Raw genomic sequence first — 57115 nt, forward strand, 5'->3', positions numbered from 1 at the left:
TTATAATCAAAACAAATAACAGACAAAAAAATTAACAGGCAATGTAATTAAATATTAGCGTTAAATGAGGAAGCCAGCGGTATGAATGAATTGGATAAGAGAACGGATGATATAGGGATGTAAAATAGTATCAATAATAATACTCAATGTCGCTGTTATTATTATTATTGTTATTTTTGTTAAATATTAGTAAAACAAAACAAACTATACATTATGTAGGTGCTTTTAAAAATTCTTAAATATCGGTATTACTTGGATGGTTGACTCAATTATATGCATACGAACCTATATGAAGTATAAGGCATGGCCTGCCCATACAAAATATTATGGAATGCAACGTTGTCATTTTTCGAAATATGCATATGAGTTTGGTTATATTTAAACTTGAAATCAATGCGCTCAATAATTCCAAAAGTTATAACGAGGTAAAATACTAATGTATAAATAGGTATTACACAATCACAAGACTTAGAGAATCAAATGTATAAATTAAAATGTATACGCTTTATACCCTCTCGTTGTTACGCAACGAATAATATTTATCCATTGTAAAGTTAATTTTAAATATAGTTAAACCTTTATATTTATATATTATTAGAATAAACTAGATTGGTAAATTATCTTTTGATTTTTATAAGTCATATCAGATATGATGTTATATGTTGCAATATATCATTTTTACCTTACTCGCTGTATTCTTTATGTAAAGATATTTATTTTTCGATCATAATTTTTCCAAAGGAAATAATAATAATAATAAGTAGAACAACAATCAACAAAATAATATAAGTATCTACACATTCTACACAATGTGAATCATATTTATGATAATATATAGCCATATAGGTAGCAGTAAATATAGTTAATAGCTATAAATCGTATATTAAATAGCTAGAAATCTAATATATTATATATCATCATGTGAAAATAATACGTATTAGAGTATATGAAAAAATATGTCCATATACTGCAATGTTGTGAATATAAAATTAATTTGGGCTCTTAAGGCATAAGTTCAGTAGTCGCACATGATAAAATCTCATAATCAAAAATTTAATAGACTATAATTATGTGCAATAAGTATAATAACGATGAATTTTAAATATCTTATGATTATCTGAATGATTTAATAATATTATATTTTATAAATTTACTTCTAATATACAACTATCATCTTATATTATTTCTATTCTATAATTTGCTTTTACACATGTAAGGTACATATTATATATATTCCCTGCTTCATCCAAATTGTATGCCAAAAAATAAATATAAATTGGAATGTTCGAATTGCATGCCGTACCTATATAATTTTTTCAAATAAAATAATTTAACTTACTTTTCCACTGAAGGAACGGATGTTTTGTTATACATTTTTATAAAATATATAAATATTGTAGAATAGGTTATAGTATAACCTTATAGTTATACTATATATGAATATTAAATGGTATTTGAAATAAATATAAATATTATAACATTTGGTGAAGATTGTTGGATCTTAATAAAATAATAATATGATAATGATTCATAACAATTAGGTAGGTATATCAATATAATAAATGATATATAATAATAATACTAAAATCGGGCAAATAATCTTTCTTTAAATTATAAAATAGTAATAGCATTTTTTAAAAAGATAAATATTAATTTATTTATTTATATAAAAAATAATATTTTAATCTAGAAAATAATCAATTGTAATAAAATATAATTTAGAAAGTTTCTATACATACGTTTATATATATATATATATATATATATATATATATTATAAATGGCTAATAAAAGTTTAAGTTTGCACGGCATGCGATTCGGACAGAAAACTCTAATGGGAAGCAATTCAGGATGAAATTCAGATGCAGTCCCTAAAATAGTTATTTGTTTGTAATTAATAAATATATAAACATATATTATTTTGTGATAAACTTATTACATATAATATTATTTCTATCAGTGATCAGTTGACAATTACAAGTAATTTCATATCTATAAGTTATTGCTTATAAGTTATAAGCAACAATTTCCTAATATTGATATTATATCAATATAAAACCTATTATAGGTTTTTTATCGATACATTTGTCTAGCTAAAACATTTCATTTTTTAATAATATAGCAAATAATGTAAATTCATGAAAGTGTTTTCATTTAAAATTTAATTACTTTATTGTACTCATAACGGTAGTCATATAGGTAGGCTGTAATGAACGTAAGCAAAATGTATGACTGTTCCACTTAAGGATTTAAACGATACTTAACCTTGTAGATAAAGAAAAAAGCTTTAAAATTACATTATTTGCCAACTCGAATGTTTGGCTGAATATTAAATTAAATAAAACTATTATAAATCGTAGGTTAAAATAAAAATATAACATAAAAAGTTTAAGAGTTATTGTATTGTATTTCAATCAATTTCAGTTCAAATAACACTTCGGAAATTTTGAAGTTTTTATGAAATTGGACAATTATTTTTCATAGAAATTTACTGTATATTATTATTATGTATACAGCAAATACTTGTATTAATATAAGCTAATGAATTTGAAACGAACGCATGGAAAATTTCTATTTTTAAAGGTATATTTTACCACTTTTTACTTTTCTTTCCAGTGGTTATAGATTAAACCAATTTGTAATACTGAAATTATGTTTTAAACAATTTCGATTCTCAAGAAAAAAGCATTAAATATTTTGTCCTATCTAAATGATAAAAATATCCCACAAAGATTTGAATTCTGATTATTTGTTTCAATTAAAAATGTTTATATTATATTAAGTACCTACTATAATATCTGTATTTTATTCGATATTTACATTGTTAAATGTTTCTAATTTTAATTTTTGAATAATAAATAAACAAACTGTATAATATAACATAAAAAATATATACGTATTTCTTACTATACAGACAATATTCACTATTTAGGGATTTTTTAATTTGAAGTGTAGGGTAGATGTTTTTTTTTTTTTTACGTCAAATTTTGGTACAATAATAATCATATTGTATAATATTAAATACCTAATATATGAATATTTGATTTAATAGTTATGTCTACTCTAATTTACAAGCAAAATAAATGTAATGCAGAATTTTTGTTCACTTGTTTCGTTACAATAACATTTTAATTGAATACCAACCCTAGGAAATAAATGTTCATATATATATATTGTAAAGATACATAATATCTATATTTTTATTTTTAGATGTATAAAAAAAAAATAAAAAAATAAAAATAAATACACTTTGATACAATGTACACCAATATATTGGTAACCTATAGGTACTATAGCATCTTAGTATTATATACCTATACTATATACAATTAGCTATATGGACCACGTTTATGGAATATGTAATTATATATATTCACGTCATCTGCAGTTATATTTTTTGTGTGTCTTCTCATCGCTTATTATGTGCAATAATATATTCCGTTTAGCCATCGAGCGATAACATATTTTTGTTTATAAGTATTAAGTGTCAACTGTTCGCACGTGTATACAACGTACGTAATAGGTAAATGATAAATTTTTTGTTTTCGTATATACCTATAATATCTATAGGTATATCAATATATCATATATTTTACTTTAAAACTATAATAATATTATCTAATTTAATTGATAATATAAATCTTACATGTAATATATTTCTCGTAACATTATACATATGTTAGGTAAAATATTACAAATTAAAATCAATTAGTTTTTAGTTTAGTTATATAATATAAAAAATAAATTTTATTCCAATTATTTAAATCACGGTAAATTTTAAGCACTTATATAATAGGTAGTACATTTTCGTGAATTCCCTATAAATATAAATTATTATAATATGATTGTAAATTTTCATACAATTTAAATTCTTTAAAGATTGTATATCAATCATTTTTATTGATAATATTCTATATTATGTGAGATTGATACCATTAATCTTACCAGTTCACGTAAAAAAACTATTTTTAATGTTGGATATGGTTTCGGAAAATTGATTTTAAATGTAGTTATAAAGAGTTCATCATGTTTAACATATCCATACCCAAATAAGTATATATGCATATTGCTGCTGGGTTTGATTGTGTTAGAGGATAGAGAATAGAGATAGTAAGTATATATTATAATATTATTATTTACATTAATTGAATACATTAAATTTAATTGTTCATATATACTTACATACCGAGAGATATCATATATACTTAAATAAACCAAGATATTATAGGTGTAACATCATAAATAAAATTGATTTAAAATTTATATTTTAGTTGTAGCAATAAATAATAGTTATATAATATATATATATGTATAGTATATTGATGTATTAAAATTACATAGTTATAGTCTTATAGATATAAGTATATACGTATATATATTTTATATACCTAAGTATAATAATGTAATGCAGTGTACATATAACAACATATATGTATATGAAGGGTAAAATAAGGACAGCTTAAAACGACGTGTGTGTTCTAGATACCTATATATCCTGTCGTTACCACTATTATATTTGTTATACAAACTACAAATATGAATGGAAAATAAAAGAAAAACCAATTTTACCTTTTTCTGTCTGTATATTTTGGTTTTTGTTATAATATATTACTATACGTGCCTATTATGTATATCGGTTACTTAAATCCGTAGATCCGTTTATACAAAACTGCATAAGCCCATAATATATTATAATTTGTAATAACAAAACATTATTGGTTCAGTTTCGGAAATACATTTTAAAAATATTTTCAAAACAATATTAGATACATGGTACACCGTTTTTATACAAAATAAAGAGTTTAGAAAAATGTATGTTTTCTTTAATTTCAATTTTATTGTTGTATATCTATATTATATATAGGAAAAATGTTCAATATTTATTTCTATAAGACATAATCAATTAAATAAAATATTATAATTGTATGCTGCGTTGCTGCAGGTAAAATAAAAAAATTAAATGTATCTCGAAATGGATTATAAATAGCTAGTGAACCACCAATATGCCAAACATGTGGCACCATATTCACAATTGAACACATTTTTAAAGAATGCAGTATATATCAAATACAAAGTGAAGAACTATAAACATAAGTCACGACATCGGAATAAGCCTAAATCCATAACTGACATAGTAATATATTAAATAGATAATAGATACATTTTTTATATGAAAATAATCAAATAACATTATACCGTTTGCATTTATTGTTGACAAATTAGTAATTAGTATAGGTTGGTATTCCAATATAACTATATTATGTATAAATATAGTAGAGACTATAGGTATACACAAGACGCATACATAATATATTGTTCATACATTTTTAAGTAATGTATTATTTACAAAAAATAATGCTTCTGTTTTATTATTAAAATTTTTTTTAAATTCACATTTTTTTTTTTTTTTGATCCCATTTCATTGGTTTGCCATATAAACTCGAATTTTTTCGCAATACATTTTACGATCAGCGTAATGGCGTTCTATAATTTCCATTATTATATATTGTTAAAAATTAAAATCAAATCAAATATTTTGTATAGGTCAGTTAAAATATGTTAAATATAATATATTTTAATTTTATGAACCACGAATAATTTGTATTTTTTTACTAACTGCAGTTATCCGACTATACGGTAAAAAAAAATATGAGACCAGAAATTTTCGACCGGCATTTGTTAGTTCCACCTAAATATAATTTCATTGAGATAAACGATTACTGTTGAGTAATCCAAGTGCTTAATATCCGTGATATCAAGGGCTGTAGTCAATTTGCACCAAAATTGACCCAAAATATTTACAACATGTGTAATTTGCACCATTTTTTTAAAATGCGTTTTTAATTTTCACCATCCTTAGGTAGTAAGAAATAGGAATTGTAATTTGCACCAAAATTAAAATCGATTATTTTTTCGATAGTATTTCGATAGTACTAACTTATAAGTTTTTATATCCTAATATAAATTTAGCTTAGTTTTTATTTATAAAATAGCTGAGCTTATACACTATTATTGATGTAAGTACTAAGTTTATATAGAATTGTATACCTAATTATGAATATAAAAAAAGTTGGCCAATTAAAAAAATTATATGTTAATAAATCGTATTATTATTATTATTAAAATTACGAGTATTATTATTGTCATTCGTATCAATCTAGTCTTGATCTCGACGTCTACGAAGATACCGAGGAAATATCGAATATTTCAAAATCAAATATTCGATAATCGAACAAATAAATAATCATTTTGGTGCAAATTACAAATTCTATTTTCGACTACTTGCAGAGGGTGGTGCAAATTACATATCCTTATTTTGGTGCAAATTACATATTATCTTTAATTTGGTGCAAATTACAAACTCCCATATCGAGGGGTGTCGGACCGATTTCCGCCAAAAATGACCTTTCCGTTTTCCGCCAAATTAGTAAAAACGTCATTCCTTTTTCCGCCAATTATAAATTATGGAATATTTAAGTCGGGGAACCCTTATGTAAAGACTTAATAATTTAATATATTTTTTTAAGTACCTAACTATAATATTTTGTATAGGTAGGTATATACACACTATGCACACTATATATACAGTTAAATAATATAATTTTCCAGTTATTAATTTATTACCAACATACGTAATTATAAGTGTACCTATAAGGTACCGACAAAATAAGTAAAAAAAAATATAATTTTATCATATAACTGCACTTATAACGATAAACCTATGGTTTATTTTGAAATATATCTTATTATAGTCTATATAGTATATAGTATATAATTATAATATCTTTTAATATGGTGGCGGTTTTTAATTTTTATGCCTGCATGCAGTATATGCGTCTGTATCTGCAGAGAAAATATTATTATATAACCTCTGTTATCTGATATCATACTACTGCAATAGCTTGTTCGATTTGTCAAAAATATTTTGGTACCGAGTACTGAGTATAGTGGCTATAGTAATTTTTTAATATTTACATATATATTATATATTATTATACCTAATTATAAGTGTTATGATAAAATTATATTTTTCACTTATTTTATCGATATACATTAATATCAAAAATTATATTATTTAACTCTATAGTGTGCATAATGTCGTGTACCTGTACAAAATATTATAGTTACTTAAAAAAATATATTAAATTTTTAAATCTTTACATAAGGGTTCCCAGACTTTAATATTCTATAATCTATTTAATTGGCGGAAAAAGGAATGACTCTTTTTCTAATTTGGCGGAAATCGGAAAAGTCATTTTTGGCGTAAACCATCAGTGACACCCATATCGAGTTATACGTATAAAGATTATATATACTACCAATACATATAATTTTATGATGATGATAGATTAACCTCCTGTCGCATCGCGATTCGGATATGCACCAATGATTTTAGAATGCTGATGCAATTTGGTTAGTATTATTGCTTATGGTATAATCTTCAAATCTGTCACAAACAATAATTCGGATGTGGAGAGTTTATAAAAATGATTCTGTAGCCAGCGTACCTATAGGAGTATTATAGGAGATTGGAAAAAACACCGTTTAATCCAAAAATAATTGAAAAATTAGAAAACGGACGATGACAATTCAGAGAAACGTGTTGATGGTGCGCCGCCGTGCAGGTAATACATATTGTATCAAGAATAATAATGACACAATCAAGCGGCATGTACCTACCTATGTGACAATTAAGGGCTTACCTACCGAGAAATCGGCGGCGTGCCGTCAGGTCAGTCGTTTCACGGACGGCAAACAACACAAACGGAAACGAAATACGAGTGAGCCCGCTGCCGCCGCCGCCGTCGGACATATTATTTTGTACGCAGAACCGTCGGCGGGTCACCACCACCGAGGTGCCGGTCGCGCCGCGATTGGTCGGCGTGAGGCCCGGTGGGAGTGGCCGGAGCGTGCCCGTCACGTCCCGCCGCCGCCGCCTCCGACAGTCCGCGCACACGAATGCCGACTGCGCGCCACGCACGACCGCACCTCATCAGTCGTAATCGATCGCGTGTCTAAATAATATTAAGTACACACTTACACGCACGCACACACACTCGAACGTGTAATAATAATATAATATCAACGCTTTACACGTACAGGTACGTACGACGCACACGCACGCATTCGCTGGCAGTCACACCTCGAAATATAAGTCTGCTGTTGTATTATTTTTTATTTTTTTTTCGTCTTTCTCTTAATTATACGCACACAATAATTAATATTGTAATATTTTATTTTATTGTTCGCTCTCGTGACTCGCGCAGCACACACACTCGACGACAGCGACGACGACGACGACAACGCAGGTTATGCGAAACCGTTTTATTGAAATATTTACGCGACAGTTATTTAGGTAGGTACCCAATACCGGGTTACGCGACGGTATATATAAATATTATAATGATCGCATTGATTAAATAATATTATAATCTCAATACTCGTTATATCAGTACATGCGAGTTTAAATAACATGCCCATGGATTTACGTCGCGGTGCAGTGCCGGTGCATCGGTTCGTTTTCACATTATTAGTTCGTTAAGTAATACATAATATCATTGCGTCGGAACAAACACATCATTCGTATATCGTATAAAACCATATTACGGCAATGTTCGCCCCGACTAGCTAAAAATCGCGATCCTAATCGTCAATACTGTTGTGAAGGTTAGGTCATCGGTAACGCGCCTCATCCTTCCAAAGTGCTATCACAACCGTATATGATCTACATACCTGCAGCAGGGACCACTTGCAGTTGCAATCGTCTCTATAACCGTTATTGGATAAAGATACATGCAAGTATAGCGCTTCTGCGGGGAATTATAATATAATATTATTATTTTGTCGTGTACGATATAATAATATTATAATACAGAAGACTCTAGCACGTGACAAAAATGCGGTGGACGACCTGCACGTGAAAAACCGCTGCAGTCGACGAAAAATGAACGAATCGGTAACCGTGTGCAGCAGACAACAGGGTCCGTCGTATCACCACCATGGCCATCACGTCGTAGTCATGCCGGCGCAGTGCAACGGTGACGAATGCGCGACCGAGCCACAACCGGCCACCGTGGCCGGTTCGTGGACGGCGTACGGCCATCAGCCCGCGGCGGTCGTCGCCGGTTACCATCAACATCACCACCACCATCACCTGCAACAGCAGCAGCACCAGCAACAACATCAACAGCAGCACCAGCAACAGGACCATCACCTCCATCATCCGCACCATCAAGGAATGCCCGCGGTGCCGCCGCCGCCGCCGCAGTCGTTGATGCACCATCACCATCAGCCGGTAGACGGTGGCGGTTACGCCGCGTGGCCGGCCGCGGTCGTGTACAACAAGAGGCGGCCGTCGTACGCGGACGACGTGCAAGCGTACCATCACGCGCACCACCACGGGCCCCCGCCTCCACCGCCGCCGACGCACCATCAGCCGGCCGGCGCAGCGGCCACCTTGCAGGCCGTCGCGGCCTACAACCCGACGACCGTAACGGCTTCGACGGCCACGTGCTCGTCGCCCGGCACGTCGTTGGACGAACCGTCGTCAGCGGCCGCTGCGGCGCCTTCTGCAGCTTACCAGACGGCCAACGACTACAAGTACTGGCCACCCGTGCAGCAGCAACCGTCGCCCACCGGCACAGGACGTGTGAGCCCGTACGGTTGGATGAAGAGAGTCGAGTACCAGGACCGTCCACAACCGGGTTAGTAAAATATATATCAATAAAATAATAATTATTGGATTATTAATTATTTAAAGCAAAGTAAAAGGTACATAGTTTTTCCCGCCAATCTCGAACGGTTTTTCTCATTCACCCAACAATGTTTCCTTATTAGATATTAATTAATATTTATAGTTATTACAACGGATATTGTTTGACATTTCGTATGCGTTCGAATATACCTGAAATTTGTATAGATTTCCCGATTAAAGCAAACTTATATTAGTAGTACCTACCTAGGTTGTTGTTATGTTGAGAAATTTTAAATTTAAAAAATAAAAAATAAAATTTCTTGTGCGATAGGTTTCTATACCTATTTGACAATTTGACATATTTTTTTAATAATAATATTATTAGTTCGTCGAATCGTATAAACTATATATATAGACTATTCAGCCATGTATTTCACTATATTATTTTTTTGGGTGTATATTTTTCATCGTAGTACCACCACATCATGTGGGGCTGAATTGTTTGCACGCTCCTTGGCCCTCGTGCAGCAATAGGCATTTTGTATAAAAAAGTACTCGTTTTCGGTTGCTCCTACGACCTACATTAAAATATATAATATTAAATAATGATAATATCCAAGTACTATAATTTGTCGTCAAATAAAATTGTTATCGGATTATAAAAATATCTTTAATTGCCACTGAATTTTAGATAAATTAGTGGAACATTTTTTTCGCGAATAATATTGTTATTTAAAAATTGAATAGTTATTGTAATTTTCTAGTATCCTTAAAATTGTGATACAAATTAAACTATTTTTTATAAATTATCTAGTACTATATTTATTTTAAAAGTACACTTGATATGATATAAAATAATATTCAGTAGTAGGTATATTATATATTTATTAATGCAATACTTACCAATGTTGTTTCTTTACTTGGAAATTAAATTAAATTTTGTTTATATCGATGATGTTATTTGATTGGTATATAATATTATTATCTATATAAGTTAACAGTTACTTAAATATTTTGTAATTCTATTTCTTTTGGGGCCATATGAGTGAGAAATATTCAAGATATAATTTTGTGTAAAAATATTTGTCATGTTATTTTACAAGTACCTACTTATACCTACTTAAGGACGTGCATTTCGATAATGTTCTTAAAAGTATATAAACAAATACAATAAAAATTTTAAAAATACAAACGTTACTAAAATTCATATTTTTGAACGTAGAAGTATCTATAGCTGTTATCAGTAGCGTATAGCTGTAAACCATTTTTTATTTTTTTTTTTTTGGGTGGCGGTGGAGGTGGCGGTGGCGGCGAGGGAGAGATGAAAAAAATTAAATATCTCAATTTAAAATTTTTATTTTTTTATTTTTACAAGTAATAAACAATCTGTATCAATAATTATATTAGACACAATAAGAATATGTGATAAAAGTTAATAGGTCATGAGGGCTTGTTGAAAGAAGCCACCCTTTGATAACACTTTCTGTTAGCTTGATAATTAATTTTATTTAATTTTATTTAAGAGATCATGACACCTGCACTTATTACGCTTCAAACGTCTCGTAGGATTTACAGGTATTGTGGGAGTGGCCAAGTTTTCTATTAGTTGATTTGGATGATTATTTAAACGGTATAGTGGAATTTTTTGTAAATGATTTTTGCTTCATAATTTATTTTCTTAAGTTTTAAGTCGGTAGTACCTTTTTTTTCAGTTTTCAACCGACGACGCAGTGGGGAGTGCTTTCGCATTTCTTCCGCTGCGCAAGTCGGTAGTACCTACTGTGTAGTGTAGACTCGTAAGGCGGAATTTTAAATCAGTAATATCAGTAATTTTTTTTTATTCTTACAATTTTCAATATTGAACACATTAAATAATTAATTATAACACAATTCAAAAAGTATATATCCTTATTACGATTGAGTAGATAACAATTAACGGCACGATAATATCAATGCTTGAAGACTTCGATAAAATAGTTTTGATAACGTAATAATGACGTTAATAATTTGATAAGTTATATCTTAACCGTGCTGAATAAGGAGCATTTAAATACTGCTGCAGGAATGCACCGCTCATGGTGCGCATGCGTATTGCGCAATCGCGGTATTGCACACGCACCAATTAGTAACTGATAAGAGTCTGTGATGTTATACCTATTATTGATTTACATATTTATGTTTTTCTTCCAATTCGTGCATCATTTTCCAGTTATATAATTCTATAAATAATAATTTATAATTCAATATGATTCAAGGTCCATTTAACTCAAATTTAATGACATGATATTGTACCTATACAAAAAACGATTCTGAGCGGAGGCTGTTTTGCTTTTGACCACCCAAAAGTACCAACTAGATACCTTCACTTTCCTATAATAAAAGATGCTGAATAAAATCTAAGCTTTTTTAGTGAGTTAAAAAAAAAGAAAAACGATACATTCATCGCTCAACTCGGAATCTATAATCCATTAGTTACTTTTAATATATGAAATTATTATTACTTCGAAATATGAATAAAACTCCGACTTAAACAAATATTATTGTAGTGAAAAAACTTAAATAAATACCTGTAATATTATTGAATTGTAAAATTTCCTTATTGATCGACATACCATGCTCAAAATTTAAATGATCAATCATTAGAGTTTTCTTTTTAAAATTAAGATTAATGCAACTATTATATTTTGAAAAATGTGATTTTTCGAGAATAATATTTTCTACTTTGTGGACATTTTTTTTATGTCTCTAGTAAGTATTTCGTTGTAAAGGATTTATTAAAAATATCACAAGGAAGATCCGTTTGAAAAAAGAAATAACATATCGCGAATTAAAAAGAAGTTATTATATTTATATACACTAACTAATATTATATTAGTAATATAGATCAGATTTTAGCGTATCATATTCATCAATGAATATTCAGAAATTCCCACATATTACGATTTTATAATCTTGCTTCAATCAATATGTTGGAAATAGATCATGTCCATATACTCTAAATTCCTATTTCATAAGCGTGTTAGGTGAAATGTGTTCTACCTGCAGTCATCTTAAATAAAATAGCATCATAAAGATAGCTCAAGCCTATTTGGGTAAGTTTTGAATACCATACCATAATAATGTATTTATTCAAAATTTTAGTTTGTCGCTTAAATTATTGATAATCGATAATCGATAATCAACATGTTATCAGCTAATATCTACGTTATGCGGACGATGCCATGTTGCGCATTCGCACCACGAGCGGTGCATTATTCCTGTAAATAAACGCTCCTGCTGAATATCTATACACAATTTTATTATATTATAATGATAACAGTATAATATAGCTAGAAGCGTTCTCGTGAATACATTTACAATTTAAAAGATTTTGCAACATTGCACTGAAGTCAATTATAAATAAAAATGTATGCTTACATGTTATAACTTATATTAATCAAATTCTACGATAGGAAATTATTATAATATAATTTTATCATAATATGTTCAACCCGCACTGGACATTCAAATCGATGCCTTACAATAAGTTGTTATTAAATCATAGTCAACTGTATGATATAAATTGTAATATATTACATATTAGGTATGTGTACTTTAATGGGGTAACTATTATACTCTTATATAATACGAAACACATATGAGTAAACAGAGTTTTTTAAGGGGACTATTTATAGGTGTAAAAACCTATAGCATATATTATACCTATATATATATTATACATATTAAATTATTAACTATTGAGTAGTGTGTTTAAATTTATGTGAAAAATCTTGGTAAGTCGTGCATAAATAAATTTGCATAAAACTTTATGAATTATACGTGACTGACGACTGTATTATAATATATATATTAAACCTTGATGTGTTATAGACATGAGTGAGTCTTCGTGACTTGACATAAATATACTCATGCATATCAAATTATTAATACGTTCACGAGATAATATTATAAAATAATATTATGGTTATTGTATACTAGTGTTGCGCATGCATGGTGGGGGGTTGGCAAACATTAAACAGGTTGATACAACTATTAATTTTTGTGGCATAAAAACAGTTCATTTTTGTTTAAAACGATTTTGTTCTATCTTAAAATGATGACATACACGAAACAAATATTGTTTGGGTTTTAAACAACGTTGATTTTTATTTTTGGTTTAAGCCATTTAAGGTATTTTACTGGTGTCACCGTAGCTTCGCAAATATTTATTGTGAATCCGAAACTCGATCCGCATGTATACCGAATCGCATTTTAAGAATATTTTAAACACCAAAAAAGTACATGCCATAGAAACTGATAACATAATAACCAATATATTTATTTTCCTTGTGTGTAACGTTTTCGGGACAAATTCAGTTTTCTATTAAGTAGTTGCTTAATATATTATTCTTTAAAATTATTGAATTATCATGTCAAATTTTCTATTTGATTATGTTTTATTTAAATATATAATATATATAAAATATATATTACTAAATATATATATATATTTAGTAAACATGGACATATTTATATAATTATACACAATATATTATACAACTATATTGCAGCACAATAAGCATATTGGAGACTTATATAACATGACTTACTTGAATAAGAAGCAACCCATCATTAGTGATACTTAGCTTGATGTTTTATAGGTCATTAAAAGAGATATTTTAAATTTAAATGATCACGACACCATTTTCTTTTGAATTTACGTGGTAGATTTCCAGGGAGTGTGAAGATATGTAATTTTTTATTAGTGGGTTATTGGGGTGATTTTCAAGTCTGTAAAAAATGGTTTGTAGAATAATTCCGCTTCAGCTATATAACAGGTTTTATACCAATTAGATCTTGGTGGAGGGTTAAATTATAGAGACAAAAAAGGGAGCGTTGGTGATTTTTCTAAGCACGATAGGTATTTTGAAAGATTTTTTAGCCACTCTTCAGAAGTTGTAACACATATTATGTCCATATAATATGTTTTAGGAAAGTTTTGTAAACACTGTGGTGTTTAGTAATTCGCAATTTTTCTCGAAACTAAAAAAAAAAAAATTAAAAATCAGGAAATTAAGGAAAATACAATTTTGAAACGTCAATATTTTCAGAAAAATAAACACTACACAAACGGCTATAGTGAATGAATTTTTTTAAATAATTAAATAAAAAAATATAATTTCTAATTTTTATACCAAAACATTGAAATACCTAAATTAAAATATGAAATAATTTTAGTTCTTATCGCTGTGAATCTAATTATAAAACCAAAATTTTGATATCTCCATTATTTCGGGAGATATCGCATGTGTAAATCCTCGCAGGGCTCTCTGTATACAATGCTCTGCGATCCTCGCCAATCGTTCATATCGCGTATACTAGGATGTATCGCGGCATGGTTAAGTGTTCTTAACATTCTTTGGACAGTAGAAAAAAAATCCTTATTATAAACCCTATACAGACAGATCTTTGTGATTTTTAATGGGAAAATGGGAAGGATAAAGTCACGCGTGCGCGCGCTCGTTTAACTGCAGTATAATACGTTTAACGACAAACGGCGGTGCCGCCTTTTACCCGTCGGATGACTCCGGAATCGTCGACATTTTTTTTTTTTTGCTTCCCCCGAGTAAATCCTTTTAGTCTCTTTTTTTCTTGTCTTGCAACCCGGACGTCGTGGACAATAATAATCTATAATGGCGTGAGTCAAAATCACGCGACCGTATAATACAAAATATATTATATCGTATATTATTATGATGCGCATTACAAAAACATTATCGTGTTTATATCATATAATATATAAATTTAACGTCAACAGTCGCCGACGACACCCAAATATCTATAAGCGGCTTTCTCGAAAAGTGAACATCATCATAATATTATCCTCGGGGTGATGCGCGCACATGCGTTTCGGTTGTTATTATTACTGCAATATAATATGGTAGGCCAGGTTTTATACATTTTATGTCCGCCGACGCGACGTGATAACAACATAATAATGTATATCAAATAGTTCGGATAAAAAACATGTATTTGTATATTGTGCTGCAATTTATACGGCACTTATTGTGTCCGAATATGTTTGTATAATAATATAATAAATATATGTTGGTATAACCATACAAAAGCGTAAATAACGATGAAATAATATAACGTCTATAATATTGTCTGTAAACCTATATTATTATTATATCATATAGAGGTATATTTATGCGGATTTCGGTTAGGTCGGTTAGGTACATCCTTTTAATGACCGCTACAGTGTTAAAAACTTAAAACCAGTGGTGGTTGTTTGGGCAAATGTAATATAAGTTATACCAAAAAATTAATAATCCGTTTGGGCGATTATCATTTATAGCCTTATGGGTACTATTCGGGAAAGTGAAATTATATTTACCTGCGTAAGGTAAAAATCTAGTGACTTTGATGCGAACGTTTTTAAAAATAGGATTCATCGTTAAGAGGGCGTTATACCCACATGTGTTGTATCCGTCTTTCAAGTGGTTAACATAGTAAATTTTACGCTCAGCAGATCACGTTTAACTCGGGGAGTTTAAAATTTAGAGTGAATTGACTTCTTATAAAAATTAAAGGTGACATTATTATCGAGGGCTTCTCATAGGGTTTTTATCATATTTTAATTTTAAAGCGAGTTATGAATATTTTATGATGTACAAAAATTTAACAATTTTTAAGTACTCATAACTTCCTTTAAAATTAAAATATAATAAAAAATCTATGAGATGCCCTCGATAATAATATGTTACCCTTAATTTTTATAAGAGGTCGATTCACTCTAAATTTTAAACTATTGGAGCTAAACGTGATCTGCTGAGCGTAAAATTTGGTATGTTACACACTTGCAGTAAGACGGAGATAACACGTGTGGGTATATAACCTCCTTTTAACTATTTACGGAACTATTTATATCGTGTATGAATTTATATTAATAATTTCAAAACTGCAGCTATTTATGTTGACTGTATATATTACTATTATAATACTAACTACACCAATTATTTATTTTTTAAATTCAGAGTTTATTATTAATTATTTATTATGTGTTTTCAATCGTGTATATGCGACTTTTTTTTTCAATACATAAATTATTTAACCTATAAATCTATTCATTCTCAAACTCGCTCGAACAGTATTTTTTGTTGAATAAATACTCTAGCGGCCATTTTTTTTTTCTGAGAAAGATAGTGTTGCAATATAATGTTCATAATTATTTCCCTCGCTTCTCCTAGAGTGACAATTTTCTGATTTATTTATTCTATGACTGTGATTAGCCAAGAAGACATTTAAAAAGTTGTACACTTTAACCAATACCAATACTGGTACCAATATTGTAATTTTTAAGTATATTATTGTAGCGGGTGTATAAAAACAAAAGATTTAATTGTGATGTATGGTATAGGTACCATATAAAATAGTATATAGGTAACTAAAGGTAACTCGTCGGCTTATCTTGGTCTGGATATATAAGCGTGTGACCGCGAAAACTGGGTTCACTTTAAAACTCTGTTACTTTCATTACAGTCCATATGAGTACATATTATGTATTTTATAATTCGATTTTCGAGAGATTGATGATCCAATAGTTTAGTTTCGTGTCCTCCAAATTCAGTTCAAAAATATATATTAAGTATTGAGTAATTAATTAATTCTACAGTTTACTAATCCTGTTTCTTCGGACAGACGGTATATAGATGATTTTAAATAAATTTTAAATTATACTTAAATTCAAATTATGATTTTTGGAATTTCTAAATACACTTCAAGATCACATTATTTTCAAATATTTGAGTTTTTTGTACTACTTATGTTTTTCAAATAGGAATCACCCCTTTTCACTTAATTATTCAGCAAATATTGTTTTTTTTTTTAAACATTTTAGTGTATTTTATGCGAATTTTGAACGTGCAGTTTTCGAGTTGTATGACTTTGTGTAATAGTTATAATTATGTCTATATGATATTGGGTTAAGTGGATTTTGGGCTTTGATGATTCGGAAATTTTACTAATGAGTAATGACTAATGATTAATGATCTGTAATAATAAATAAGTATAAAAAATAGGTAATACGTATATATCTATAGTGTTTCATGTATAGGTACTTTATATTTTTGTAAAACTATAATTAAAGGTTAGGTATTATTTTTAGTACAAACGTAATAATAACTCAGAAACTACTTGTTAGAATTTTTATTTAGATACAGTAAAAAATAGGGATTCTCATTCGAAAATAGAAATTTCTATATCGCCACAGGACACTTCTTAAGTGTGTACAAAAAAAAATTAGGAATTTGAAAATAAGATCTTTATAGGTATAGGAACTCAAAAAAAGCGGGTAGGTAAGTGGATGTCGCTCTGCAGTACAGTAGGTTACAAGTGGGTTACTGTAATGGATGGTATTTGAATTTAATGATATAATATAATCATTATTGTATACGAAAAACGATTCTGAGTGGAGACGTTTATCAGTCTAGGATATGTTATATTATATTAATTATATTGTTATAATTTAAAAAAAAAAAAAGGTCATCCGTTTATTTAATATTATAAAATCGTGAAATCGTACGTTTTTTCTCCTTTAACCGCTTTTATTTCTAGGACCGTTTCGAAAATCGAAAAATGACCTCTCCAAAGTTCCAGCTCAAGAACACCTTTCAGAAAAGATGCTATAGGTACTTGATACGTTTGAGCAAGTTTAGTGGGAGAAAAAGTGTTTACAGAATAAAAAAGTAAAAGACATAATATACACCATTGTAAAACCAAAATATTCCTCGCTCCGCTTAGAATCTAAAATTCTAAAAATCAGAATTTGAATAAGAGTATATTATTAAAGAGAAAAATGAGGATGTTCATTTTTTAAAAATCACTGTATATACTATATAGTGATGTTATGATTTCGAGCCTTTATTTTTGCCACGACGATCGCAATCTGTATTTTCTCTGCAGACTGGAAGACAAGTAAAATTTCCGAATCCTGCACTTCTGCATTATATAGGCTCGGAAGGGTCGCAAATTATACAGTCATATAGCCATATGAGATATACGTGCCGCTTAACAACAGGTTGTAACATAAAATTATGTTGATTATAGTAGCTATATTATCACCATACACACATCATCAATGGCCGATCATAATATTATATAATATTATAATATTGTGTGGAAGGCGTGATGGCTTTTCGGGTCGTTTTGTTGTGTGTTCTCAAACGTCGGTCGGGTCGCGCGTGGAGAAAGCCTGTCGCTTCCTTTATATTATTATTATTATTGTTATTGTTATTATGTTGTACACACGCGTTGACTGCGGCGGACAAGCCACACACGCACGCACACGCATCTTCAGACGGGTCGGAGAAGGAGATAATAATATTATATTATTATAATGTAAGGAGCAGACCTGACCCGAAGAGAGCGTACACATGTTATTGTATTGTACATAATATTATTATGTTGTGCAACACTTGTAAATCATCCGGGTGGAGAGGAAAAAAAAGGTTCCTATGAATCGTTCGTCAAAAGAAACCGACTTGTTTGAACTGCGCGGTGCGCTTCTTTGTCGCCCTCACGGCGCGCCGATCCGTCGTCGGGGATATGCCGTAGTCACCCATATATACCGTATATATATTATATACTATATTCATGTTATACTATGTACCCATTTAGGTATAACCTCGTAGTTCTCCACGTATACTTTGTGCGTCACGTATATTGAATATGTACCTACATAATATGTCACTGTATGATTTATCCAATATCCATATCCATATCAATAATGTATATATATTATTATATATATATATATATAAATAGCAGGGTTGCAGGTAATATGCGCTTATGGAACTTATAAAATGACTAAAACGTTTAAAGTTATTATTATAACGAATATTGAGTACATATTTAATTCTTTGAAATTTATTAATATTATAACAGTATAGGTATGTACAGTATTATGTACTATTATTGTAGAGATGGGTCGATGGGTGATTGTGTACATTATGCATTTTAATAATAAATATTAGCTTATAAATTAATATAAACAATAATTAACAAATCACATAAACTTTGTGAATTATACTTGATTATTGCTGTTCAGTGCAGCCATTAAGAAAAAAGAAACTTTTAAACAACATTATAAAACGAATAGGGCTAAGTATGGGTTTGTACTGTGAGTTTTATATGCACGTGTAATACGTGTCTTAAACTTTACTATATTAATGCATTATACGTTCGAATCCTGATAAATTGTATGATTTTCACGATAGTTTCGAGGTATTATGTTAATATTTTTATCATGAAGTATATAATGCGCCTAGTCGCAGTGCATTATTATTGGTATATTGTGTGTTATAATAATGTATACGAGTGCGGATAGACATTAAACAGATTATACGGTCCACGACTACTTGAATGTATATATATAATATAGGTACATTATAATAATATGTAGAGTACACGTGACCGAGTGAATGGTGATGGTCATAATACGGGTTGTTGCGGGACGGCGTTTGACGTTTTCCTTGAAACGATGCGTTTAGAATTTTTTTTTCCACCCCCTTGCCGCCACGGTGGGTGAAATTTATGTGGCGTTTACCACTCCGTGTGCGGCGACAAATAACACGCGCACGTATACAATAACAATATACATAGCACACGGCAGCGCCACCCACTGAGCCGTCATCACACCGACACTACGGGGGTATATATAACATCTATATCATCATTATTATGTCGTGATGCTGCGGTGTCATTGATGTCGTCATATTGACAAGATTTAGTCAACAAATAATATCATAAAATGAGTATTTGTCATGATGGACGGTTAACTGTTAAGTTCACTCACCGCTGTTCATGATATGATTACATAATATACTTATTAATATTGCCTCAACTATAAAGGGATAGAATATCCAAAAGCCATACCGGATATATACGTCAACACTCTGCAGTTATTGGCTCGAGACGATAAAAGTATTGTTTGAAAATGATATCAAATCTATTTCGTCGGACACTATATAATGTAATAATAAGCTAGTTCCAAAACGGTAGTAATATCAATAAAATATTTTATCAAGTTATATTATTAATATTGCATCGATTTATATTTTATATATACACTTGCGTACTTTTTTCATTTTTGTTTTGATCAGTATAAAGCACTAATTATATTATAATAGGTATCTACCCATCTAGATTCAATAGTGATATTCTTTTTCATGTCGTTGCGATTCGTCGACGTATCTTTGAAATTTTAAAGTTTTTAGAGCATATTTTATTGTTTTGTAATAAAGTTTAAATTTTGATTAGAAGTAAGTATAGACACATACTTTTATATAAATAGCTTATAAATATTATAATTCTGTGAATCAGAATGCAAAGTGTTGATCGGGCGTGAGCGACTACTGAAATCGTTTTTCTCAGAGTTTAATTCGCATTACACATTTTTAATTAGTATTTTCTATAGACACCCATTGATATTTATTGAAAATCTGGCGTCTATACTCTATACAATCATGTAAATCACTACTATTTTTGAACAGTAGCTTATAACTAAACTACCATATACCTAAATACCTATATACAGACAAAAAAATCCTGCAATAATGAAATATATAACTATAAATTAGTGCCTCCTTACTATAAAACTTTTATACTTTTTACTTTTATTTACTTTTTCTTCGTAAAAAAAAAAATGTTTACAGCCCACCTAAAATGTTAAATGATTATCTACGTGTGTTATTTATTTCGAAATAATTGTTTTATAATCTAGAAGAATACTATTTTTGAGTGCATATAGGTATAAATTGTTTTTTCGGTGCATATCTTGGCTTGTTTTTAGTGCATATATATATATATAACTCCGCGGGATCTAGTTTTAATAATAATTTTACATCTACATCACGCTCGTACGCAAGTATACTTACCACATAGTCGCGTATTATAGGTGCAATTAATAATTTATGCGCCGCAAATTAGTTGAGCAATCCATTACCGTTAAGCGCGAGTCTGATGTATACACGTCATAATAATAATCGTTATTCGTGTACATAACTTGTTTATCGTGTGTACGCTGAGATATTTTATGTGTAAAATATGCGTTTAATGTCGTGCATGATGTTTGATGTATCTGGTGTAGTCGGCGTTCCTATACACTACTATAGTTATGCAGGTATGTATTAAGGTATTGAATAAAATGACGCGCGGAGTGAATTTTATTTTTATTCCCTCGATTGTCGTAAAAATTGTAATTTTAGATAAGAAATTCTAGAAAATCCAGTTGCTACTGTGTGATGTGATTTTTCCTACGCGATCGTACAACTTCTGCCCTATACCTAAGGATATATAATATATACGACACTGTAGCCATGACACGTTAATGATCTGTAAAACATGTTTACGACGCGCTCGCTTATATATTCACGCACCTACCTATGCGCCCGTATATTATACGCGTGTACTCATATATTATTATTTATGTTCGCCTTGAAATCGAACCTGGCTAGAAGTCGAGATGAGACGAGAATACATTTATATTTATGGTCATCGAATTTTATTTAAAGCTTTAAGGTGATTTTGAAATATTTAATACACCTAGGTATGTATACATAATATATTATATTATTGCTTTTACGACGCAAGTCAATTAAATACATCATAATATTATAAATTCAACATATTACACCTTTCATCAGATTTATTACATTATGCAGATTTGATATGTATTACATATAATTACATTTTTGTGTCTGGATAATCGGCAGACGTGTGTATTTTTTTTTTATAAAAATGTGCCTATTTACGTTATTTTTTTGTGTACCTACCTATGTCCTATGTAATTTTAACGTATTATACAAGGGTATTTATATACTGTCTACGCGTCATCATTTAGCTCTATGTCCCTATTTTGAGCGCATTAAGTTGAAAACCACCAGAATTATTAGTATTTTTTTTAGTTATAATTATTAAAAAAAAAAATTGAAATTTCTGAATAATGAAAGACTTTATATTTTTATCACATACCTAATGAGAAGATGAGTGTATAGATGATTAGTTTCCGAATAAAGAAATATAATTATATATCTTTAATTCTGATGAAATACTACATAAATTATTCTAAAGTAAATTTTTTATTTTTTCGTATTAACCTAGATATGTTTTTGGGCTGGACACAACAGTTTTTTCAAACAATTTTTTTTGCGTGGCTAACGCATTGTCTATCGCCATAAAAACACAGTTCAACAATATATATATATATATATATATGTATAAAATATAATTCTTAACTCATTAAATTTCTATAAGAAAATGTAGCATGCTACTATAGATATTTTTTCACAACACTTGATTATCAATGATTTTCCTAACTAAGGAAAAATAACTAGTTTGGGTACATATCAAATATGTACTTTATTATTTTCTTTTTATTAGGATAGTATTTCACAGTTTTTATTGCATTTAAACTGAAAATGATTTCTATTGTTATCAGTTTATCACGTATTAATAATACATTGGAGAGTGCTTTGGATATATTTAAATATATTTAAATCACATACATTTTTATTTTTATTATCAACCCCAGTATTATAAGCTGCATATAAGAAGTAATGAAGTATAAATGTTTGTTAAGTACTTAAGTGAATTCTATTTTAAAATTCAAAATCACAACATACTACGTGGATATATTTTTAAAACTAACTGTAAGTTTAAAATATCTATAGTATATACAAGAAAAAACCAAGAATAGTCGATTTACTGTGGTCTACGTGTCTATAGTGCATTTCGTCAGAGTAGGCCACTGAAATAAATGCAATGTAGAATTTAATAGTTAAATAAATTATTGCATTCGAAAAATTATTCTGAACCGTTCCATCCGCCACGATATTATTATACATAATGGCTAATATACATCCGATTGGAGTTATCGAGGTTCCACTGTACATATTTTTATTGTTATTATTAATTTATTTTTCTATTAGTAATACATCAGGTTGAATTAATTTTCGCTCAACACATCACATTTATAATTTTCTTAATCATTATAATACACTTTATATTTATATCACGTGCAAATGTATTTTTAATATTGTAATAAATAATAAGATTAACTATACAAATAACTAATGCTGGATTTCGTAATAATATATGTCTAAGGTTTTTGATCGAGCCTAAAAAATTTTAGTAACAGTTGTAAAAAAAAATATTTCGAAAAGATCAAATGCCTATAAATAGTCCAATGTTATAGTCTTATAGTATTTTTAATTTTATACATTTTAATATTCTATATCGAACGTGATATTTTAAATTATTTTATTGGAATGTATTTAAAATTAGGTTTATAGAATTTCTTATTTTTGTCATCTCCCTGAGTACCAACTAGATTCAATTTACTTGAATTACTGCTCCTTTAAAATTTACGTCAAATATAAAAATAAAAAGCTGAAAAAAATATATATCACTGAAAAGTTAATTTGTTTATCATTTCGCCCAGAATCTAAAATATGACAATAGCTAGGTACGTATACATATTAACTAATATTTATAGTAAGATTCAACATTTTAATTTAACTCTGACTGAAAATTATGTAGGTACCTATATTTACTTATTCTATACTGAATGAAATATGAATATTATAGCATGTAGGTACGTATAAAGAAATTTCCTAACCTAAAATTAATAGAAATATAGAATAGACGAATTTATAGACTATATAAGGAGGACAAAGGAGGTATTACCATATTAAAGTGATAGGTTTTTTCTTCATACATTATACTGTCATAAAAAATTTTTTCGGTGAAATAGTTTAAATTATTATTGGCTATTAAGTAATATTTGTATTGTTAGTATTGCAGAAGTACGCATGATGTATTCTAATCATTATACAGATACAGTTTATAACTCTATACATATACTATAGAAACTTGTAATACATAATGTTGCATTACTTTGATAAAATATACCACTCGTCACACTATATTTCATCAGTAATTTAGTATATACACATTACACATACTTCAAAAACTATATTATAGTTAGCGTCCTATAACATTGTACGATGCAGTTATAGAGTTTTAATAGTATTATATATTATAATGCATTGTTATGACATTCTAAACGCGTAAAATGGGCACAAAATGCACTCGATGAAATAACTTAGGAAAATATATGGATATTACTCATCGTATATCTAGTGAAATTTCCTTGAAGTCTACCGGAAAAAAAAATAACAACCCACAAAATGTTGGGTCGTATTTTCGCGATGTCATACGCAGAAACGAAATATTAAAACGTATAACGTTATCGTTAAAGTTTTTATTCGGAGTTAAACAATTTTAATATGTATAATATTATATACACTGCTGTATATTATATACTTTGTAATGGAAAATTAAAAACGAAACGAAAATCGTCACAATGCACAGAACTTCATAATATAATATAAACGGTTTTCCGCTTTCGAATCCTCTTTCGCGTAAGTTTATATATAATAATAATAATTATTATTATTATTATTAAGCACTGCAGCAGTTATTATTGTTATTATTATTACGATTGTCGTCGTTGACGTCGTTATGGTGGCGTTAACAACGCGTATTAAGCGCGAATAAATATATCGGACGAGAGGCTCTACACCCCCAGACCACCCCTCCCCCCACCCCTGGCCGTATACATCGGCGCGCACTCCTCGTCACCATGCGCACTGCTCGCCAGCCCTTCCGGCCGCCCTCCACCGGAAGCGTAAGCGAGTATTCGGAAAAACGTTTTTTCGCGCCTCGGCCGTGTGACGGTTTGCGCCGTTTCCGGTTTCGCGCTTACACATACACGCAAAACGCCGGCGGCCAATAGCTCCCCAGCGTCCCATTCCGGTGGCCCTCCAATTAATCCCTTCACCACTCTTCACCACCACCGCCATCACCGCCGCCGACACTTGGCGTAACGATTCGGGACGCTTATATACAGTCATCAAATTCCGCTCACATACAAATGCGGACAATAACGGACGACTCGGTGCCGGTAATAATGGGCCACTGTGCGAGGGAAATCGAATGAAATAAAAACAAACCCTATATAATAATACAGTACAACGGAAGAGACGAAAACGGCTAGCCACATCGTTATCCGCGCCGTTATCGTCCGTCGCGCAGTATTGTTAACGTGGCGATTCCGGTGCGGTGTAGAATCTATATTATTATTATTATTATTATAATGTCCGTTTTTATGACGACTATGTTATTATTATATTATGCGCCCGCGTAAGGGTTTTTTTTCGTTAAATAATATATGTATGTTATTTTTTTCGTACCCGCGGAGATCACCCGCTCTCTGCTAGTGTCTCGTCGATTTCCAATCTTTTACTGTATTAATATATAATCGTCTAGGTCCGTCACTCCGAACTTAGATTTTTGAATCCAAATTAATGAGTAATAGCGTCCTCTTATAATTTGGCGTAGACGTCCGTACTACAAGTGTGTAACATATATAACAAATTTACGCGCAGCAGATCGCGTTTAGCTTCGTTTGTTGAACGACTAGAGTTGACCTATTAATAAAACTATTGATGGGAAGAACATTATCCGAGTTGATAATAATTTGTATGTTGTAAATTTTATGATAGGTAGTCCAATTTTTGTCAAGTTTAGCATATATCGTACATTATAGCGTATATTATAAAAATACTTGTTACTCACTTAAAACTTGAACTATATCACCTAACCACAAACATAAACATCACAGACAATGTTCTTACCATTAAGTTCCATAAAATGTCGATTCACTCTATTTTTTACAAAATATAGGTATAGTATATACAGTTCAATATATTGCACAGGTATAATCATATAATATTAACGACATTAACGTGTACTGCAAATTATAATGATTATTACCTATACCTACTTGTTGGTGCTACGATATTTACTCAAAATCAAAAATATTATTTTGTTTCCGATTTGATGAATAGCGGTATTACTTATTATTATGACGGCATATATTATGTTTTATTTTATTTTTTATTTATGGTTTTACAATACGTATTATATAGTATCCCATAAAATTGCATTAAATAGAGTTACATTTCCCATTTGGCTTTAATCTTCTTTAATTTATTCGGCGTTTAAACTTCTTATATATTATACGATTGAAGTCGACAATTAAAATTAAATTTCAATTATTTTATTGCGATGAGTGCATAATATAAACGTTAAATGGAATCTCGGTTTTGCGATGATGTGCAAATGTTATTAATGTTCCGTACGCCCGCCCGTATAACTATAATAATATATTATACTATAGTAGTTATTTTATATATGTATTATGAATTGTCAAATCGTTTGGTTTATGTGGGAATAGCAATCGTTCAAACGGGAACATAACTTTTTAACTACGTGTCGGCGCGATTCGTGCTTGTGTTTATAGCTACCTAGTATTTTTATATATAAAGTGATGTTATGTTATTTTTATGAACATTAACCCCACGAATACGACTCAGTACTTCAGTAGCTTTGATTGTATTTGTTTGCTACTTGAAGACAAAATGGTAATTTGTTTTTTTTTTAGCAAATTTTTATCCGGTGTGGACATAACACCGTTTTGTAGTTGATTCACAAGTATTACTTAACTCCATGCAATAGGCGCACGTGCAGACTATATAAACATATTTTTATTTAGTGTTTGATTAATGAATTATTATTACTTGGTTTGTAATAATTTTCATATTTTTATTTTTATTTTTATTTTTATTTTTAATGTTATTACTTATGACTTATTAAAGTGTAATTTAATTTGGGCCATTTCCGTATTGTACTATACAAATTTCGTTTACGGACGCGTGGCTTGATAGTTGATTCTTGCTGGAATCTGTGCTGTACAATGTACATCATATATACATAGATACTTCGACTGATTGCTGATCGGGATTAAAACTGTTTAACGTAGGTATAAATCATAAGTTAAGAAGTTATTGAAGTTCAAACTGTCTTCAACTGCCGTATCACGTCTTCTACACCATATATGATCATATGCGGCCGTATAACAAAAAGTTGTTCGAACCTATGGTGACTAAACCCAAACATAGGTGTTGATGAATTTTATGTAAAATATTTTTTATCTAATATCTTGCGCAGCCAAAATATATATTTTCTTCTTCTAAAATGCTTTCACTTGAATAAATTTATTACGCAATGCCTAAACTCCTTTTTATATGCATTATACGCATGTCGCATATATATAGGACCGTAGCCTGTTGCACATATTTTACTGTCACGTTATTCATAAATTATATTTTGTATAGGTATACAACTAGTTTTATTCTTGAGACAACGATAGCATCTCCTTCTAACAATCTGTGCAATATATTTTTAATAGCACTCGCATGATTTTTCAAAAACAATGTCCCTTCATCCTAATAAATAATTCGAATTTCCTGTTTATTTGATTTTTATAATAGTATCGTACTATCAAAAATAATTTCGAGAGATATTTTGGGTACCTATAAGATGATTTTTCATCTACTATACAATACTGCCTTATACTTCTGTGTATGTTACTATTTACAGCTAAATTTATTCCATATAAAGAAAGTACATACATCTAGTATCTACTACCTTTTAACAGCCAATAGATCTCAAAAAAAAAAATCTTACTGATGATGAGATCGTCTGTAAAATAGATAAACGGAAAAGTAAAAATAATTGTTTATCATATTATGAAGTTGATATTTATTTTGTCTACTCAATGGCTTCAGATAGGTTTCATAAAATTTATTATATCCGCACTAAAATAAATTAATTATCAAAAAGTATTTTAGTTTTTCAAATACACTTAATGTACACTGCACAGGCCAATAAATAAACAAAGAGAACAGCTATACTGCAATTTGGATAATTCATTTGAGCTTAATTCCTCAATTCTGTTAAAATCTATCAATAAAAATATTTAAGCCAAAAGTCAAAAGTTCCTTCTGCGTCCTATTAATAAGTATTTAATGTAGGTATTAGTTGGAAACTTTATTTTTGAATCACATGAGAACTGCAGTATCTAAGTCTAAACCATTCGATCGTAATGTGACCATCTGATTGCGTATATAATAAATTGCCAATAGAAACTTTTTAATTATGGTTCGCAAGTATTTTGAGCTCTTAATGAGATAAGATTCGTGCTCCACCAATTACATTATGTTGTTATTTTGATACGTTGAGTGACACTAAGTGTCATAAAATATTTATTTAGTTGTTGTTTGATATTATCATCAGGAAATAATTTTTCCGGTCCTTCATACGCATTTGTTAAACCAAGATTGTTTCCAAATATCTGTTTCTCTATGCCTACCTGTTGATCAATTTTTTTTCAGTTAAGGGATTCGATTTTTTCATCTTAATAATATTTTAAATTTATGATAAATTATAGCACACGAAAAGTTATTTCGAACGGTTCTCTGTAATATCAGATAATTAAAAATAACCTTGTAACTAATCTTCTATCACAGTCATTTCCATACAGAATATCAACATTATCAGGCCAGTTATTAGAATTTAACACATCCAAATCTTTTAAAAGTTCATCAAATTCACTTTTAAAGTCATTTTTATTTTTAGACACACGAGTTATTTGAGTAAATAGTCTAGTATGTAAGTTATTAGCTAAGCTCATAAAAAACTGACCATGTTTAATTTTAGGAATTGATTTGTTTGTGATTAATTGTACATTTTTGAACATAAAATGTGTCCATGTATCCATACCTCTTCTTGTGTTTTTGGTTCACCTATATTAGCCATTAAATCAAATATTCTAATGGTACCGTTATATAGCTTTATTTGCAGCTGAAAGTGATAAACTTGTTTCTTGCAATTGTAACGATAAGTCTGCAAGTTCAGATATAGCCCATCATACATAATTCCTGAAATAAAAAGAAAGTTATATTAAAAATGTAATTTAAAAACAAAATATATACTTAATTTACCTGGATTCGTAATAAATTCTACTGATGTTAGAATACGTTTGAGTACCACTTATTTAGATCTTTCTTTTGAGTCTCTTTCTATATCAATAGCTGCTTTAGAAAAATTATCAGATAGTGGTACATAATTATTCCAAGCTGATTTTAATGTTTTTTTCACTAGAACCAAACCATCTAATAGTGAAGATTTTACAAATATGTAAAACTGCAGCGCCGCAACTACACAATTTTGGGCCCGTGTGTAAATAAATGAATGGGCCCTCACCCTTCTTGAAAATTAAAAAATTAACCTATTGACTATTATAACATTAATTTTTCCAAATTTGAAAACATACTTTGGAATTTTGAGTTATTACTCAATACTTAATACTCCTTCGCATGATGCGATTTAATCAATTGCAACCAAACTACCAAACTATTTTTAATTTCGGTTATTTAGGCTGAATAAGAAACATTAATGTACGATAATGTTGTATACAAAACAAAACCGATCTATTGTTCAATCTGTATTAATAATTATTATTATAACAAAATAGTTTTATTTTAATTCTTTCTATATATTTTTTAATTTTTATTGTTGGGCCCCCATTATGGGTTGGGGCCCTGGGCCCGTGTGTTTGACACGCGCAACACACCCGGTTATTGCGGCACTAAGTAAGAGTTTCATTTTTAATGAAGCAGCACACTTACCAAGTTCATGCATGTTTTTGCAGGTTGATTGATGATACAATGCATATATTTTTCTATGGATGACTGGAAATGATTTGTTCTTTGAACTTCTTTTAATGTATCAGATACTGCTAATTCTAGTTGATGGTTACAGCAATGCCAAATTAAAATGTTACTGATCAGTAGAGTTAGTCTACCCATACAAACACATACCTAGTTTAGTAACGTATAGTATAAAATATTATAGCCATAACATTATAATCATATTGTATATTTTATATTGCTTTTTAATTTATTGATGAGTACAGTACTTATTATATCATGACGTCTGGGTATAACATATACCTTTAATACTGCATTTTATATGGTACCTACTTCATCGCCAACAGCAGCAGGCGAACGCAGAAAAATCCTCTATAAACATCCGTAAAATATAATATAAAGAGGAAAATAAGCGTAGGTATAGGAAAGCGCGTGTAATAATATTATAATGTTCCTCCGCGATGAACTCGGGGATCCGGTTTCGGAGGTGTGGACATAAAAAAAAAAAGATGAAAAAAAAAGGAAAATATGAAGCATAATGTAATACGAAATATATTTTTTATTCACCGTGTGTGCGCCTGCGTATATGTACAGTCGTACAGAATAAGAAATGGTCGTCTACTGGGAAGGGGTGACCATATTATGTGTATACGTGTAAACCAATATACTATATCTATAATAATATAGGAATATACGCGCGGCCGCATAAATATATAATATTATATAGGTAATATTGTACGTATAATAATAAAAATAATAATATTATCATTGGACGAACGCGCGAACATACAATAATAATAGTATGTCGTTATTGTTGTATTATTATTATTATAACAATATATTATACTTCATAATATAATGCTTCGTATGGGTATAATAATAATAATATGTCATAATATTACTTTGTGTTATTATATATTATATTATTATTATGCGTTGTGGGTTCTTTTTGTATAGCTGACAAACACTATAGGCTTATAGCTGTATATACGTTTATCTGTTTATACACGACTTATATATACATATACACTTATAATAATTGTATAATAATATGTGAGTGTTGTGATGACCGCAACACCGCGCTGAGGTGATATTATGTATAGGTATGCACATATTATTATGTATTGTATGTATGTATATAAATAGTACATATACGCGTAGGTATATGTATATGTTTTCAAGACGTTCGCGAGTTTTATGTATTTTTATTGTATGAGCAACGATCGGCCGCAGACGCACACACACATGTAGACACCTGCAGTATATATATATATATATATAGTTATAACCCCGCAGTGAAATGCCTCTGTATACATATATATTTAGAGTGCATATATATATATATTACATTATACATATATTGTGCATGTATTATACGAATACCTGCAGTATATGCGTATCTATATGAGAATAATGTGTTACACAGAATTTTACGACTTAGCCGCCGCCGTACGACAATAATGATGAAATCCGATGCGAACCGCCTCAGGTACAATTAATAATATTATACCGATGACGACGCCACAGCAGTCGACGCCGCCGCCGACTGTCGGCTCGCAATAATGTCTTTTTCTCCCTCTTACTCACTATCTCACAATAATCCTCTTATATGTATATATATATATAATATTACCGTTTTTCTTCTCCTCTTCGCCACTGACGGCTATATATATATATATAGTTTCGATGGCGCGTGAGTTGTGCGCACGACGAGTTTTTTCGCCGATTCGCAGGGGACGCTGGTGTGGGTTTTCTTTTTCGCGCCGTCACCGTTTTTACGTCGATAAATAACATTTTCCATTTTCCGCGGTATTATGTTATATTACCGATGATATCGATCGGTTTCCGATGATATTCATAAAAAAAAAAAAAGTAAAAATGATCCGCAACAGTTGACGCGTGTCTGCAAACTTATAACCGTCCAAACGTTTGTAGAAACCATCGTTTAGCACACAAGCACACATGTAGTAGTCGCTCGTCTTTTATTCTGATTTCTGAACGCCTTTTCCATCATTCAAGTGAATCTCAGTTAATTCAGGACTTTAACGATTATTTTTTCTGTTATTATATTATACTGTTTTATGAAGCTGTTTTTATGTTTTTAACATTTCTAGCATATATATATATATATATAGGTACTTAACTAGATATATCATAGGCTAGGTTTATATATTATATCGATGGATATTCAAGCTAACCTAATAATACTGATCCTGTACATCGAAATGGGAATATATGGTCTCCCGTAGGAAAACTGAAAAGGAGAGACGATAATACATTTTAAAATTTAGCAAACATCGTTTTAACCGAACTTGGCGTATCTGAGCACAGTAAAACTTATCTGCATGTGTTTTTGATAATACATATTATGTGGTTATACATGATTTATCAAACCTGCAAATAAATGCATATACACACCTACCCCACTATACAGACCTAACCTAGGTCGGTGGCTATTATTTTGTTTTCGTTTTACGGCTTCTGCAGCTGACGATAAATCTCCGTGCGATGATATAAGTTACAACTTTTTAAATTTATTACTCGTTCGTTTATGCCTACTACCTAAAACCATAAACAATTTTTCGAAGTTATTGTTATTACTATAAGTATTACATTATAACTCAGCACAATATTTTATTCATAGATATACCGTCCAGTAGTTATGTCGTTTTTATAGTATGTTATTTGTTTATACTATATATTTTATGTCTTATTATTGTTTTTATTTTTTTATTTTCTATAAACATTAAATATTTTTGTATTCATACATCTTATTTGGTGATATCGGGACACAATGTAATTTAAGTAGTATTCCATACAAAAAACAACATAGTCGATTAAATAAAAATCGGTAGGTACCTATGATGATATATATATATATATATATATATAAAACGTATACGTATATTGTATATAAGTATTAAAGTATGTATGATGTTATATGATGGTACATTTTACTATTTACTATGGTTATTTATTTTTTATTTTTATAGTTGCATGCATTTTTATTTCCAATTCAGAATACATTTTGTATTTGGTTCGATTTATACAAATCGAATTTGAAATTGGTAGTTGACGAGTTATAAATATTTAAAGGTTAGATAAATGGAGTGATGTAGTACAAGTGTACTATACTTCATAAATTATTGTTGTTCCACTATATCGCTCATCTAAACTATAAATACTAATAATTAATAACAAACTACCTATTTGTGAAAAATTTAATTTTTTTGATAGAAACACTTCGAATAATATGTTATTTTTCGGAACATAAAATTAAAAATATGTCGTCATTTAAAACTTTAAAATAAATATAGTAAATAATCAAATATAAGAAGGAATATTAAAAAAGGAATATTTTCAAAAACATTAATAGTTAATAATAAGTGTTTCATGTTAAATGGATAAACTGGTATATAGTATCAACAGTATCATACCTAATTATCTATTATTATTATGACCATCTTAGGTGCCTACTCGTATTTGTATATTTTACTGACTACGTATATCGTATAGTATGGATATATTTTTATTTGATCAATGCGTGACGGCAGTAATTTTATAATTTTTATAATTTTTACCTACTTGTAAGTTGTAATATTTCAATATGATAGTTGTAAAAAATACCTTGGTGGTTAATCATACTCCAATTCATACGTCATTATCGTTAGCCTTCAATTTAGTTTTTACTTTTTAAAGGCTATTTGCATAATTCTTCAGATATTAATGATACAAGTGATAATTGTTGGTTTTTATTTTGTATTTTTTTAATATGGGATTTACTGAATTGTTCAAAAGCAAAAGTATATTTTAACAAAACTGATTTATTGAAGTCTTAGTTGATTTTGGTTTGGTTTTACTCCAAAAAATGAGCTAACTATACTTTTTAGCATGGAATACATAGAGATATAAAAACAATTGTTTGACCAATATGAGATATATTTTGTTATACATTTATTAGAAATATACTACCTTTAGATTTATTCACAATAATTAATGAGTATATATTATAATACCATATAAATGATATAATAATTACAATGATGGCTGTATGATGTACATTGTACAAGTTTACTGAAATCACCCAGCTCTCACTAGTAATCTTTTGACTGCGTTTTTTTATAAACGGGCCATTTTTCTTGAGCTTTCTCAGAGAATTTCCTAGCATATTGTCTTAATGAGAGAGCAAGTATTAGAGAATTGTAATGATTTAGAAAACTGGTGTGAAAGAATTGTGATCAATAACAATTAAAATATGATAATCTGAAAAAAATAAAAACCAAAAATACAGCTCAGGTCGTTTGCATTTTAAATTATTAAGTTTTTCATATATTATGAATATACCGATCTGTAGTGACTTTTTTTAATATTAATTTAAAACATTTGACATGAAACATACACGATTTATTTCATGTAGTGGCGTTGTGTTAATATATTTTTGTTATGTTTGGTCATTATTTTATTGAATTTTTAATTTCTAGTTCATAGATTCATAGCACCTAAGAGTTTTATACCCTTACAAGCATATTATAGTTATTAATAGGAAGTAACAATATTTGTTTTTCTTCGTAACATAAAGGAAGTATTTAGTATTTCAAGGTTAGTCTTATTATTCCATTTGTTTTTTAGTAATTTCTATAGGTACTTTCATGTTACATAACGTACCTAATGTAAATGTAAATTTCCATTTTCTTACTTACGTATACTTATTGTTTTGTGTTACATAAATACTGTCATTTTATTTTCTAAATCAACTACTCTGAACAACTTTTTTTTTAAATGTACCTTCCCACGTTAAAAATTATGTTGACTAATTAAAGTATTAATAGATATTTACATTGTTATTTTTTTTCTGGGTATATATATATAATTAACATGAGAAAATTATTCATTTAAATTAAAATTAATTTAATTTTTTAAAACATACAAGTCGTATTTAAATGTTTCAAATTCGTTGATGGATTTTATATTTGAAACGCTCTCTATAGTACCACTCTATATATCTACCATGAGTCCATAAATATATCAACTCAAATTTTGTCCTAATGTTATATGCAACGTAAATATACATTAAATAGAAACTATATAGGTATATTATATTATATTCAAGTATACGGAAACCGCTATTACGGTTATATACACCTACGCGTAAGTCTGTATAGAGTGTTATGACTTATTTTTTAGTCAGACAAACGAAATGCATTTTTACAAAGATAGTGTCATGCGCATATCAAATATTTAAATTTTTGATAATGTTATATGAACAGCACGAAAACATATACGTATAAGATATATATATATATATATGTACAGAGAGAGAGAAACGGATGCAGTGCGCATTATTTACTATTTGAAACAAATATTTTCCGACTTTTCGTATCCGTCTTTCGTGTCGTGTTTTTTGATGTCGAGAATTAGGTATACACGCGATTAAAAAATGAGTGTAAACAGCATACGTATGATATGATATACCTGCGCTGTATTCTGCGAGCACATCTGTCACACAGCAGACGAAGCAACGTATTATAATATACAGATATAAGTATATATATATATTTCAAATCTTATTATAATATAATATAATATTACTAATTTTCATCGCGGATTATATTTCGAAATCGTTGATGCATATTTTTTATTTTTTATTTAGGTAATAATTATTGTTAGGTATATATGCCTACATAATAGTATGTATAGGTAAGTATACATGTCTTACACGCCGACGCGCAGCAGCAGATCGGCCGGCCGAGTTCAAAAAGAATATTATTATACTATATAATAATATATACCTATATAATACACCGCTCTTATCGTACAAACGTGCGCCCAAGAGTAATTTTTGTAATTTATCGGTTTTTATTTAAACCACTAGGTAACGTTTAATACTTATTATTTTATTGGTGTTTATACCGGTTTCGGCGGTCTGGACATCGCTTGAACGGATTTTATTGCTCAGGACGGTGGAAACGCGATGCGCGGCTATTAAAAACCATCAAGAAAAACCCTTTCGCCGTGCTGAGCGCACGACGAGGCGGCGAAAAAATAACAACCGACCACATTATTTAATTTTATTTTATTGCATTAAACATTTCCCACTCGCCCTCCACTCCGCCTCCTACCATACTTCGTACTCACTGCCAGCAGTCATCGTAACACGTCGTAACTATAAATTTGATAGCTGTACACTGCACATTATATTATACTTGTACACGTTCTGACGGTTTCAGTTCAATTTTTTCCATTTTTATGTCCTTATTCCAATGGAGACATCACCGTCATCAACAAAAGGTTTCACGTCGCAGCGGAATGTTACTTTTATTCTTTTCATCGGAAACGAAGACGGCGGCGGTACGCGTACCCATATAATAATGTAGTGTGTACACCCGAAGGGCCATTAAAACGACTTGATGGCCGATAAATGTGAGCTATAATGTCGGAGAGCAATAATTATTGTATTATAATATTATTTACATCCGATGAGAGACTATTTATATTATGTTATATACCTTGGTCGTTGGCGATAAACTCGACGATGCGTACCTACACGGGTACCTATAGTCGATATTAATGTATTATATAAATATATCGATGTTTCGACAGTACATATTTTTTGCAGTTTATAACGTTTGATCGCGATGTTTGCAATATATGCCTCGACAACAATGTGTAGGTATTTATTTATTATATTATATTATTTACACACAGCTGCAGTGTGATGACGAGTACAAAAATAAGAGTCTCCGATATTTTTCCATTGTCAATCGTCGTTGTAATAAGATTAACATTTATTATTGATATATTATAAAAAATAAGTACTCCGTTATTGAAGGTTATTGATTAGCTATTACATAATATTATATTCGCCAACAAAGTTATACGTTTCGAAAAGATTACGACGTTATCTATGGTTATGTCAATTTTATCGGTATGATGTCCAAAAGTTTTAATTTCGATAATATATACTTATTTTTTGCTCAGTGATCTAATAAACTGAGTGTCAGAATATATTTAATGGGCATTTTGTCTGCGGTTGCATTAAAAAATTGAAACTCTTATTCGAAAGTGTAAGCGCTTACAAAATATTTGAGTGGACAAATTTACAAATTATTCAATAAATGTTGTTATTATCTCATTTTCGTATCTTCAATAATTTGATTGGTTTTATGCAGTTCTGCTTCGATGCTGTAACTTATTTTCTTTAAGTCATTCTGGATATTCTTAATTTTATCGTATCATTATGATGTGTTTAATTTACTCCGTCTTTCGTCTTCTTTTCAGATTGTATTTTTCGTTACATTCTATATATGACGCTTTTCGTTTGGCTAGTTGCAATTGATACCCAATCAATGTATCTCTTATAATTTTGATACCATGCCCAAGATATAGTTTTCCTTTTATTCTATTCAATACCTTCTGTAGTGCGTTATTCTTTTCGCCCATTGATTTTTATGCATTTTATCATAACACGCATCTCAATATTCAATAGCATCCAGTTTTATTTTCTCTCCATTACTGTCTATCCTAGTTTCACAGTTATGGTTTTATGACGACACTCGTGCAAAGGCATAAATCATATTCGTCCTAAAAAACTATTTGCTTGTGATATCCTGATATTACTATGTCCGATTTACTCGATTATCTCCTGAATTTATTCCCACGTTAAAAATTATTAAAATATTGTATATTTTTCTCTATATATAGTAATTAATTGTATATTATCTATTTTTGCAAATAAGATGAATAAGATTTGTTTTTTTGCATACAATGCATTATTATTTATTCGCATTCTGAACGCGTTGTTATATAGGTAGGTAGTATTTGTTTTCAGTGGCGCCCAGACAGGCTAGCTAGTAATGCAACTGCATATTGTGTTGTCAAAGGGTGCGGGTGTATTGCAGGTGTCACAGGGAAGTTCATAAATTTATACTATAAAGTATATAGTCTATAATAATTGATTTCCTTGAAATACGCACGCTGATTAATAAGTTTTTTTTTTTTTTTTTTATAATGCCCTGGGGCTTTATTATTTAAACGACCCAAAGGTCTTTATAAATATGTTTGACAATTACACATATTTTACATACTTGACATAAAATATATATGTATATTACACGTTGATGGAGTCACTTCCAATGAAGTGTCTCCTGCCTTAATCTAAAATCTTAAACTAAGTCGTATGGTTTCAGACGCTTAAGACGTCGGATATCCTTGGAGTTATCTAATAATTGAATGGCCAATGGATTGACATGGTGATCTAGCCTCGTCTCGTGTTTGCGAGCAAACCTTTGGATTTCGTCTGCTATTGTAGGCAGCATCATATCACGGTGAATTGCATTGTTTCTTTCGAACCGGTAGGCTGCAGTGATGGTCCTAAGTGCAATATTTTGACAGCGTTGTATTACATCGATGTTAGACTTACTGGCACAACCCCACAATTGAATGCCATATATCCAGATCGGTTTTATAATTGCTACATACAGTAGACGTTTGTTTTCTATGGTTAACTCGGAGTGAGGTGATTAATAAGTGAAAATATTTTTTTTATAAATAAAAAATTGAGTGGGTGGGTGATCAACCTTTTTTTAACTGAATATGCTCTTAAAATACCTCTGTGCGATGTAGTATTCTTAATTTAATTTTTTTAAATATTATCGCGGGATGTGACACAGAAACTGCCTCATTTATCGATAAACAGCAGACTTCGGATACACCTTTAACAGTCATTAACGTGTTTATCATGTCAATTCACATATTGTATATAATACACGTGTACACGAGATCGCTGTGCGTACACACGATCACAAGATGTATAATATATAGTTTGGCGTAAAAAAAAGAAACATCGTGCGTGAAACTGTAACATTTTTATCTGTGTACTCGTTGAATTTCGAATTAAATCTCTTATACGCATAACGCACATATATACTATATATATATATATATATAATATATACGAACGCTACGCAGTCGTACTCGGATTTGATTTATCGTCCTCCGGACGGACGTCTGCGGCGCATACCCGCACCATCGTCACACACCACCACCACTGCAATTTGGGCCTTTGATTGTCGTGAACGATGTAGTCGTTTTAGTCGTCGTCGTCGTCTCGTCGTCGATGTGTCGTCCTTGTCCCGCAAAACGCGGCGCGGTGCAGCGGGTGGTGTACACCGACCGAACAAACCGATCCCCCGAGAGTCGTTATAATAATAATAATAATAATATTATGTGTACTTGTCGGTCGGGCCGCTATAATAATGTTCCCCACGCGCACAACAGTTGTAGTTTGGTATATATATATATATATATATATATATATATATATATGTCTATTCTGTTTTCCGACGTGACAGCTGTGTTGAAACAATAGCACGTTTATTAAAAAAAAAAAAAAAATTACAACAACAACAAACAAATCCCACCGACGTAGTCGCAACGCGCGTTGTAATATTACATAAAATTATGCTGTGACGATGTTGATGCGAAGGTATAGTTTATCGAGTCCCAGAGACTCGAACCGACTTGTATGTATATAGGTGACTGGTGGTGGTGATGGTGGAGCGGAGGGGATGTTCCAGCAAGATTAGGGCACGATGAGATAGTGCGTTATTATTAATCGTCTCGTACAACATAATAATATTGTATAAATCTATATTTTATGGCTTATTTCTTCGCGATAAACTAATACGCGTGCACAAATTAAATAATAACGAGCGCTTCAAATCAAATAATATTGTAGGTATATAGAGTGTAAAAATATTATAGTATTGTGGACTGTATTACCACACTTACGATGTGTGTGTATATATTAAGAGTATACATACACATGTGCCTATATATTGCAGGATGATCCATTTAAGCGGATAAACTAATTATCACGAAGCGTATTAACTTTTTTTTTAAACCTTTAGGGTCATGTTTTTCTAAAACCGTACAATATTTTAATTTTTTTTTGACCATTATATTAATTATTGATGAAACCACTATCAACTTTTGATTTTCAAATGGTAACATAGGTATAATTAAAATATCATGAATTATTAAAATCATTTTTTTCGTGTATTTACGTGTTAACATTTTTATATTTCATTTATTGGTTTGTGAGGTACAATTCCTCAAAGTATTGGTGGTTTTACTATTTTTCCAATTATTTAAAGATTACTATTGTACTTTGAACTCTAATCATTTATTAACTTATCGACTAATTAGACTAATTGGATTTATTTTATTATTTTGAATTCAGCGATATGGAATTTATCACTAGCTTTTAGACCCTGTAGTCTTTACAATATTATCTACCTATTAGAAAAATAGTAAAAACCACCAATACTTTGAGGAGCTGCGTATTTCATAAACCGATCAACGAAAAATAAAAATGTTAATACGTAAATTCATTCATACCTAACCTTAAAGTTAAAAAAAAAAGTTGATAGTTTTCGAGATAATTAGTGTACCCCCACTTAAATGGATCACCCTGTATAAGTCCTTTACATAATATTATTTATATACTCGTATTATATACATATAATAATATTTAATACATGCATAACCATAATTGCATATATGAATATATAGGTATATACGGTACTCGTGTATATTATATATTTAGTTGAAGTGCGTATATTACATATATTATTTCAACGTCGTGTACGCACTTAACGCGCGTGCGGTTCACCTGTTCACATAGAGTCGTACATATCGGCTGCCATATTGTTACTTGGCCAATGGCGTTCTCTCGTCCCGCACGCCACAGCGGTTTGTCGGACAATCGTTAAACGAGAAGGTAAAAGAAAACCGCGTCGACCCATTATTATACGATGCGCTTTGGTAATAATAACAATATACCTACCCGTCGTGTAATCGTATTATTATAATTTCTATGTATATTATAATAAGCGAATACATTCTCCCAACACACATAATATCACCAGAATTATTCGCATCAATATAATGTAATAGGTATATTATATGTATACATATTTGTGTATAAATAATATTATATCGATATGATATTGTGAATCCAGGTTTAGATATCCTGTACGCGGCGGTCGCGGAAGGAATTCTAAATTATACTGATTTGGCGTCGATTAATTTTTTTCGTCAATCGCAAACTTACCTATTATATATGACCTGCTGCAGCTGTGTAGATATACGCACGAACGCTCATGTCCTCGGGAAACTAGATCGTTTCCGAATATTGTTTACTTATAAATTATATAGCTACCAATAAGTAGTTGGTATGTATATATTATATATATATATATGTATTATAATGATTCATCATAATACCTGTGTAGACTCCGAGTAACGTATAGATATTTGTAGGACATATTGTTATCAACTAATACCTAGGTATCACCGTCGCGGTTGCGGCGTGTACCTTTTATGTATATAATATTATCTATACACAGCGGTGCCGGCAATCGTGTTTACGACTTCACTAGGAAACAGATTTGAACTCAAATTAAATTTTGTTCTGAATGTACGAAAACATTGCTTTCTAAGTATAAAGTTCATTTCATACTTCAAGGAATTAAAAAATGTCACTGTTCTTTACAGAATTCTTTTAAGAATTTTTTACTTTTTAGAGTATTTTTTGACATTTATTATGCATTTTTATGTTTTTAAGTCACTTTTGTAAAGGAATGGATAAAAGTTAAACTAAAATTCTTTCTAAAAGAATAAAATAAAATATTATTTACGTACTTCTACCGATTTTCTGGGTAAATATATAGAAGACGAATAATTAAATCATATACTAACAATTAATAAGAAAAAGAATCTATATAATAGAAAAACAAATTTTTTCAATGTTAAAAATAATTTTAAGAGCACTTTATTGCATTTATTTTTTTAAATTCTATGAATGCATTCGTATTTTTTTAAAGGATTTTTCTTGTTTTTTAGAGCATTTTTAAATCCGTTCCTTTTTTTGTCATCGCATACCCATAAATGGGTGCACACCAGCGCGCGTGGTATACTATATATTGAGTATAATTAATCGTATCTTTGCTCGTCGCCGTTATTTTCTTCGCTGTATAGGTATAGGTACCCGTTGCTGCAGTGTGTGATGTATGTCTGTGGATTATCTCGAGTGGCTTGGCGGCTTATTTGAAAAACCTCGAGCGGCCCGAGATAACGTTTTGGAATTACAAAAACCTTATCCTATCAGTTGTCGTTGTACATATATATAGGTACAAACGCGCACAAAGAACAAGTCAAACATGTGTATATTCTGTATGTGTGTGTGTGCATGTGTGCGCATGTATACCTAGCTGTACATTGTATATGTGTATGAAAAGGTGAAAAAAATGTTAAAACCACAAAGCACACATGCACGAATAGACTGAACGAGATAACCGACCGAAGAGTATCTTCGTGTAGCTTACGTGGTCGTTTTTTACTTAATTTGTTCCACCGTTGCTTTAGGTATCTAAATATACCTATAGGTACATAAAATATATTATATATATGAATATAAAATATAATATTATGTAACAATATATTATATATATGAATATAAAATATAATATTATGTAACAATATATTATATATTATTTACATGAATTTCGTTCAGCAAAATTTTGTAGGTATGTACTATGTATACCTATCTACATATAGATATACACTATGCAATATACAGCATATACACACAAACACATAACTCACATATACACACATGCATGTATATACATATATATGTATATGGTGGTCAACCGTGACTTTCTGTTTTCTATCGGTCGCTCTGTAATTAGATGTCTATATATATATATAATGATATTTTATTTTTTATAATTTCTGAACGATTTGAATGATTTTTGTATTCAATCTATATGCAAGCGATGTGATTTCTAAATATTTTTAAATTTATATATTATGTATTTCATACAGATAATTCTTCTATACAGGAATAATGGAATAAATATATGCACTGCAACAAAATGGCGTCATGAACTTTATGAACCACAGTAGAGGCACCTATTAAAACTACCCGCCAATCTATTAATTTAAAACTGTTTTGTTAAATACGATTTACCTTGAAAAATTGACATAACATAAAGTTTTTAAAATATTATTCATTACAATTTGTAATTAAGAATGTTAATATTACCTATTATAATTATACAATTAATCATAACATTTTAGATGACACCATATACAGTATTAAAATTAATTATATTGTCATTTACATTTAAATTATTACATTCAAGTCAAAAGTTATAAATAGAGTCCGGATTTCAATGCCCAGTGCATACTTTTTTAGTTGATTTTATACAATGCTTTCCAAATACATAATTCGTTCCATGTAACGAGATTTTTAAAATTAAAAAGTTTATTTCGTAATTTTTGCATATTTCGACGTTTTTTCATTTTTCGCGCATTTTTAGATTTATTGGTTCATTTAAAATGACTCATTTTATTAGTTTTTATGCATATATTTATTCAATATACTATTTAAATTTAGCCCATTATATTAATTTTGGTATGTTTAGAATGAAAAATATTACCCCAAAACATGCGCGTCAACATTATAGCACCGCCATCAATTTCAGTCCAATAAAATTGACTATTCCCATTTTGTAGTTTATTTTTCTGAAAATATTGAAGTTTCAACATTTTGTTTTCATTAATTTCCTGATTTTTTTAACACCGTAATTTAAAATCCTAACCTAACCAAACACTTTCAATGCATCTTATAGTTATAATCATATTTTATTACTTCAAAACTAGAAAAAATATTAAAAATCAGGAAATTAATGAAAATAAAATGTTGAAACGTCAATATTTTCAAAAACAAAAAACAAATAAACTACAAAATGGCTATCTTTAATTTTTTTGGAAATAATTAAATAAAACATATTTTTTAAATTTTTTACCAAAACATTAAAATAAATTCAAAAATGAAATAATTGTAGTTCTTATCCCTGTGAGTCTTATTACAAAACCAGAATTTTAATATCTCCATTATTTCGTGAGACATCACAATGGGTAAATCCTAACGGGACACCCTTTATTGTGTCATTTAGAAGGTCATTTTTTTGATAAAATTCATTTTTAAGAGCATATTTGTATGGTAATAGGATGCATTTTAATCCGGGATGTAGTTACCTATGAATATAGGAATAATTACTCTAAAAAAGATGAATTGTGACATCACTATACGCTATACAACAGTTGTGCAAATAGTGTACTTGTTAAATTATATGCACCTGCAATAAGTTTTACATGACTATGGGTACCTATACTTACTTGGAAACGCTTTAACATACATTTTATTTTATTTTTTACCAAATAATTTTCATTACCTATTAAAATATGTGTTATGATACTAATAATACTAAACGAAGCGTATTCATATAATACATATGTGGGTACATATTACATTAATAACGTTCGCTGCTGCAGTGATTAAGTACACCGACTTAACGCGATATAGTAATGCCTTTAATACATTATACATATTATATAGGTATCTATATTATTAGTATACGATACAATTTTATAGTGTGGTCGTATTCGTGATCTACTGATGACTGATCATGTTTGTTTGTTATGGATTTTAAATTATCTAAATAAAACAAGAAACTCAATGTGTTACACTTATATAATGTAGGTATTGCTTCTCAAGTAAATTATAGCTTTACATAATAATTATGTACACAATCCACGGCGACCATCGCATCTGCAGAAATAATAACACGTTTGAATTCAACAATATGTATAACATAATAACAATATAATATAGTCATTGTGAGATGCCTAGCTATAGATATTTCAAGATATTCGAAAATAAATGTATAATAAATTGCTCAAACGAAAACTTATAATTCACGACTTCTACAAGCTTATAGTTCATTCTTCAATAAGGCCCATAATTTTCAGACACATTTATTGCATATATAAATACGTCGATGTACCTATATACATAATTATTATGTGTCATAATATTATAATATAATTAAAAAACTGTGTTATAAATGTTATAATATTGTAAAGTATTGATATTTAAGAACTAATAGTACCTACTGTTGTACTGGTTGTCATAAAGTTGTTATAGTGCGCCAAACGCGTTTGACCAATGGTGTACATTTTCAGAATAAAAACAAAAATAAAAATATACCTGATATAAATTAAATGAAACGAATTCACGTTACCCACAACGATGATGACGCGATAAAACGTATTACGATTAGTCGTACTCATATTTTATTTACCATACCTATGTGCCCACGTTGTGTCTTAAAATAAATCACCATGATTTATAAATTAATTTCAATTATTTTTATCTTTTTTTTATAGACGATCAATAAAATATCTATAAAACAATAATTAAAAGTCTCAGAAGATGGATCAATTAAATTGTATGTTGATGTTTATGTTTACCTTGCCGTGTTACCTAACCACATTAAGCGATTGTATAGACAATAAAAATGTCACATAGTACTTATGCACACCCGTGCCGCGGAAATTGCCACTAATTTATCATATTTATTTCACAGCAACAGCTCTTGTGTAAATTAATAAACTCGCACGTAGTTGTTAAAACTTCAATTCGTTGAACCTGTGGACTTAATAAATAATTTTTCTTTTTCCCATGCAGGTAGAACACGCACCAAAGATAAGTACAGGGTCGTATACACCGATTTGCAGCGCCTAGAACTCGAGAAGGAATTCCACTTTAACCGATACATCACGATTACAAGAAAAACCGAGCTGTCCAAAATGCTGAGCCTGTCTGAAAGACAAGTAAGTTAAACGTCTTATGAACTTATTTCTTTATGTTATACTCGTATATTAAATTTAAAAAAATTAAACGGCAGCGCAGGGGCGTCATTTCACATTTTTTCATGAGATGCAAAACCAATATTGAAAATCTAAAGTAATATCAAAGTTATTAGATACCAATGGACATATATAATATATGACCACGTGTGATAGTTAATATTAGGCATATTTCTCCCATAATAGTTCTAGGAAGGAAAATATAATATGTTAGGTGCTTATAAGAAATATAAATATAAAACTGTGAGAGGACATACAATTCGTAACTTTTTATACAATATGTTAAATCTATAATTTAAAGTTTTAGGGTATTATAACATTATAACTAGGGCTAGGATTAATATGCATTTGCATGTTTTTTTCCTTTAGTCCAAATTGATTGGTTGTCAGATTTGTCCACGATTTGGCTTATTCTCGTTTAAATCGGACCAATTTTTTTTTTTGCATATTTTTGCATATTTTGGACATAATGCATATAATTGCATATTCATAGATTTTTTTAGAATTCTATATTTTTTAACTGACATTTTTAATTTTTATAAGTATTGTTAATTTTAAATTGTACTTCGCGAAACCGAGAGTTTTTGGTTTATCTGTTGAATTTTCGTAAATATTTAGCGTAAATAGGTACTACCTATTTTATCTTATGTCAGATAATATCCGTTCGTTACCTTATCGTTGGTCGGACGACTGGTAGAATTACTTACACATTGTTATACAGTAAGATAGAACAGAAAAATTTTATTGGCACGTCGTGTGTTGCGTAAACGTGCAGACGTTTATAGGTACTTAATAATTTGAATGGTTTTAATAACAGTGTCCAGTATGCCGAAAGTTCAAAGTGAAAGTGCCAAGTTACGTCTAATTAAACTAATATTTAATGTAATAATATGAGCTAATAATAAGTAATAAAATATTATGAATTATAATAAATAATAATAAAAATTTGTTTTTGCATATTTTGGTAAATAAAATACATATTTTACAATTTTTTATTGCATATAAATCCTAGCCCTAATTATAACTGTTCGATACTAAATTTATAAATATAATATAATAATAATTTTTATTAATTTAAATATAAATAATAAATGTTATCAGAATACAACTAATAAGTAGATATTACTTGGTATATATGCTTTTTTTTATTCCTAGAAAGAAATATCATTCTCTGCAAATATAGATGTAGATATTAAATATTATTTTTAAATAGAATTATGTAAATATGATATATTTCATACAACAATTTCATTTGAAATTGATTACAACTAAATTCAACTGTGATAACTGCTATAATTGTTTAAAGTTTAGATAAGTGAAGTGGATGTATATACATATTGTTTGCAAGAATATTATCTGTATTAACAGTTAACACATTTTGCGTACCTACTGAGTTCTTCTAAATTCCTACTTCATGCAGCTAATATAATATTGTTATAAACATTTTTAAATGTTGTTAAAAAATATAATAAGATATCGCTTAAATATTATACATCACACACACATACTTATACTGCAATGTACTTTGGTATGAGGTTATTATTTATTTTTTTATTTCTTGGGTTATTTCTTGTATAATATTTTACTGGTTAACTTATATCCATATAAATTTCAGTAGTCGTGCTTAATTTAATTTTTTTTTTTCGTGTCATCCTGAACTGTGGGGAAGGAACTGTTGGTTTTTGGAACTCGTGGATGTTTTTGGAAAAATGTCGAATGGGCACCCATAGATTTCTGCCATGCTCGGGTGGAGGGCGGTGGCCTCTCTTTCCAGACAGCGTGAACTGTCTGTTAGCGATGCCGCCCATGATCGGGATTCGAACCGGTGACGGTGTGCGTCGCAACCGACGCCTTAATATGCCCGGCCATTACAACCCCCCCCCCTCCCCCCACCACCAATTATAATAAATAATAATATGTTCAATAGTTATATTATTATTTTGAAATGTATTAAATTACAGGTGAAAATATGGTTTCAAAACAGACGAGCCAAACAGAGGAAAATCGACAAAAAACGAGAGGAGACGATCATCAACGAGAACTCAAAACAACTGATCCAGACACCTGTCGATACGAATTATTCGATCGAGAGCTGTTCGTCTCTGTGAAACGATCGGTGAAAACATGTCGAGTAAATCGAAAATATGAAATATTCAACGGGTATAACTTTATTATCAAAATAGTATGTTCTTATTAAGAAACCCAAAAACTGTGGGCACAATGAAATCGGACGTTATACATACTTTGTATAATTTTATATATAATAGATTGTAAGTTTGAATCACGTCTGAAAGACGATAAAACATTTTTCATTATTTAATTTTTTAAACACAATTTAATTTTAATTTTACAAATTAGAATATTATTATGTATTTTTATTATAAAAGTTTTGTTTTAAGTTTTGCCGATTTTTAATTATGCGCGCTTATCATACCGTTACACCTTTGAATGTACAGATAGAAATCGTTTAATTTTAATTTTAATTTTACCTTAATACCAGTGCTATTATTATCGGTGAACGAAATGTATTCGTTATAATATTTTAATAGGTATAACTGTTACTCGAATTTTAATTTTTACGAATGTGTAGTGAGCTTATCGAACTTGTTGATATTTTTAATCATCGCCGTTGTGTACTTACCTCTATAGGTTGTATTGTAATAACACTGTGTTATAATAATTACAGGTATACGCCTACCTATACTATCTCGATTGTATTGTATATGTATAGGTACTGCAGTGTGCAGTTGTTTGCCAACGTTATTAGAATAATAATGATAATAATACTAGTAGTAGTAATAATAATTATTATTTTAATAATGATGATTATTGTTATTATGTTGACGAATATGTGTTTGTATTTATCGGTGAACGTTAACTGGGTGGGCATGTAATCGGTGTATATCACTTGGAATTTTATTTCTAGATTGTAAATAATATCGTACTTAAGCAGACTTAATCCGAACGAATATAAGTAGTTGAACTTAAAATAAGATTATAATATTAAATGTTTAAAAAAAAAATAGAGTTGAACAATAAATTATGTGAATGTTTAATTTTTAGGTATTAAAATTATGTAGGTTTCAGATCGTTTCTATTCGTATAATTTATTACTATTATTATTATCATTATTAATATTTATATTATTATTATTATCATTATCATTATTATTATTATTATTATTATTATTATTATTATTATTATTATTATTAATATAAATATTATTTGTATAATTATATTCATTATTATTTAAGGAAAATTACGATTTTTAAATTGTTTATCGATATTTTTTTTAGTGTTGTATAATTATTTTGGTTAATGTATTATAAAAAGAAATAGGGCATAAAACTTATTCGTTAAAAGTACTTGTATTAATTTGTTTAAGACAATTTATGTGGAATTAAACGAAATTGCTAAATAATTTTACATAATTCAAAATTTAAATCCTATTATAGTATTCATTATTATTTATTACTATGCATCAATAACAATACATTTAAAAAAAAAATCTAAATGTAGTCAGATTAGATAGATACTAGTTGCCCACATCATGGTTATCATCACCGATTTGGGTGGTTGCATTTTCCTCCAAAATCGAGATACCTTTTTCCTCCACTGTCCACAAAATAAGTTTGGTTTCTATTTCCCCCCATATTATTTTTGATTAAATTTATGTCTATTTCCCTCCAATATTTTAGTTGTAGTATTAAGTCCCGTTTTAAAAAGATAGAGTAAAGCTCGGATCACAATTTGCACTTATCGGTTGATGATTACATCTTGATATCAGCTATCTATATCAGTTAAGCCTAATAAAGATACCGGTCTATACATATAACATACGGGCATATATGTATATATACGTATGTACTTATATATGTTATATTGTGTATTAGTTGTCAACGATTATTATGATTACACCATTGAGTGAGAAAAACTATTTTATTTGTATTAAACATAATACCTGACAATTACATTTTTTTTTGGCTATGTATAATTGCATGTATCCATATTTTTATTAACTATTTTATTATTTTATTTATTGGAGGAAAACGGACAAGAATTATTTTTTATTTTTTTGGAGGAAAATGGACAGTGGAGGAAAACGGTATCTCGGTTTTGGAGGAAAATGGCTACGGCCAACGATTTGTGTTGATAATAAGCCTCAACTGCTAATATCTTAACCTGGTTTATATAATACATATATTATAATATCTATAGCTATATATTACTATCTTGACGGGTTATACACTCGTTGTGTTCGTCGGTCCGGCGTTACGGTTAATGGTAGTTAATGGTTATACTTACGAATATAATCGTACCTGCATTGTATTTAATAAGTGCGAAAAATGTCTACATGACCAAAGATTCGGGTATATCTATGAGCTTCGTAAGTACTATATCCCGTATAAAATAGGTAGCAGATTACGGTAATATGTCAATATAAATATATTTATATATAATGTAAACGAACGATCGTATGCAAAAACAATTTCCGGATGCCGTACAAAAAATACCCCTTAATTTCCAAGTGGCCACTGATTAGGAATTTGAAATCGGAACACGCAGTTTCCATCAGATTACAAGTTATGAAATCTCTTCTTTTTTTAAATAAGAAAATTACTTATAGATTACCTATTTACATTTAAACAAACACACCATCAGTATAGTCAAATGAATTATGTGTATGCGCTGTATACCACTCAGTTGTGAGGGATTAAAATTTTTAGCATTTGGCATTTAACTAAGTTTATGTGTTTTTTCTATAATGATTAATTAAATAAATTTCCTCGAATAACAAATAACTGACACTATTCAACAAGTTATTCAATAAATAGGTAGATAACAATCATAGAAAGACTCTTATTATTTTAATAGATGCCTAATTATAATTCTGATTGAAAAAAAAAATACACGCAATTTGAAGTAAAATAAATGTTCAATTATTTAATATTAAAAAGTTGATTTGACTACTTCTGATTCTACAAAACGGAGGGACTTTCAAAAAATTTATCAAATATTTTATTTTAAAACCGATCAATCCGAAAATGATATTTAAAATAAAGGCTGCCATTTAAAAAAAAAATGAAGTTTTGTTGGGCATGTGCAAAATACAAGCGTTAATAAAATTTTAAGTCATAGGAATTTATAATCGATTAGTCTAGTTGTATGTCCCACAAACAGATTTGAAAGATATTTATAGGGTATTGAGTAATAAAGTGCACCCTGTTTCTTTCAGGGTAACTATATACTGCATGAGCAATTTCGTAGCTTCGTACCAATTGCGATTCATTCTCCAGTTGGAAAAACTTCATAAGGAAGGATTTTTTTTTAATTGTCCTTATCTCCAAATACATCATAAAAATAGATCAAATATCTATATTATAAAATGTGCGCAAAACCGAAATTAAAGAAAAATAATTTTGACGGTCCTGTTATTTCTCCTCCGCGAGTCACCTGCAGCAATGCCGATGCCTACTCACGATTGGTCATTCAGTGTCGTATTCTTGTAAATAACTATACTGCTAGGAAAGTAGGAACCGAGTGAGAACTGTTAAGTGTTTACCAAAATACTGCCACCAGGTCCCATATCATTAATTTACCAAACTTCAAAATATATTAAACATATGTATGTATGGGCCTATAACCACCCTAAATAGCCGGACTTTGATCCATAGACCTACAGTGTAGGTCCTACACTATCACATTTAGGTACTCTTCTGCACCCGTCTACCACATGCTTGTCTGACACGATTCGCAGCCTTCTTCCGCCCGAAGATCGTCTCCACCATCTGGAGGCATTTTATAGCCAGAACCTAGGCAGCCATTTATCAGATTTACTGTTGCAACACACCTACTTCGTTTATTTAAATTAAGAGACTGTCGATATTTATACCAAATCCCCCACCAAATCCTATCCAGTTAAGGAGTAGTCGGTTAGCTATTCCTATTACGCGAACCAGTCTTGAGAACCGGGTTGTTGGATCGAAAAAATAAAGTTTCCTGAGTTATATTTTATGGGTTTTAGGAACTATATTATGACCTGCGTTCATAGACTAACATAATTGAACACGATATATTATAATAAGACAATATTTATATAATGATTGACTTATAATTATATTATATAGTATACTATCACCTGAGTAACCCTGTTCTTGAGGGTAGTATATTGAAGATCACAGGAGTACCGGTAGTTAAACAATTTAATTATGAAATTTAATTATGTAAGCTTGACCGGGGTTCAGACTTGATCGTGTTACAGACCCGATTGTGTTTCGGACTCGACTGTCTGGCTGTGTCAATAATATGTATGCTCGTACTACTCTATACGTTCCAGTGTTCTGTTAACCTACGCAAATTCACTGAGTGTGACATAAATGAGTCGAGTCAGTTATCTGTAAATCATTACACTGTCCTATATAGCATCCGCAACCCGCAAATAGCGACATCTCATTGATTTTGACTTGGGGCTGTTCTATTTCGGGCTGCAGGGCTGATTTTAGATACAATCTACGCACCGACGGCACAGGGGCGCCAAAATCAAAGGGGCGCGTGCGGTTGCCTGCTTATATATATGTGTTTAAAAATAGGGCGAAAGCGGCTGAAATAACACTTGCACTGATGGGCGCTGAAAAAGCTAGAACGGGCCCTGTCGGACTGCATTCGCCGGCATAATACATACGGGGGAGGCGCATATAGCGGTTTACTGCGAGCTACCAACAAAAGCGATCGACTCCCATATATACTGATGGACCCGGCAGGACGTTGGGAACCAATCTCAAGTTTGTAGGCGAAATATACCTATAGTACCCAAATACCGTCGCATTAATCACGCGAATAAATAATTTTAGGTCCACCCGTTTAATTTGCAAAATAAATAAATACGTTTTTACAGCCTGATGCCTCGTAGTGTAATACATGGACAATAATCAGATGATCCTTTAGGTAGCAGAAGCTTCAAAAAGTAAAATATAGATAGGTACTAAAGGGCAGCACTGGGTCATGTGATCACGAGTTCTCTACAAATCAACAACCGACAATAGAATATGAGCCATTCAGTGATTTCATTGTTACAGTTAGCAGCAGGCTTTTTAACCTTATCCGATTATCCATACTTATGTTGCAAGCAGAATGAAATCATGCACAAATATTGTCATTATATTACAATTTATTTCGAAATAAAATTATTTGCTGATGCTACTATTATATAATAATATATATTAGTATTTACTTTTTAGAGCTGGTCAGCACTGTCATTGAACGAGAAAATTATTTAAACTGTCTACGTATGAACTCGCCATCATAATAATGCGTTATTAGGTCGACAATTATTCAGTGAAAAAACAATGACGAGTGATGACTGTTGATACTACATACACCTGTTGCGTATATATATAGGCAATGTCTACAAACCACGACGTATCTATATCAGCGCTGACTTACAACCTGAACACGATAAGTGTAGGGCTCTAGAGTCAAGAAGCCCTCGAAACACAATTATTGCTACACAATGATAGCTCAATAATAATAATAATAATAATAATAATATGGTTAAAGTAAGTTGTTGACTGATAACATATTAATATTATTACGTCAGTATAACGCATCGCGCAATCTACCAAAGAATTATTGTACTGATGGTTGTACGCGGGAACGATAGACCGAACTAAGTAAATATTAATATCATTATTATGATCATACATTTTACAAGGGGAAATAATATATTATAACGTTTATTGATTATAGAGCTTTAATAATTTGAATGTTAATGTAACAACAGTCTCTGATGACAATAACGATAATTCGTTGTCAATCGTCCATAAAATTTCACGATTTTTATTACTTATTACTTATTAGTGTTTACGTTGATTTAAATATTAATAACTTAATATTAAAAGTTAGACATATGATATCCCGGTAAATTTATCACCAAAAAATATCCCGATAATATTGTTACAAAGTACAATCATAGTTAATCATTGTAGGTACGAATTCGTGTGTTGAAAAAAAATATTTTTAATTAAATATGGGCTAAGGTAAAGCTCACCAAATATGTGAGGTACATTAATTTATTAAAGTTGAATCAATTTTCATGTCGCTTCAAGAAATTTCTATTTTAAGTGCGATTTTATTCTAGTTTAGAGTAGACTCTAATTTCCTATGATGATACTTTATTCAATTTGTATTTTTTACCTAACTTGGAACATAGAATAAATTAAATAAATTATTAGTTTTTTTTAAATTATTTATTTAATTTATTCTATGCTTTAATTAGAAAAATGTTTAGATTGTGTATTTTATTTAAATCGCAAAAAAAGTTTGTTTACTTTTAAAGATTGCCTACAGTTTTAGATTATTATTAGGTCATATAATAGCAATAAATATTATTGTTTAATGTTTTGGTTTAATTTTAAAAATTAAGAAACTTCTATACATTAGTATATCTTATATATTACTCTTAAGCTCATTTAAATGTTTTGATTTAATCTACCCTAATTTCTTTTACTTTGTCATTTAATAAAAATATTAACGATACATCTTAGAAACAATTATTTTTTATAAGCATTTAAATTTCGACAAAACAACAATTGATTAGTAGTAAAATTTTTTTTATAAAAATCCCATTTTCATAGCTATGTCTAGATCATTTAAGAGGACACCTCATGTGTTATCTGATCTGCCTTACAAACGTAAAACATAAAAAAAATTGTTTTGCATGGGATAACTTTACTCCCTCTGTATTTACAGTAGAATTATCAAAATTTCACAACACATTTAGGGAAGAACTTAATCTTTTTCATTTATAATTATTATAAACTATATAGGTTAGTGCTATCAAAAAAAAAAAAAATTAATGAGCTGTAGCACAGATTAATAGTTATTAGTATTAATAATACGGTAGATTGGGGTAGGGCAATTGTTGGAGTTTGTTAGCACCTCCTTACCCTTTTTTGAACGATCCTGACTAATACTATATATGTTACTGTGAATGTTCATAATATTGGCGAGTGCTGACAATCGCCTAGTGAATGTCGACACATACCTACTAAATTGGCGAGTGTTCAAAAATTAAAATAATATAAACATTTACTAATGTATATTGACATTTACTTCAGGATTTTGGTCAATGTACAATGTCAATGACATACTCAACAGGGTTTTGGTTAATATTAACATAGGTACGTGTTTGCACATAATATTATAATGTAGTAATATATAGACTATACCTATAAATAATAGCATATAAAATAGAAACAATATGTTTAACTCTCAATATATTTATTGTTATTATTATTATTATTAAATAATATTATACTTGTAGGTATTATTAATTTAAATTATGATTAGTTTGCTATACAAAAATTATTATTAAAAAATCAGATCGATAAATCTAGTTTAGATTTTAAACGTGACCGCGCCATGAATTTATGACCAACAATTGTTTGTATCCTGAATGGCTGAATGGCCTGAATCAAAGATATTTATGCAGTGTACGATTATATACTTTAATATTTTCGCTGTTGGTTTGAACCATTATGTGTTTAATTCTTATGGCCAGATTACAAAAAAGCGGGTAAGTGCGGATGTCGCTCTGCTGTACATTAGGTGGTGGGGCGGACCTCTGACTTGGGTAGGTTAGATTTGAATGCAATGATAGGTATTATTGTACACGAAAAACGATTCTGAACGGAGATGATTTGACAGTCTAGGATATATTATATTTAAATATTGTCATGTATTCTATTTTGAAACAAATATATTAATTTTTAATTAGGACGCATTTTGAATAAGGTATGGTTAATCTATTTTTCCAAAAATATTGCATGTAGTTATCATAATTCATAATACCTTATATTATCATAGATATACATATACCTGATTTCATAAAAATTTAAAATTCAAACGCTCAAAACATTTTTCTTATAATGACGCTTCAAATTTTTTCTATAGCTATTTGAAGCAAAACTTATGTAAAACTTAGTGTTGGATTTTTTAACCTTAGATATAAATAAAAACAATTTTATGAATTTTGAACTATAAAATAATTTGCAAATATTCATGGTTTTGACGAATTTTTGTCAATATTTGAACTTCAAATGCTAATAAAAAAATTGTGGGTATGTATTCTTATAATTTTTTAATCACTATAAGAACAACTCATAAGGAACCTTGTATTAAATTTTCAAGTTTTTTTGGTCATCTAAAATTTTTTTACCGACACTTCAAAAAAAATTCTCATAAAAATCGAAAATTTCAGTGGTTCATAAATATCTCAAAAAAGTCAAAAATTTTTGAAAATTAAACTGTATATAGATAACACTAACATAACCGTTTGGTGAAAATTTCAAATATTTACAGTGATTAGTTTTTGAATTATAACCATATAAAAAAAAATTGTGTTTTTGTTCGAAAATTGGTTTTGCGTAAAAATTCCCGTTTTTCTGTTATTTTTTTTGTTTTTTGTTTTTCTCGATTTTTCTGAAAACTGTTGGAAAATGTTTACTTTTGACCTCTATAATACACCAAGGATATTCACTTTTACATCGGAAACCACCCCCAAAGTTTGAAATTGAAGCATTATTTCGAATAGTTATGCTGTGTACAAAAAAAAAAAAAAAACATATTGTAAAATTAATACATTCATCACTTCGTTCAGAATCTAAAAAACGTGGAAAATTATTTTACTTACATAACATTTTGGCATTTTATACTAGGTACATAAAATGTCAGAATTTCTAAATCACGCTTTTTTGAGTAGGTGCACTTTATACCTTTGCCCATCAATAATTGATAAATTTGGTGCAAAAGATTGTCAAATTTGTTGATCATGTTGAAATTATCAACTTCTACAATATCTTTACTGTATCGATAAGTACTAGAATATTAGATACTATGATTAGATCAGAATAAATAATATTGGCATTAACAACATCATTCATCAATATCGTTGTGTAAATGTCGACATTCACTAGTGTATGTTTACAAA

At 29.7% G+C, this 57115-nt stretch overlaps 1 protein-coding gene and 1 pseudogene across 1 annotated transcript; one reads left to right on the top strand and one right to left on the bottom strand.

Moving 5' to 3' along the window:
• Nucleotides 1-7932: 7932 nt before the first annotated feature.
• Nucleotides 7933-48831, top strand: LOC107165945 (uncharacterized). The gene is made up of 3 exons (XM_015514397.2): nt 7933-9704; nt 45947-46092; nt 48090-48831. Exons 1-3 carry the CDS (start codon nt 8945-8947, stop codon nt 48234-48236), a joined length of 1053 nt encoding a protein of 350 aa, XP_015369883.2. The 5' UTR covers nt 7933-8944; the 3' UTR covers nt 48237-48831.
• On the bottom strand, nt 29481-30507 carry LOC149055700 (uncharacterized; annotated as a pseudogene).
• Nucleotides 48832-57115: the final 8284 nt, after the last annotated feature.

The sequence above is a fragment of the Diuraphis noxia genome, unplaced genomic scaffold (assembly GCF_037042655.1).
Source record: "Diuraphis noxia isolate RWA-SAM2 unplaced genomic scaffold, SU_Dnox_SAM2 contig0004, whole genome shotgun sequence".
Taxonomy (NCBI): domain Eukaryota; kingdom Metazoa; phylum Arthropoda; class Insecta; order Hemiptera; family Aphididae; genus Diuraphis; species Diuraphis noxia.

Coding starts and splice junctions, on each gene's coding strand:
- LOC107165945 (XM_015514397.2), top strand. CDS start 8,945: ATGAACGAATCGGTAACCGTGTGCAGCAGACAACAGGGTCCGTCGTAT. Junction 9,705..45,946: donor CCAGGACCGTCCACAACCGG/GTTAGTAAAATA, acceptor TTTCCCATGCAG/GTAGAACACGCACCAAAGAT. Junction 46,093..48,089: donor TGAGCCTGTCTGAAAGACAA/GTAAGTTAAACG, acceptor ATTAAATTACAG/GTGAAAATATGGTTTCAAAA.